At 41.3% G+C, this 72,089-nt stretch overlaps 1 protein-coding gene across 1 annotated transcript; it reads left to right on the top strand.

The window, feature by feature from the left end:
• Window positions 1-16,006: 16,006 nt before the first annotated feature.
• Window positions 16,007-64,897, top strand: LOC147436418 (uncharacterized). Its single transcript, XM_086487856.1, is given in 2 exon segments — window positions 16,007-16,280; window positions 63,954-64,897. Coding segments are annotated over 2 exon segments (1,218 nt in total).
• Window positions 64,898-72,089: the final 7,192 nt, after the last annotated feature.

Raw genomic sequence — 72,089 nt, 5'->3', positions numbered from 1 at the left:
GAGAAAGCTCAATAGGAACCATAATCAATCGAACAATGTTAGACCCTCTCCACTAGTCTTTGCAATCAACAGACTCTAAACCACAGGTGTGGCTGCTTGAGAACTAAGTTTCAAAGGTAAAGAAGAGCAGCGACTAAAGTTTTTGAGGGTACCAAAGCTCAAAGTCATCTATACCTAAGTTTAATTAGCATGGCTGACAATAACCAAGAGCGTAGAATGAACATTGATAACTTTGATTTTGCACATGAAGATGCTAATGATGATGCCCCCATGTTTGTTAATATTATCTTGTTACTAGGTTGCAGCAAGCTATGGGCAACCCTGCTTTGCAAGCCCAAGTTACTCAACAACGTCGTGCTTATGGGATTTCCTTTCCTCTCCAAGAGGAGATAGAGCTTAGGAGGCCTCTTGATGAGACTCCCAAAAGAAGACTCTCTCCCATAAGAGAGGAGGAATCCAAAGAACGAGAAAGAAGCGAATCCCTAAGTTCCTCTAAAGATGTGGCTCCACGAAGTCGGCGGTCTAGACGGTCGCCAACTCCTCTCAAGAGGAAACCGTCCCACAGTCCTTCTCCTTGCCACTCCAAAAGGGAAGAGAGGATTCAAAGGAATAAAAAGGCAAGAAAGAGGTCACCCTCTTCTCCTTGTTCTTCACCTTCTTCTTCACTTCCTCCTCTTTCGATGAAAGCAACAACTATTCTCCTAGAGAGTACAAGAGGAGAGGACATCCCAAATCTTACCCTGCATGGCGAAGGTCCCAAAAGCTCAAGAAATTCAAAGAGGGAGGAAAGAGTATCTATATTCTTACCTATGATGGCACCTTTGGTGCCACCGTCAAGTATTGGCCTTCGTCCAGCAATTTGATGCGGCCTTTGGATATGAGGGCTTCACAGATTCCTCCAACATATGCCATGTAGCTACGCACTTCCAAAAATGTGCTCGGCAATGGTGGCTAGCCTTCATGGAAACAACAAAGCCCCAAAGACATGGAAAACTCTACGAGTTTCCATCATGAAGCAATTCCTTGCAAGCATGCAAAGGACAAAGGGCTTACCAAATGGTAGAGTTTGAAGCTTCTCTCCGACGAGTCTTTCCACAAATATGTGGATGAGTTTTGGGATTTACATCTCAAGGCTACTATTCTCAAAAGATAGACTTTGCCGAGAAAAAGGAGCAATTCTGTGCGGGATTACCTGAAGAAATGGGCAAGTATGTCAACTCTCAATGGCCTGGTTCTATCACCAAAGTAATCCACCACAATATGGTTGCTTGCACATCAATTTTCAACAAGGGGCTAGAAGGAATGCCAAGCCCATGGAAATCAAAGACAAAAGTGATGCAAAGGGGAGAAACAATGCCCAAAATTCTTCCCCCGGCAATTCTAACAACGACAACAACAACAACAACAATCGGTCCAAGGAGAAGGGAGTTTACAAAGGTAAAAATAAACTCTCTCTTGAAGAGATAGAAGCTTTTTGTAAGGACCACAAATGCTTCAAGTGTGGGGAGCAAGGACATGGCTATCGTTCTTGCCCCAAGAGAAATGCCTGCAGTGACGCTCCTAGAGCTTCCACGATCGAAGCTTTAAAAGAGGATGTTCTTTGCAAAGGATCACCTCTCTCCTATGCTTCGAGAGAAAGGTAAGGGAGCATGATGCCTTCATCTTGTTTGACCCTGGCTCTACTCACAACTTCATATCAATGGAGTTGGCCACTAAGTTGGGCATTCAAGCTTTTGAGATGGGAGATGCTCTAGCTGCCAATGGAGCTTTCAAGGGACAATAAGCCTCCGTTACTCCTTTGATTGGGAAGTTGAGGCTTCATGTCTAAAACTATGTCGACAATGAAGACTTTTTCATCTCTCCTCTCCAACATGAGGATGTTATCCTAGGGACACCATGGTTCAACTGCATGGCTGCCAACATGAACTTCCTTGAAAGGAGAATCTACTTCACCTATATACAGGGAAAAGAGCATGTATATAGATGCTAGAGAGTTCGGTCATACTATGCCACAAGTAAATTCACCTGCTTTTGATAATTCAATGAAAAGATCAATTTTTGCGTACATGATTTTTTGTCAAAGAGTCTCTAAATGATGCTAATGTTTTAACAAAGAAAAGTGTTAGGAATCAAGAATAATTAGACTTGTCTAATTTTCTAAATGGATTCCAAGATGTTTTCATCGATGATATCCCTATGGACTTAACTCCAAAACGAGGGGATGATTGTTGGAATTAGGGTTGCAAGAAAACACATACAACTTGAAGAAGACGAAGGAAGCTCAAGGCACACAAAAGAGAGTGTATTACTTAGTGTTGAATGGAAAAATAGATAGCCCTAGAATGAATGGGCGTATATACAATGCACGGGGGAACAAAACCTCCTAGTGAGGGAAAAAATGCCCCAATGGTCCTAAGTGTGTTCACACACATCACTACCACATGTATATGGTAACAAATCCCCGTTGGAGTGATGCGGTGAATGAGAGCTGGCACATGAGTAAAGGGAAGTGCCATGCCCTGAGGACATGATCAGTCCACAAAGGGGAGTAAGCCCAAATCTTTGCGGAAAGCTTCAAACTTCTCACGAGACAATCCCTTTGTGAAAAGATCTGCAAGGTTGTCTTGTGTTGGCACATAAGCCAAGATGATCTCTCCTACTAAGAGCCTCTCCCTGACATAGTGGTAATGCATCTCAATGTGCTTTGTGAGAGCATGAAAAACTGGGTCCTCGCAACTGCCAGTGCACTCTGACTGTCAGTGTAGATAGTGTTGGCAGTGTCCTGTCCAACACCCAAATCAGCCATAAGGCATCTGAGCCATACACACTGAACCGTAGTTGTGAAGACTGCCCTGTACTCAGTCTCACAACTAGAAGTGTCCACAGTAGGTTTCTTCTTGCTCAAGCATGATATACATGAACTGCCAAGCATGAAACAAAAACCACTTATGGACATTCACATGTCAAAACAACCAGCCCAATCCGAGTCCAAAGAAGCATGTAAGTCTGGCGACAATGATCCCCCTTGGGATAAAACAATCCAAGATGTAAAGTGCGAGTCAAGTAGCAGAAAATCCTCTTGACAGCCTGCCAATGCTTAAAGCCTGGGCTATGCATAAATCTGATGACCTGTGAGACTGCAAACTGAATATCCGGCCTTGTATTGCATACATAAATGAGGCATCCAACAACAATTTGGTAAAGAGATTCTCTGCAATTGAAACATATTCTTGCTCGATATCCACTTGTGACATCAAAATTTGTCCTTCAAAACATTCACAATCCAAAATTTTGATTCTCTCGATTATCATCAGTGTCTAGCACAATATTTTGATTTTTTGTCCGAATTTGCTAATCATCAAATTTAGTATCTATAAACTCCTCTAATGTTTCTTCAACACGTGAAATGTAACCATAACAATTATTTGCAAATAAATATGCTTCGATGCATAAGAACTTTTTTTGATATTATTCCTCCAAATTTCTCTTGAATAAACCTGTTTGCTAGAAATTTTTTCCGTTGATTTTTTTCAGAGTACTTTGCCCATATAAGTCACAGTATTACCGTTCAAACCTTGCCTCTACTTGCATGTATTGTTGAATAACCTTGGCAATGGTTGTCGGCCATACTTACACCTTGACATATGTCCTTGACAAACATCCCTTCTAAGCCATAGTCCCGAAGCTTGCTTTCACTATTGCAAAAACTTTTGCAAAATTGAAATGTGAAACATTAATTTCAAGTTTATTGTGCTCATCGATCTTCAAAAACTTCTAGATCAGCATCCCCATGAAATATGAAGCAATTGCCGACGTGTTGACGCATGCCTTACATGTTGTACGCTAGCGCTTGTCATATTTCCCCTAGCAGGCCCTCCATAAGCCTTCCATACGGCTTATTAGGTTGCCTTGCCAAATCTTGTGATTCTTTTTGCAAGTGGGTCAATTTTCTTAGATGCGGAGAGCCTGGTCGATCATGTTGTGCCTTACAAAAGCATGAAATTTTATGCACTTCAAATCTCAATAGCATCGAAATCCTTTATGTGCCTTGGAGAATCATGAAAGCTTATGCACGTCAAATCTTGAAAGCTTTGAGATTCTTTATCGATCCTCATGAAAGTTGCTGCTCACATGTTGTGCATGTCTAGTTCATGCAACCTTGAGGGTTGTCCACCCTCTCATGGTTGCACAATTCCCGCATAGGCTACATGGTTTTACTTTATGTGTGGCCTCCCCATGGGATGGGCCCCTAGGGTTGCCCCTTGGGCACCCTTCGGTGCCCCAAGTTTGAAATCAATCGCTGCCAAGATGAGCCATGGTGGTTGTTGTCGATTATGTGCAGGGAAAAACACGCCAAGAAGTCACTATCAAGGCTGAACCAGGCGTCATCCACGTGTCAAAAAATTTGCAGGGGTTCAAGGCAAAATTGTAGATGGTGATAAATCCCTGTTTTGTGTACGTTGAGAACACAGCCTCCATGTGTGATGGGGTTCCTTCCTGCGCAACCTCGTTGGCCTCCTTCCCACATGGCCTTGTTGGCCATCCTCAATTCTGCAGGGGTAGTTTCTTGCGTCCGAGAAAGAACATGAGAGAGAGAGAGAGAGAGAGAGAGAGAGAGAGAGAGAGAGAGAGCACATGCAAAAATCCATGCAAGCTTATCTTCCCCCCTCCTACATAACTCTCCTCCCCTGAGCTTTGATACCAATGTGGGACTGAGGGATTGGAGCATGCAACTCCCCACCCAGCCATGCCCTATAAAGGTCTTGCCTTGCTAATAATAGGACCGCCTTGACTGCATGGCTCCGTCCTAGACCTTGGCCAATCTGGCCCTACCCTAGGCCTGACAAATACAAGGATGAATCCACACTTGCCAAGTGGAAGGGAAAATTATTAACATGGATATGGATCTATCTTGAGTGGTCAATAACTTTTGTAGGGCCTCAATGCCAAGGATATGACCAAGTGGGTGGACTTGTGGACAATGGAAAAGGCAAGGAATTTGTAGGAGAGGGTAGCATGGAAGCAAGCGCATGGAGGAAGGAGGGCACCCCCAGTGCCTAGACACCTTGCATGTTTCCCCGATCTCATTAGTGTCGAGTGCATTTATGAGAGAAAGACCAAAGCAAAAGCACGTGGAGAAGACATCACCGACAAAGAATGGAGTATGCATGAGGTTGTGTACCAAAAGTAGAGTACTCATATACTTAAACTATATTGTATAGTGTTTTCTTGATTATATCTTTCTAATTGATAAAATACATTTTCTTATTTTGTAGTGCCTTTCCTTTAACTCTATGTGGTCAAAGGGTCGACACTTTCATACACACCACATTGACAAGCATCAAACCACCATGGATTGTGGCATCATGGGCAACTTTGCACAAATGGTAATGAAGTCAGGTACTATGGGACTATTGAAAGGACACTAAAGGCCAATTTTAAAACCTTTTTTACCTTCATCTTTGACTGCAAGTGGTTTTCAAATGTGTCTAGACGGCATGAGAATGGCCTCTGGGTGGTGGACTCTAGTGTGCATCACACATGGAGGTATGACAATTTAGTTTTGCTACGCAATTGTGAGTAGGTGAGTGATTACCTTGTAATGGAAATGGCATAAGAACTTTGAGAATAGTGGAATTAAGAGAATTAGAGTGATCATTTTCATGAGACCGCTTTAAGAACATAGAGGGTGAACTTGATTAATGGTGGCAGCTTAACCATACATTTAATTAACTTGGAATGAATAATATTTTTGCAAGAGAGAGAGAGAGAGTTAGAGAACTTGACAACAGTTAAGGAATAGATTTAGGTGGAGCCAATCCCCCCTCCAATAGGCTTTTGTATTATAGATTCTCCCATCAAGAGAGACTTGGTAGAATACAATCTATGTTCCTTGTGACCTAGGTGATGCAATGAAGATGGAAAGCTTCATGCATCATGAGCATAACATAATCTCGTAAAAGCAAAACATAGTCTTTAGATAGTTGACTATGTTATGGGTTTCATATTGCAAAACATGTGGAAAACATGTAGCATTCGTATGCCAGTACTTATTTTTTCAATAAGATGCCCTATGTAGCCTCATCCCTAGCACTGATCAAAAGCGGATTGGAGGGTGCACAATTGCCATGCTTTAAGTAGCAAGGCTCGATAGAGGCGCACAATTTGCTTGACTTAATCAGCCCACCACGCTTTACATTAGTGCAAGGTGAAAAGATTTCCAAATCTCTTCTTCAATATGCTTTATAAATAGCACACAACAACAACATTGCTTTCACAGATTCAACAATGTTTACGAAGTTGAGAGAGCCTCAATAAAAACCCTGCTCAACTCTCCTCCAATTAGTTGCTCTCTCCAATAACACAACATCAAGCAAGCATGGATGCAAGTTAAAAATATCTTTTCGTATCTCTTTGTAGAAAGGATGAGTATAGAAGGGATCATAGCCACACAAAGGCTGATCAAAGGACTCATGAGAGAGAGAGCATGATGATCACATGACATATGATGATAGTGAGACAATGAGACGATAAACACAGAGACCAAAATAGGAGGGATCAAGATGTTTGATGGACTTTAGAGTGCATGTGCATATAAAAACTTATATTTCAAGTTTTACTTTAAATAGCTTCAAACCTCAAGTCACATAGCTCACGTGCATGTATAGTTGCAAATCCATAAACATACCAATAATGTCTAAATAGATTTCAAGTCACGGCAATTCGAGGACAAGAGACAATATCAAGAGATCTTGTAGATAGAACTCAAAGCCAATCAGGATTTAGGGCATGCAATCGTAATTGTTTTGAGCAGCACCATCCCACGTCGAGTTTCAACATAACACATGTGCTTGCTAGCTTTGTTGTGTGATTGAGATATGTGTAAGGCGGCCTAGCATGCATCGTCTTTGGGTTGACCTTATTCCAAGTGACTCCAGCCTCTCCTTTGCCCTTGGTGGCACTCATTTGTCTGTACTCAAAGATCTTGTTGGTCTGTGTTGCATAAGCGAATCACACCACCCATAAAGTGCATGCAAACTACCTAGATCAACATAATGTCAACCGAGGACATAGATGGCACGATAGGCGCACGGAGGCAATCTCTTTAGCTTGTCAGGCTGAGACCATCCCACACATACAACACTCTGGAAGGACAACTAAACCACAATTAGGAATCTCACTGCTCTCAACTACACCACCCAACCCAATACTCACAAACGGAAGGAATCGCACCATCTACAAACCTCACTCTAGACCCATCTACAAAAAATGCATACTAAGACAGAGTAGGATTTTGCAAGTGTTCTAAACTGAAATCTATGAGTACCTATGTGTAGCTTATGTCACCACGATTCTAATGACTACTTGCACGTAGAAAACAAACATCGTTTGATACACTTATAGTCACAAATAGCTCATAGACACGTAAGCGTGAGTGCTCTGTCTCACGTGGAATGCTTGGTGTTTTCGTGTAGCTCTCTCCAAGACTATTGCGATGGTGTAGTCGGATCTCCAATGAGATGAGCGAGCAAGGGGTAGCGTCAAGATGACGCTCACGCTCTCTCTCTTTCTCTCTCACACACAGTCAACGATAGCTCAAAACTAGATTATGATAAAAAGTTCTCTTTACAAAATGACATAGGTACCTTATATCCCAAGGCTACCATAGGTTAAACCTAAAATAGAGTTAATGGGTCAAATGGCTTTGTATGTATAATCTAGAAGTGCCATTGCACCCCGGCTTCTACAACTATACTAATTACTCATCACAAATGATGTTTATAACCATAATCCATAGCATTTCATAACCGTCAAAAGATAAGGATGTCGTATTGTTGACCCATGGGTCAACATCGCCCCCCTCCAAATTCATGTCCTCCTTGACATGACCTCGTTGTCAATGTCGGTATGGTCTTTGTTGTCGTTCTTGCTTTTGTTTGTGCTCCATTGCTTGTACTTTTGTCAAACCACAACAAGAACTATGATCCACAAAAATCATAATTGATGACAAACTGTATGTCCTGCACATCCAAACAACATTTGTTGTTTTCATTAGAGGGCTATTTCCATATCTAAATTAAAAAAGAACCCAACCTCGTTCAGCTTGACTCTTATCATATGGATAGATAAAGGTCCATGGACTAGTTTCTCTAGAGTAAATCTGTCAATTTTGACATTTCTCATTCTTAGAAACAACTTCTACAATCTGTAGAATTGAATGATTGGCTTTCAGATCTTGTGAGCCAATGAAACTTTGTAAGGGTTTTGTAGAAATTTTATGGCTAAACCTTCAACTTCCTTAGGCCAAGTTGCACTTCAATACAAAGTCTATTTGTCAAGCCAAATCTCGAAGATAATATTTTTGATTTGAGGTTCAAAACCCATGTCCAACATTTGATCCGCCTCATCAAGCACAAGATATGTAACCCTGCCAAGGTTGGTGTGTCTATCACACGTGTTTGCTCTTCTTCATTGGTGACTGCTTTGTTCCCTAATCAAGGTAATCAAAGTCGCATTTGCCACTATTAGCCTTTGTGTGCTATGTAAATCATTATACTGCTTCTACTTTTTACATGACTTAATTAAATCTTGATAAACTCAGTTAATTCCCAAAGTTAGTAACTTGCTTGAAAAGGGCTTTATCTGACATTTAGGAGCTACCATTGTCCATTTGTCCCCAAAAATTATATACATGATGTACAGGGTATGTAGACGGCTATCATGGTTCGGATTTGAATTTTTTTTATCTTTGGCTAGGGTTTTTTTTCCACAGTTAGCTTGTATTCTCTATTCATAGCCCACTGACAAATTTTGGCTTGATTTGGACTTCTATTTGGCTTGCTAAGCTAACTTTTTGGATTTCAGTCTCGAGAATGACTGATGGGCATCTCTTGCACTTTCAAGCTACCAAAAACATGTAGAACCAACGATGATGACCAGAATTTGGCTTGATCCCTAGTTTCTCTTGTAGACATCTATCATGACACATTACTGAATTTTCATTTCTACCCCTTTTGTTCTTGTCAATACTGTTAGTCCCTTTTGATTTTTAGGCTTCATTAACTCACATACAAGATAGAAGATTTATAGTAGAAAGATCTACTTCCTGCATTAGGAAATTTTGGAGGTCATTTGGAGGGCCTTCTAAGATAAATAGAATTTTGACTTTCTCTCCCTAGAAAATAGGTGTGGTAAAAGCTATTGTAAACTTGGAATAACCATTCGAAAAGTGCACTTACAAGTAGATTCTTGCCACAATGTCATAATGGCCGTGATGATTGAAGAATAAATCATTTTCAGTTGCATTTAATGAACGTCCTAGAATTGGAGGGAGTTTCCTGTACATGGAGTGTATGACAAAAGGAAATAGAACGTATCCTTCCAAACCTTCTCTCTCCTTACTCTCTCATTGTTTGTGCGCTGACCTTAAAGAAATCCTCCCTTTCTTGCCATGTTGCGTACATGGCTTCTTCTTCCACCCCCAAAAATGTCCTCCTTAAAAGACCCTTCTATCATCTACACATTGACCTGGATCCCCAATATACGCCACTGTGTAAGCGAGGAAAAACTAGCATCAAAGTGACACCGATCATGACAGAGAGACTAAGAGCAGAGGGAGCAAAACACTTAGATATTTGGACAAAAGGCTCACTCTATCCATTGAATCCCATGACCAATGCTTTCTCTGCATTTTCAAATCCCACTAACTTATTGACCTTTGCAGGTAATGGATAGAATGGATTGCTTGGCTACTGTAAATTTCTAAATAACAAATCAGAAACTTATAAAGACATGGTGAAGCACTAAGCAAATGAGATTCAGAGACTTTCAAACTTGCATTATGAGGACCAAAAGGCTGTAATACAGCACACACAAGAATCACATGTCTTGCGAACAAAGGTACGGTCATTACAAAACAAAGAGACAATGTTAGGCACTTGTGTGCGAAAGAAGAAACTACGGAATCTTGAAATGTTGAAGGTAGGCTCTGGAGGCCTTAAGAAAAGAATCCAAGCATTCAGGTGAGCATTGTAAACTGTCTTATTAATTTAAACTAATCTAAGTTTTTGCTTATGCTAGTTATGCTTTCTTTGTAGAGATTCCATCTATCCAGACAAAGAAAACATAGACCCGAAGGCCAATGTAGGAAAGTTGTTAAAGCCATTGATAACTAGTGGTCTTGCGAGGGATATAATACAAGACAAAAATTTTAAGGTTTTGCAACGGGATGTCATTGACAGATTCATTTCAAAGAATGCAGTGCCTGCCAAGCATATACAGGGTACATTGGACTCCCTTGGAGTAATTAACGAAGGTTATTCAGCTATTCAACAGTGTATCTCTTCCATGTTTGTGAAGAAGGGAATAAAGTCTAAGGTTTTACCAACAGCTGCAAGTGTTTGGAAGGAAAGACTACAGCTCAATAATGAATAGATAGACTTCATTGGATATCCATTTCATATTCAAGATATTTATAGCTCACAGGGAACTATTGTCACTTATGATGAGTACAACAATATCTTCATGGACCTCACTTTGTTGCAAACTAGAATGGTAGAGTTCTACAATATCACATTCGAAGAGACAGATGGCGTTCTACATTTTGTTTTGAAGCTAGATGAGTGTGAGATTCTTAAAGAGAAGAAGCTAGAGCCAGTTACAATCACATTAATGAATAAGGTTCTTTCCAAATGTCCCACTGATGACCCTTCATACTTCAGTGTTCAATCAGAAACAAACATATGGTGGCTTGGTGCATTTTAGGTAATCCAGTTATCTCCAATTTTGGCGCTCTAGCAAGCCCTCTATTGTACCTAAATTTTAGATTTATTTTTCTTATCTCATGAGGATTAATCTTGCTAGTAAAGAAAGAAGACCATGACATTTTATTTTGGGTGTTCCATCAAACCCTTATTCCAGATATCATTCATAGGCAAATGTAGATGGGTTGGAGACTTTCAAGTTCAATGGCATCTTGTAGGTGACCTCAAAACACTGAAGTGTATGTATAATTGTGGAACGGGTGCTATAGAAAAGTCTCCATGCTTGTATTGCATGGAGCCTGCAAAGGTGATGGACCCAAAGTGGTGGCGGAATGCTCCTACTCGTCACAATCAAGACTCTGGATATACCACTTGTTAATGTCTATATTTGTACAATGCATCGTCTCCGCCGAATTGTAGAGAAGTTGGTATATATGTACATTGGGTTTGCTTGGAAAATCAAAAGGTCATATGAACGACAAGTCGCTCTAGAGGCTTTGGAACTAGTTTTGTCAGATATTGGTCTACATGGGAGCAATGTGAAAATACAGCAGGACAAAAAAATGTCAACCAATGAGATTCTATCTAAACCTCAAGGTATGAAAGATGTGAAGCTAACAAAGCGAGGGAGAGTATATCACTCTACCTACATTAGAAAAATTGAGTATATGCACTAGAAAAAACTTCATTTAGCAGTGAAAGACCAAGAGCCAATAACTCGTAATGCAAAGGGTGATGTGTGGTATTCCATTGACACGTTATTTCAAATGTGTGAGAATGATGATTGGTCGAAGGATAATCTCAGCAAGTTTAAACAGAACCTTCAGCTACTACTGAAAAAATCATTCAAGACAGCATGGACTGACACTCAAATCACACATTACATGGAAAATTCAAATGCAATATGCCAATCATAGGTGGAACAAGAGAGTTAGAGTTTAGATGATTGGATGTACCACAAATGGCTGTATAATTAAATTCAATATGTACCATAACTATCTCAACCTTTTGATGATTTGCAAACATCATTTGGAACCTCGCCCTTGTATCTGATCATTAAATGTTTGCCATACTCTAAGAGTTCAGTAGGGTTTTCTTTCCCTAAAGATAATGCCATTGATGTGTATTGTGTAGTAATATGTTGCACGGCCCCCAGTATATCCTGGCGAGTAACCAAAACATTCTGTCCCAAAAACCTTGTCGACGAGGATAACTTTGTCAGCATTTTGTGGCAGCATTGGACCACCTAAGAAGCGAGATAATGTCTTGAAAGCATAGGTTGCAGTATTCCCCTCTTGTGACATTCCATTGTGGAAGATTAGGATGGGTGCCTCACATAAACTAGGAAGATATTGTCCTAGAGCTGCATCCCTACCACGGAACTGTCTTCTTCAATGACGAAGAAAGTCGTCCTTTTCAGCAATCCATGACTGTAAACAAAATAATTAAGTGTTTGTGTATGTGAGAGAGACAAAGAGACAGAGATGTGGGGGGGGGGGGGGGGGGGGGGGAGGATTTTATACCATGAAGCTCTCATCTTGCAAAAAAGCTCATCCTTCCATAGGTTGACTGATCCGTTTGACTCCTATGCTGGTCGCTTAAACCAATCCTCCATATCCTGTTTACTAGTTGATGGCTTAAGATTATTTCGAATAGTTTGAAATGTGGATTCATCAGGAAGGATTTCTTTATACTTTTCCTGCCTTTTCAAAGCAGAGTTTAAGGCAGTCCAATGGGTTACTGGAGATCTCCATTGCCTCCTCATCACTACTGTCATCTGAAACAAATCCATTCCTCTCCTCCTGATACTTGGAGATAGTGGTCAGTGCAAAGTCCTCCCACAAACAAAAAATACTTTGTATATCATGAAGGAAAATGTATGACCCTATTTCCAAATTTAAACTCTGGAACTCCTAGTAGCATTAAGGTGGCTTGCCACTCATTGAAACCTGACACATCTAGAGGTACTTGATATCTGAGGTTTTTACTTAGAGAATATTGCTTCGTTCCACCTCTTTTGCTTCTTCTTCAAGATTAATGGACTCCTCTATCTCCGTCACTTTAATATATTCCTCATTCTTTTCCTCTTTTTCATCTGCTGGTAAATCGTGTTCCTCCATGGCCTCCTTAGGATCTTTCATAAGCCTTGTAAATAATCCATTTAAAAATATTAGAAATCAGCTTGCACTCCCGTTCATGTAAGCTACACCAATGGGCTTGTACATAAGAGGCAGCTGATTATACTTCTTGTAAGACTGTCTTTTAGGATCACAGTCTTTTAAATGGACTACTACCATTTCACCAACATTAACCCTACCCTCTTGAGTGTGAAGCTCAAACTTCTCTTGTTCCAGCTTCAAGTGTTCACTCTGTTCATCTATAAACACATCAAGATTAAATGCAGCATTAGAAATGCAGGAGACCAAGTCAAACTTATCACCAGCCCCAGATGAAAGTGCAAAATCTAAAAGCCTTTCATCAATCACTGTAGGTTCTTCATAAATAACTGCCTCTTTTTTCTTTTGGATCGTTGCAACACATTGGGCACTTTGGAAAGTAGGTGCTGAAAAATCCACTTCTCTCTTAAGTGAGTTCGGTAAAGTAAATTTTGGAGTAGAAGGGGACTCCATTTCGACAGATGGATCAGTATCAAGCTCCTCCAAACCTAGAGCAGGCTCCTCCAAACTCAGGGCAGGCTCCTCCAAATGGCAGGATCTGCACTAGATATATCAATGGATTCTGTGAAGTCTACAATCCTCTTCATTGATGTTTTTAATAGCTCTGATAGTCTTCTCGGAATGTTTGCTTGGCCAATGATGCGCTCAGGATCTATTTTTTGCCTCTTCCTCCTATGTGATCTTAATCCTGCCATTTATTTCATACGCACAAATATAAGTTTCATCAAACATAAATAAAAATAAGAGCACCACATGATCATATAAGTTTTGAACAAACTAAAGCTAGGTATCTCACAATTATTCCCAACTAATCATATAGACAATAACATAAGATGATTAGCATGGATAGAATGCAAAATTGATTTATAATTGTGAAGAGCAAAATCCATACAAGTAGATCACCGTGCACAGAGTACATAAACCAAAATCCACAGAGCTACTGGCGTGCCGTGATCCACTTAATGGGATTTCATACAATGGAATAGCTACCAAAACATCAAAGAACATTATTCTCCAAAAAACGTTTGTACAATTTCAAAAGAAGATCACGGCATGCGGAGTCTGTAAATGAACGTCCACAACACTACTGGCGCGCCGTGATCCAATATTGGTCGGTGAAATGTTAAATGGTCTTTTACATTTTGAAGCACAATTCATAGACACAACTAAACTATGGACCAAATGAAAGTGAAGGGATTCTTTACCTTTGCCAGGACTAGACATTGCTCTTGGATCAGTAGAGATTCAGGACTGGGAATGTTGTTTGGATCTTCAAGCTTCTGATTCCTGCACCTTGAAGGAGGCAGAGGCCTTTTTAAGTCTCTCTCTCTCTCTAGCCTCTATCTCTCTCTCGAGGTCTGTATTTAGCTTCACCAATATGATTTTTATTCTCCCCTTGATCTATCCTATCACCACACGAATTATTCTCTCTCTCTCTCTCTCTCTCTCTCTCTCTCTCTCTCTCTCTCTCTCTCTCTCTCTCTCTCTCTCTCTCTATCTATCTCTATCTCTCTTCTCCCCCCTTTTCATGCAATAATAGACATTATCATTAGCATTTTTAATGAAGCAAGCCGAATATTATTGTACACGTGCTAGAAGGACATGCATTAAATGGAACGACCACAATAAGTACTTTTTAACAACCGAAAAATACGTGTACTATTTATGGTAAGAAATGCACACTTGGATTCATGATGAGAGAGAGAGAGAGAGAGAGAGAGAGAGAGAGAGAGAGAGAGAGAGAGAGAGAGAGAGACCTAACCAAAGAGATGACCTCTGCAAGAGATAGAGAGAGAGAGAGAGAGAGAGAGAGAGAGAGAGAGAGAGAGAGAGAGAGAGACCTACCGCCGAGACAACCTTTGCAACCAAGGTGCAAAGCTCCTTCAAGTGTTTTCTTCCAATTTAATTGCACCAAGAGAGGTATTTCCAAAGTGTTTGTTGAAGTAGGAGAGAGAGAGAGAGAGAGAGAGAGAGAGAGAGAGAGAGAGAGAGTGAGAGATAGTGTTTTTGATTGCTTGCTTGGTTTGAAAGAGGAAGATACATAGAGAGAGAGAGAGAAAGAGAGGCAAGTCATGAAATGAAGCACGGAGCATGATGGACTGTTTTCTTTACTCAATGTTGAGCCTGCGCGCTGTGATCCATACAGAGAGAGAGAGAGAGAGAGAGAGAGAGAGAGAGAGAGAGAGAGAGAGAGAGAGAGAGAGAGAGAGAGAGAGAGAGAGAGAGAGAGAGAGAGAGAGAGAATACGAGAAGTGGATCACGACGTACAATAGGTTATTATCCCGTCTCAAAGTTGAGCCCACGTGTCGTGATCCACAAAAAGAGAGAGAGAGAGAGAGAGAGAGAGAGAGAGGGAGGGAGGGAGGGATTTTAGGAATTGGTGCACGACGGGCGGTAGGCTATATTCTCCTCGTAATTTTCAGCCCGCGCGCCATGATCCACACAAAGAGAGAGAGAGAGAGAGAGAGAGAGAGAGAGAGAGAGAGAGAGAGAGAGAGAGAGAGAGAGAGAGAGAGAGAGAGAGAGAGAGAGAGAGAGAGAGAGAGAGAGAGAGAGAGAGAGAGAGAGAGAGAGAGATCCTTTGCATTTTTCTCTTACAGTGGAATGGAAAGAAAAAAGGAAACTGCAAGGAAGGCAGGGAAAGGACTAGGGCTTGCAAAGAAAGCATGTGGAAGGTCTACTAGTAAGAAGAAAACTTCAGGTAAACCAATGAAGATATTGAAGAGACCAAGAATGACGAATATTCAGAGAAACGTGGGTTTATTTAGAGAGATTAGAAAAGCTCAAAAATGCATTGAGCTTTGTGTCCCTAAACTTCCTTTCCAAAGAGCAATAAGGCAAATTTGTGAAGAAGCATGTGCTAGTACAATGAGATGGAAGGTTGTTGCCCTGCTCTGTTTTCAAGAAGCAGCAGAAGATTTTTTACTGGAGTATTTTAATGATATCACCATTGTTGCTGCTCATGCTCATCGGGTGACAATAATGGACAAGGACGGTGAGACGCTCAAGAGAGTACATTGGAGATACGATAAGCTCCTTATCCCTAATGAGTTTATTGACCCCAAAATGAAGGATATATTGCTAATGCCACCAGACCGACGGGATCATGGGGTTAAGATTCATGAGGCTACTCATGATGTGAGCACCAGAGCTAGAGCTAAGCAAGAAGAAAGACATCACCTGGAAGCAGAGAAACTAAAGAGGGTACAGACTGCTGCTGCTGATGAAGAGGCCCAGAGGAGAAATTATGGGCAAGCTACCACAAACTTAAATAAAAGAAACAATGATATTTTACATTCCATGAAGGAAGGACTGTTAGCAACCATTCCCCTTGCTGATGGTACTAGGCAATTAGCTCTGGATTCTGTTGATATTGGGATTTTGAAAGATCCCAATGCACAAATTACATACTCTATTGTTTATTTATGCCTAGAGTAACACTACAAGAGGCTATTCATATTAGCGACACTCACACAACGACGCTCAAAAAAAAAATTCCCGGCGTCGCTATGAGCGTCGCAAATTTACAAGTAAATTTGCGACGCTCATAGCGACGCCGGCTTGGCTAAAAAAAATAACAGAGAGCGCCCAAAAACTCAGATCTTAGATCTGAGTTTTTCGGCGCCCTCAAGCAAGGAGCAGGTAACGCTCTCCCTCTCCCTCTCTCTCTCTCTCTCTCTCTCTCTCTCTTCTCCACACACACACACACACACACACACACACACACACGAGGAGAGGAAGGAGAGCCAGGTATGCTCCTTCCCTCTCCTCACTCTCATGTTCCCTTCCCCTGTTTCTCTCTCCCTCTCTCTCTCTCTCTCTCACACACACACACACACACACATAGTGTTTTTGAGAGAGAGAGAGAGAGAGAGAGAGAGAGAGAGAGAGAGAGAGAAAGAGTACAAACATAAACAAAAACACACGCACACATACATAAACAAAGAATGCACACACACATTGAGAGAGGAAAAGAGAGAGAGAGCATGCATAAACAAAAAACGCACACATTGAGGGAGGAAAAGAGAGAGAGAACATGCATAAACAAAAAACGCACACATTGAGAGAGGAAAAGAGAGAGAAAACATGCATAAACAAAAAAACGCACACACATTGAGAGAGAAAGAGAGAGAAACTAATTTAACATCGTAGGAAACTAATTAAAATTAAAAGACCTAAAGATCTAGCCGACGAGGAGTTGAACTCAAGACCTATTATTCAAGAGGGAAATGGCATAACCAATCTATCATACTTGGCATGGGTGATAGAAAGGTTATACCATTTATCTCTTTTTAATTGCACACACATCCACACACGCGCACACACACAAGAAGAAGAGAGTTATAACGTCGTAGAAAACTATCCTAAAAGACGTTAAAGATTAGGTTAGATGTAGACTTACGTTAAATTAGATTTAGGTTTATTTAAGTTAAATTAGATTAGACTTAGGTTTATTTTTAGTTAGATTTACGTCTATTTACGCTAGATTTAGATTTACGTTATATTAGATTAGATTTAGGTCTCCATAGACTGCGATGCCTGCATGAAGCGGGTGAAGAAAGCCCTCAATGGAATATAGGGTATTGCTGCCTTCACTCATGGTGGGCTCCGTCGATCCAAAAGTACTGGTGAAATGTCTTCAGAAGATAGGGAAGAAGGTGGATCTTCAGGGCGGCAAGAGTCACTACATCCCCGACAATGACCATCTAGACAACCTCTAGTCATTCAACAACAACTTCAAAGTTAGTAACAAGAGCAAGAACGGTCCAAAGGGCCAATTGCTGTCGTCAGATGTGGATGGAGATGAGGAAGCGTCACTGCCGGAAGTTAACTCTCACATCTTTAGTGATGAGAATGCCAACTCTTGCCGAGTTATGTGAAAAATTATGTGTTAAATCAGTTTTAAGGTTCTTATAATCCCTGTTAGTTTAGTTCTTTGTTTTTAATATAACATAATTTACGTCAGATTTAGATTTATGTTATATTAGATTAGACTTAGGTTTATTTAGGTTTACCCACACACACACACACACACACACACACACACACACACACACACACACACACACACACACACAAGAAGAAGAGAGTTTTAATGTGGTAGGAAACTATCCCAAAAGACGTTAAAGATTAGGTTAGATGTAGACTTACATTAAATTAGATTTAGGTTTATTTTTAGTTAGATTTACGTTTATTTAGATTTACGCTTATTTACGTTAGATCGAGTCCACGCAAGAATTACTTACGGTTTAGAGTTTAGAGTTAGACGAACAGTGAAAAGATCTACTATGAAAAGATGTTAAGATGCTGTGAAGTGCTACAGCTAGAGAAGAGGCAAAGGGGTTTTGTCCACTACATGCAGTATCATGTAGACGTGGGTCTGTAGATTTCTTGTACCCACAAATATAGGTATTGACCAATAAAGACGAGATTATAACCCGGTGGTTTTGATCTCCGTGCACCTCTAGACCGAGGTGTGCGGGGATTGGACATGACTAGAGAATGTGAGGTAGAGAGAGAGAGAGAGAGAGAGAGAGAGAGAGAGAGAGAGAGATAAGACGAAGAATGCCAATAGAATATTAAATTTGTTGTCCAGGCTATAAGATTTTTATCCTCATTATGAGTAGTGACGAGGATGTGGGACCGTCCAACCGAAACACCTATCTCTCAACGAGGGTCTTATGTCCTTGTAATCAATGCAAGCATGCTGTGCGACGGACAAGACGTGTTTCTTTGCAGCACGTTCGCAAATTTGGCGAGTTCGATCCATCTATTATAGATCGAGTTGTTGCCAATTATAACTCGTCGGACTCTGACGCTGGCCAACAAGCAGCAATCTTGCAACCCAATAGACGTGTTCGCAGGCGCTTTGGTCAAGCACCATATGTGAGGCCACAAGATGTAGCCTCTGACAGCTCGGGGGATGATCAGGCAGAGCACATTCCCAACGAGGCAATGTTTGAGCAGATTGCGCAGCCTAGAAACATATAGATGGAACATGGTCGGATTTTGCCAGGGAAGCTCGAAATTTGCGCTTAGGCCTGGCTATGGATGGCGTAAATCCATTTGGTCAAAGATCAACATCTTACAGTGTATGGCCCGTTGTCATCGTCAACTACAACATTCCCCCGTGGTTGACTACGAAGAAGGGGCACCTATGGCTAAGCTTGATTGTGCCAGGGCCATATAAAGTGGAGAATATGGATGTGTATCTTTGTCCACTATTGGAAGAGCTACAACAATTGTGGATTGGCATAGAGGTGGTGGATATGAGCCGACACAAAGGACGACGGAATGCTTTGATCAGAGGCATTCTAATGTGGACCATGCATGACTATCCCGGGCTAACAGAATGCTCAGGTGATCTGTTGACACTCCTCACTTAGACACTGTAAATCTTGTTTTTTCCCATAGTTCATCTATTATCATTTGTATACATGCAGGGCTTCAAACAAGCGGATACAGAGCATGTGTCACATGTGGACCTAGACTAAATGCACGTAGGGCGCCCTCACTGAAGAAGCAAATCTACGAAGGTCATCAAGCGAATCTTCCAGAGAATCATGTGTTATGCGATGGCTTTTTGGGAAGAGAGCCACCAAGGATGTCTGCACAAGCATGGTTAGAGCAGAAGGAGATGTGCGATGACGGATTGCCTCCAGGGATGAAGAGACTATCTCTATGGTACGAGTTACCATACTGGCCCCGACTCATGATCAATCACTTGCTCGATCCAATGCACATATTCAAGAATGTGGGTAATCTACTATGGGACCATCTGACTGGCAAGAAAGATACTTTGAGAGCCAGAGTTGACCTTAGAAATGTGGATCGTATGGAGCAATATTGGCCGCAAACAGCGTCTGATGGATCGATAAAACTCCCTAAAGCACCATGGATTTTCACAGGAGCCCAAGAACGCAAAGTAAAAGAGACCATTCGATCTTTGCGGACCCCCACTGGCGTAATGCACTCACTCCGAACGTGTTTTACTAAAGAAGGAAAGCTTACCGGTTTGAAGTCACACGATTGGCATAAAATGTGTCAGGTACGTTCATAGTGGACTTTAATATCATTGCATAAAATGTGGACTTTAATATCATTGCTGCACATACTTTACAGTTTATTTTACCGGTTGCCATTGAGGGATGTTTGTCTCTCGACATCCGTAACACAATCTACAAACTTGCAAAGCTGGTGCAATGAATATCACAAAAGGAGATCAACGTAGACTCCATACCATTCGCCAAACTAAATGCTGCGGAGCTTGTGTGCATGTTTGAGAAACATTTTCCTACTACCATGCTAACCATTCAGGTGCATCTTCTTGTTCACATAGTTGATGAGGTGGAAATAGCTGGCACAGTTCATTCCAGATGGATGTTCTTCTTATAACGTTTCATGAAAACGCTTAAGGGATATGTGCGTCAAAAGGCACGTCCGGAGGGTAGCATGGCAGAAGGTTGGTTGGTATCAGAGTCCCTAGTGTACATTGGAGAGTGGCTAGACGGATTTGATAAAGCTCGGGACACGCTATGGCGAACCATAGATGATGAGCGCATATCTGGGATTGTCATGTGCAATCTCGGTGTTGAGAAGAAGATGACGGAAGATCTAGAGGCTAAAATCAACCGATTTTGCATGCTTCACAATCCAGTGATGCAAAAGTGGATTTCACAATATGAGGATGCAAAGCAAGAGCGACAAAGGGCACGAATCGAGTGGAGACGGGGAAGACGACCACCGATGCACTATCCGACGGGTCTGGAGAGCCTACCAACATTCATGAGCTTAAGATGGTTGCACAACCAATTGAAAAGCGCACAATAATGCGGTGATGAAGTGATTGAGGAAGAGTGGGAGTACTCTCGGGGTTGCGCGACCAAGGTAAGTTTGCAATGTACGACTAACTAGTGACTTTATTTCTAAACGTTTGAACGGCCACTCATAATCTTTGTTCGTTGTAGTATAAGTCATACACAGCAGCATGGTGTAAAGGTCGACATTTTAGGGTGGAACAGATCGACAAAAAGCGTTTTACTCAAGATTGTGGAATCATGGCAAAATTTGAACAGTCTAGTCGACGACGTTCCTCTGATGCAGATCCTGTGGTGGCGGAACTCACTTACTTTGGCACGCTACAAGAGATTTTGAGGATCGTTTACAGAGGATTTTTTGTCGACTTGTTCGACGTGAAATGGTTCAAGATAATCATGGAGGGTCGCAACGCTACTGTGCATAGAGGAGAGTCTGGTTTTCTTGAGGTGGATTCTACTAAGAAATGGACTGACCTAAGAGACACTTTCGTACTACCCGAGCATTGTGAACAAGTAAGTATGTAAATAGTTAACATCCCCCTTTTACAAGTTATGTGCTTGAAAGCTCTCATGTAAGTTATGTGGCTCTGGCAGGTAATATTTCATCCTACAAAGTCTACATCAAATTGGTGGTACGTCATAGAGGTAGCCCCTCGTAGTGCAAGGACGTATGAAGGCTACCATGTGCCAATCACAACGGCATCAATAGAGGAGATCAGAGAAGATGCACAATCAGAAGCCGCTGCGGTGGTGCCAGACGAGCATCAAGATGCTACTACTCTATATGGGGTGCATGCAGAGGAGATACAAAATGAAACAGAGGATATGTGTTTAAACGGAGAGCTCTATATAGATATAGGAAGTTATGCTGAGTTATGCGAGGATGAGAGAGAGATCTCTTAAAGCCACAAATATTGTATTTGAACAATTTTGCTCCGTGTTGTAAAAGCTCTGGCTCTCTAAGTACCTTCCATGGTGTATAACGCTCTTTTCTACTCGCGCTCACATCTTTTGATTGAAAATTTTGAGTTTTCGACTTGCCTCTTCTATCACTCAATTCATTGCGTCATTGTATTTATATGCGTCATTACGCCATTGTATTTAATGGTCTTTGCGTCATTGTCTACTCTATTCATTCAATATTAAGTTTAAATATTAGTGTGTTTAATACAGGTATGGATGATGAGGAGTTTCTTTCTTCTTTGTCACCGCAGCAGAGACAGTGGTACGTGGAGCGTCATCGACTAGACACTCGTTTAGACACCGACGCTCTAGTGGTGGCGGTGGCGGTTGTTGTGGGGATTCCGCCGCCGATGCCTCCACACCACCTCGTGTTCGATGAGGCTCTTTACCCTCCCCTTCTTTGCCCGCCCCCACACCAGCCACAACATCGCCATCTACGCCAGGTTTTGCGCGGCTGACTGTTCCTAGCAGCTACACACCTCTACCTACTCCGCCAGAAGCCACCCCACTCGACACTCCTCGCTTCGGGGCCCAGACACCGGTGGAGACACCTGACGTCCGTACCCCCATCGACACGCCGCTAGAGACCCCTGCCGGGACACCCAAGTTCACGCGTCACCGGCCGGAGGGCTTGCCTTACTCCGTCGACTTCAGTGGCGGCATCATCATGGATGATGACGACAAGAAGGTGATCTCGCGCATGCGTGGTCTTTGCTCTCAGCTGTTTAGACACTACATACTAAAAAAATGGAGTGAAGTACCAAGTGATTTAAAAGCCAGAGTCATCAGCATACTTCATGATGAGTTTCCCGTTCCAACACGGGATCAACGCTTCAATGAAGACCTGATGAAGATTCGAATGCGTGAATACTGCAAACACAAGAGTTCCGAAGTGCAAAAAGCAATCAAGCATGGGTGGAACAGGCCAGATTGGCTGGCCAAAGAAGATTGGAAGAATGCGAAGAAAACAGGGTGCGAGAATCCCGACAAGTGGAAGCAACAAAAGGATGTAGCCAGAGCGCGAGTAGAGGCAGGGAGCTCGCACCACTTGGGGAGCGGTGGATGGGCATCATTTGAGGCCGATTTTGTAAGTGTTTTCGCATTGCTCTTTATGTTCGATAGTTTAGGGTTTATGAGTTTTTTAATTCTAACATAATGAAATCTTTGTATGTTTTGACAGTGGTCGATGACAGGACGTGATCCCACACCGTACGAGCGCGAGTACGCATGCGGGAAGGGCTTAAACGCCCTGATGGACATTCTCAGTTCTCGCGGCGGCATGGTTAGTATTAGGGTTTACTCTTTTCTATTTTTTGTATTGTTTTATAAATGTCGTTATATGTTTATACTTACTGAAAGCTGTCTTATTGTCTTTTTTTGCAGAATCCGACAGATACGCCGCTTGGACGCGATGAGACGTCTGACTAGACGACGTCAGTTTAGTCGTAGCTAGATAGCATTAGTTTAGGGTTTCTCATAGCTTATGTATCATGAGACGGATTTTATACGTCTTTTTGAACCATGTATATTATTACATTTGTCATCGCAGTTTATTTTGCCAATCAATTCTTTATGCCTATGATGTTGTACAATTGTCATTATTACATTTTTCAATCAATTCATTTTGCCTATGATGTGTACAATTGTCAATTTTACGCTTGTCAATTTTGCAAACAATGCGTCTTGTGGGTGACTATTTTGGGTCTATTATCTACCCTTGCACTTTTTTAAAAAAGCGAATCAAGTACAATATGGTTGATGGGTGGCAGGGCATTCAATGTCCTGTCACCAAAAAAAAATTCTCTCGGGCGTCGCTATAACCGTCGCTATTTATGGCTCTAGAGCGTCGCTATAGACTTCTGTGTAAACGTCGCTATAACCGCCACTATGACCGTCGTTACGAGCGTCGCTATGAGCGTCTCTATATAGTGACACTTATAGCGACGCATATAGCGACGCCTATAGTGTCGCATATAGTGACGCTATTAGCGACGGTTTTAGCGACGCCGGGGGTTATAAAAACCCAGTGTATTTTCGTCGCTAACAGCGTCACTAGAGCACACAACCTCTTGTAGTGTAAGTGCTCTTGGGTGCATGAATAGGTGGACCAAAAACCTTGTCCCGGATAGAGGTTTTATAACCCGTACATAAAACCATCTCTATTAGTTCAATTCGATATATTCTTTTGAATAGATTTTTAATTAGGAATTTCCACAGCTTTTTGTTAAATATAGAAGACGGCTCTGTACCTCTTAACTATGCACGTCAGCCAGCTCTTTACACCATTACTATTTCCACGTCTCTTTTTCAAATATAGAAGACGGCTCTGTAGCTCTTAACTATGCACGTCAGCCATCTCTTTGTCTTCCCGCTCTCTCGTTTTCCTGTCTCTCTCTAACTCTCTGTGTAGGAGCACAGATTGTTGTTTTACTTTGTTGGCCTATCACACATCTATTGCTATCATATACTGCTCTTGCTCTCTGTATGCCTATCACCTCGCTCAATCTCTCCCTCTCTAGCATGGAGCAAGAATCTCACACTGCATGTGACTGCTCTCAGCCTCACTGTGAACTGTATGCTAGGTATGTTGTTGATGCGGTCAAGGAATATCATGCTAGGAGAAAGAGGGAGCAACGTGCTAAGAACAAGCTTGAGCAGGTAGCACGTGAGGAAGATAATGATCAAAATGGTGCTGATGATGCAAAGCGTCAAAGACTTTGCAATGACCTTGTTATGCTCTTCAATCGGCGTACAAAGGCCCTCGATGTTGCATCACGGTCAGATATTTTGTGCAAGTTTTTCAATCATCCTTCTCTTGGAGACCTTGAAATGCCCAGGGCACAAACAACCTTCGTTGAAGCCATACGCAACACAATAGATGCAATTAAATTACCCAAGAGCGGACAGGAGCTCTTTCTTAAAAGGTTCATCACCACAATGCTTATGAATGTTGAGTGTACATCTACCTCAAAGGTGAATGTTTCAGCTGCATCTAAGTTGCTAAATTTGCACAAGAGGAACTTCATAGCTGCAAAGAATAGGTTGAGGGCAGCAGGTGATGGCAATTTTCCAATCTCTTTGTGTGCTCGACAGCCCATGGATCGTGGCTTCATAACACCTAATGAGAAAGAGTTGATCTTCTCTTTTTGGATGTCTAACACTCGTATTTCACCCAATAAGAAGGATGTGTGCAGAAAGCGTATTGGAAGAAATTCATATGTCAAACATCCTGTGCATCTTCTTGAACAATCTCAGGTAATAACTTGCTTCACTATATCCATTTTTGTTTTCTAATATTTGCATTCATGACCTATATTCTCTATAAATGGGTTGATAAGAGTAGATATGAAATCGGAAATGAAGGAAGTTATAAATGGAAATAAGGGGAATCTGTATTTGGTCCTAGACTAAGAGTAGATAAATATTGGATGTGAAGGAGAATATAAATGAAAACATAGTTTTTATCATACGCGTATGTTTGTTGAAACATACGTTTGCAGACGCATACTTTCACACGCGTATGATATGTATAAACTGGTTAGGTAAAAAACTGGTTTACATAACCAGTAAAAATCTTTTAACACCTATTTCTCACTGGTATACATAGTGGTTAAGTGTTCACATGTACTCGTCAAGTGTTCACATGTACTGTTTGTCATGTCAGATAGGTAAAAAACATATATGTTTGAAAGGAAAATAGTGGTTTACATATCCAGTAAATTTTTTTGTACACTTATTTCTCACTGGTATACATCGTGATTAAGTCCTCACATGTACTGGTTAGGTAAATAACATACCGATTTTAAATGAAAAGACTGGTTTACATTAGCAGTCAGAACATTTGAACTGGTTGACACTTATATACCACTGGAACGTACCAAGGACATGTGTTCATTTTTTTTAACATATTTTTCTCACTGGTATACATCGTGGTTAAGTGCTTACATGTACTGGTTAGTAAATAACATAGAGGTTTTAAATGAAAAAGACTCGTTTACATCAGCAGTAAGAATATTTGAACAAGTTGACACTTATATACCACTGGTATGTACCAAGGACATGTGTTAATTTCTTTTAACACTAATTTCTCATTGGTATACATCATGGTTAAGTGCTCACTTGTACTGGTTAGGTAAATAACATACCAGTTTTAAATGAAAAGACTAGTTTACATCAGCAGTAAGAACATTTGCACTGGTTGACACTTATATACCACTGGAACGTACCAAGGACATGTGTTCATTTTTTTAACCCTTATTTTTCACTGGTACACATCATGGGTAAGTGCTCACATGTACTGGTTAGGTAAATAACATACCAGTTTTAAATGAAAAGACTGGGTTACATCAGCAGTAAGAACATTTGCACTGGTTGACACTTATATACCACTGGTACGTACCAATGACATGTGTTCATTTTCTTTAACACTTATTTCTCACTGGTATACATCGTGGTTAAGTGCTCACATGTACTGGTTAGCTAAATAACATACCGGTTTTAAATGAAAAGACTGGTTTACCTTAGCAGTCAGAACATTTGAACTGGTTGACACTTATATACCATTGGTACATACCAAGGACATGTGTTCATTTTTTTAACCCTTATTTTTCACTGGTACACATCATGGGTAAGTGCTCACATGTACTGGTTAGGTAAATAACATACCGGTTTTAAATGAAAAAATTGGTTTACATCAGCGCGCAGTAAGAACATTTGAACTGGTTGACACTTATATACCACTGGTACGTACCAAGGGCATGTGTTCATTATTTCTAACACTTATGTATCACTGGTATACATCGTGGTTAAGTGCTCACTTGTACTAGTTAGGTAAATAACATACCGGTTATAAATGAAAAGACTGGTTTACATCAGCAGTAAGAACATTTGCACTGGTTGACACTTATATACCACTGGTACGTACCAAGGACATGTGTTCATATATACTGGTTTACCTAACCAATTAAGTGAAAAAACATAGTGGTTTGAAATAAAAATATTGGTTTATAGTAATGTAACAGTTTTCCTCAAAACCTGTAGTTTTCTTTAATGTTCTTTAACCATATATGTCTTTCATTGTAGGTGGAGCTCTTTCTCAACTTCAAAGAACAATACCCTGAAATTGTAATAAGGCAGCGGGTGTTTGAGTACATGAAGCCATATTTTGTGCGGAAATTGAGAGACCGATATACTTGCTGCTGCATTTCACATGTTCAAATGTCCTTCCTAAAAGATGCCATAAATCACATGCGAAGTTCTGTATTCGGTCTGCATGGAAAAGCTTGCCATTGTCAATGTAACATATGCAAAGACAATGGTGGATGCAAGGCACCAAAAAACCCTATCAAGAGTGTAACAGCCTTATTGGACTCTATACTGTGTCCTAAATCAGATACGTCCACCTTCCATGCCCTTGCCTGCTTGAGTGGTCAATGTAAAAGGTGTGGCCCGGATAAGTTAGACTTTTGTGCTGCAGAGGCTGCATTTATTGCTAAAAAGATTGTGGTGAAGATTTTTGAGGACCTAGAAGTAGGAACTGCACGTGACGGTCTGAAGAAGAAAAGGAAAGTCTTCTCGCATAAGGAAATATCATGCCAGGATCTCTCAGTCATGTTCAAAGACCATCTTAAGAAATACATAATGCATAATTTTGTGTATAGATGGCAAGCAGAACAATATAAGGAATGTATACAAAGATTTCCAGAAGATGTTGTTGTGTCAGTTGTTGACTTTGCTGAAAATTATAGTTTCAAAGAACAAAATGAGATTCAGTGCATGCACTGGTATTCAAATCAAGTAACTATTTTTGTGCACATAACATATTTCCGAATTGCAGGTAGCGACATCACCCTAGATCAGTATTATTTCTTTTGTATTAAGCCTTCAATAATTTTTTATTTTTATATTATGCAGGTGACATCCACAAGACAATCCACTTCTTCATTTCAGATGACAAGCAACATGACACACATTTTGTTCAACATTGTTTTCTGAAACATGCGGAATGGCTAAAGCAATTTGCGTAATAGAAGGTGAAACCTTTCCTCATGTTGTCTTATCTTCTCTTCAGCTTGGGTAAGCTCCTTAGCTAGGGATTTCTGCTCTCTTTCCCTATGTGCTTTCATCCTAGCTTTTCTAGATTTCCAACTATTCCATTTGCTCTTGGTTTTTTGACTAGTTACATCGATCTTTGGTTCACCCGTCTCTGGACTCGTGTCAATTTTTCTTTTTTCTATCTTTGGGTTCTCATCACCTTCTTTCTTCAGGTCGAAACGCGGAAGGTGGAGGTTGTACCGGCTTGACCACTCCGTGTGTTTCTCTCATCTTTTGTTGCTTCGAAGGGTAGTATCTAGTTTGGTTGTTATAATACATTGTAGTTGGTACTAGCACTTATTTATTAGATGCTTCCATCATCTGCATGTATCTCATGTCTTTAGGCATTCTATCACATGGCATTGGAGGTTGTTGTCCTAAGACAAGCTGTGATCTTGAAACTCCTACAGGACTTGGCACATTCCTCGTAACGTATCTATGTGGAGTAGGTGCTACTAGAATAGGTTGTACATCATACCTATACCTAGCATAATCCATGCTATAGTAACACTCCTCTCTTGTATGGTTTGTCCATTTTCTCTCAATTTGCACCATTTAGGCTCTCTCGGAGAAGACTTTACAAGAGGAGTTATCCTCTTGACCATGTCATTGATAAAATTTTCTTTATCGATAGGTGCCAATGGTTTTGCAATGGACTTACTCATCTATGAATCATTGTACTGAGAGGATGTATCGTCCTCTTGACTCTTACAATCCTTTTCTTTATATTCCTCATAGCTATCCACTAGCTTCTTTGGTCAATTCATTTAGCGTCAGGCTCCTTATCATATGCAGATCATTTTGAAGACCCGCATGTTTCATTTCTTGGATAAAAATCAACATTAAAGAACTTGACAAATCTCTTGAGTTGTAATGCCACTTTGCGTACTGATTCACCTCTTTCTGCTTGAGTCTGTGAATTTGTGAGACCATATTGTGAGCTATGCCTTTTTACAAGAAATTCTCAATGAATTCTTCAAACAACTTGTCTAGACTCTCAAAATCACCACTGAGTCGAACCATGTAGCCATGTCATCTTCTAGAGTTAGTCCCAATCCCGCAAATTGTGTTGCAAAATTTGAAACTTCATATGCTCTAATTACTCTTCTTAAATCTGCTACATGATCTCTTGGATGTTTATCTCTGGAGTATTTCCTATTTACCCATTTATTGACTTGAGATGGTCTAACTCGCTGATTGTCTACAAGTCTAACCATAGAATCTCCCAATCCTTCTCTCACTTCAGGCCTTCTACCATGCCTAGGTTCTTCTTCAAAGGGAACGGTCGTTCTCTTGGAGATTAGTCCATTAGGAAGATTCACTTGAGGAGGCATGTCTACCATCTCTATGATTATTTCATCTCTCGTTATCTCTCTAGGTGGGAATCCAGGTGGTTCCCTTTTTGGAATTTGTGTAGGAATTCTCGTGTTTGGTGAAGGTATCTGTGGCCCTTCATTGACCAAATATCCACCTATTTATAATGCAATGTGTGGATTTGTGCTTTCTATAGCTCTGTATTCACATATATACTTGTCAAAAACTATAGATTTCCATTGACAATTGACTTCGTATGTATAGATATATAAGAGCTTGTAATCCGTCAACTCTTCTGGGTATGGCTCTAAGCACCTATAAAGGTTGATCTCACTGCCATCAATGTATCTATCCAGTCCTTTTCTCTCATGATCTATCATCTAAATTCTCTCAACACCATTGGTCTTTATCAATTACAAGTTTGGAAGATCCATTATGGGCAGATGCTCCTCTATTGTTGGGATCTCAAAGCATGTGTAAGCTGAGTTTGAATCTAAAGTACACATGATCTCTGGGATTAAACACTAGAGCTTGATGTAAGAATACTTATACCAATGTGTTCAAGTGCTTTGGTTAGGGAAAAGTTGAAACTATGTCCAAAACCGCAGCTGTTTCCTCACAATTCTCTCAAATTGTCAGTTTTAGACACCCCTAACTTTCGGATGAATTTTGAGGCCTTAAACGACATTTTTTCGGACGCTGACCAACAATGAGTGACCCAAAGGGTCTTTGATTGTTGTTCAAGGGTCACACTGAATCTTGTAGAGCTACTCTGGGGCTTTGTTTTGATTAAAAAAAGTTTCTGAATTTAATATCAGTAGCTCAAGCTATGGGTAAAAGTGTCAATTTGTGCTTGGAGACTTCATACGATGTGAGCGGGATGAAAACACACACATCGCCTCTATAACGACCCGACACACACTCTTGGGAAGATACACACACACACTATGGGGCACCACTCGGCTTAGACAACACACCTGGCCGAGACAGGGAACACACCTCTGGAGTGAGAGGAGAGAGACTATCCACTTTCCCACTCCACACAGACACACACACACACACACACACACCCAAAAAACTCAGCTCAAAAGAGGATAATTTTTTATGTTTAGATACAATTGAGCTTGGGCCAACACCAATGGGGAAAATAGCTCACACAATATGGGTAAAATAAGCCAGATACAATCACAAACTAGAGCAGAAACTTCGCTCATAGGAGAAACTTACACAGAAAAACATCAGGAAAAGAGTGAGGAATTTGGCAAAATGGACAGCGCCATCGCGTCCGGAACGGCCCAAAACCCCAATCTACAATGTCAAAGTGCTCAAATTCGACCTCGGATGAGCAGTTTACGGCCAAAACAGGCTCCAAAATGAGCAAAAACACACCTGCAGCTGTTCCTCCTCTCTTCTCCACGTTTTTTCTGGTCTTCTCTCTGTTTTTTTAGTTCCCACACTTAGATTTATTAGTTGGGCACCCTTGGCCTTTTAGATGACCTCAAACGGACCCCGAACAGGCCAAAAACTGACCTCGCAGTGCATAGTTGTCACCTTTTTGCATCATTCGCACACCTGGCACTCAGCTTTTTTCCAATAATGCATCTCGCCACCATGTGAAGTGGCCCCAAAAAGTGGTCCTAATGATGACCTTTTTACATAACTCTCACCAGAAAACACCCACGTTGTGTCGGTCCTCATCCACGTGCAAATATTGACCTCGTTCGCCCTCCTGACGCCACTAGATGCCATCTGACGCACCTGCTGACCTCACGTCGTCGGCCCGCGGATAGCTTCCTTGAGAAGTTTTATGCGCTACCAACTTCACTTTATTGTAGAAAAAACACACTAGTACTGATAATAGTGAAAATCGCTGCACTATGTACATGTTGTCCTACCTGTACACATGTGGGCCCCACGTAACCACCTGGCTATGGAAATTGGGTAATCCTTTATTCGATGCACCATGCATGTGTATGTACATATGCACAATCCCTTGCTCAAAAAAACTCCTGACATAATTTGCCCATCCCCTAGCCTTGTAGATCATTCATTATCAGCAGCAGCAAAGAGAGATATGAGACTCGTCGCATCACAGGTCTCCTCATCCTTCACCAACATTGCTTGCTCCACAAACAGCTCATCTTGCTCCACCATCATCAATCTAGCATGATACAATTTAAGACGCAATCCATTTACCCTTGACTTATGTAGAACACCATCCAGGTTAGCCAGCTGATATGTGCCATTTGGAAAACACTCCACTACCTTGAAAGGGTCTTCCCACTTAATTTGAAACTTCTTTTGGAAGGTGTTGTCCAGCTTACTGTTGTAGCGCAAAACCAAGTCATGCTTCTTGATACCCTTACTTTTGAACTTTTCATTTATCTTTGCCAAAGCCCTATCTTGCATCTGCCCATAATGTTCCAATGCACTCATCCTATCCAACTGAACCTCTTGTAGTTGTAAGAGCCTCTCTTCGAATGCATCACTAGGCGGCCCAAGCAACTTCTCTAACATCTTGACCGCAGGCAACTCTACTTCCACAGGCAATAGTGCTTCTTTTCCATACACCAAATGAAATGGAGTAAACCCTGTACCTGTCTTCACCGAAGTACGGTAAGCCCATAATGCACTAGGCAATTCCAAATCCCAATTCTTTCCTTGGTGCTCTGTCACTTTCGAAAGAATCTGTACCAACTCACCATTGAATCTTTCATTTAAGCCATTACACTGTGGGTAATAAGGAGTGGTATGCTGGTGCCTAATCTTCATCTTTGTGCATAAGAAGTCTAACAGTTTAGCTCTAAATCCTGGCCCCTTATCTGAAAGTAGCTCTAATGGCACCCCAAACTTGCAACATATTTCATCATACACAAATTTTGCCACATCCTTTGCAGTGATCTGTTTTACTGCTATAGCCTCTGCCCATCTAGAGAGATAGTCCACTGCCGTCAAGATATAGATTTTGCCCCTACTTGTGATAGGTAACGGGCCTATTGCATCAATCCCCCACTTTTCAAACACATCAAACGCCATAATGGTTTTTCGTAGCTCTGGCTTCAACACTCTCTTCCCAAACGCTTGACACCTATTGCAAGACCTACACCAATGGTGAACATCCTTGTGCAAACTAGGCCATACATACCCCTCTTGCAAAATCTTATGCAAGGCGATCTTTAGAGCAAAATGGCCACCACATGCACCTTCATGATTCTCTTCCAACACTCTGTAAAGCTCCTCCCGCCAAGGTACATGTCTCAACACGAGATCAGCCCCTTTCATGTATAAGACATCACCAATCAATTTGTACCTGTATGCTCTACGCACAAAGCCATACTTCTTAGACTTATGAATTTCCTTTGGAATGATTCCTGTTAGCAAAAACTCCTCTTCTTGAGCCAAACTTTCCCGGCCATGATAAAGAGGTAAAGTGGTCCTCAACACAAATAGCTCCCCAATCATGCCTTGAGCTGCTTCAGGTGCCTCTCCATTTAGAGCACGTTCAATGTGTCTGATGATCCATGCTTCGAACTTTTTTAACAGGCCTTTAATTCTGAAGCACATTTCCTTCAATGAGGTGTTCTTGCTCTTCCACACACCCAGCACTCGCTTCACCACTAACAAGGCATCACCTTTTATGCTCAACCTTCGAACCCCATGCTTCAAACAAATGTGTAATCCGGCTTCCAATGTAGCATATTCAGCCTCATTGTTACTATGCGCATCCAATTTGAACCCTCTCTTGCATACTAGCTTCCCCTCTGGATCATAAAGTGCTATACCCCCTGAAGCTGCATCGTGGCTCTTTCTGTATGAACCATCAAAGAACAACACATGTGAATTGCTGATCTGTGGCACTTCTTCAACTACCTTTCTCACCACCTCTTCCTTAACAATAAGGGGATTCTCCTTGTAGGTCAACAAATCAGCTAGGGTAGCCCTTGTACTATCTTCCACTAGAAAAGAGAACTCAAACTCTTGCAACTCAATTACCCATTTCTTCACCACATTTGACATGTTAGTACCATTAATTAACTGTGGCAAAAAGGCATAACTCGTCAAGAAAACAAAAGGCCGTGGTAGCAAGTAATGACGAAATCGTCGACAAGCAAATATTACACTGGCCATCACTAGCTCTACTTCCGATAACTTTCTCTCCGCTACCAACTTCACTCGGCTTGCACAATACACTGGCCTCATATAATGGCTGCCCTTCCCCTTTTGCAATAGCATAGCTCCAATGGCATCATCCCCTACTGATGGATTTACATAAAAAACTTTCTCCCAATCAGGAGCCTGCATGGCTGACAAACCCCCTAACACCTCTTTCACCTCTTGAAACACTTCTTCACACTTGTCATCCCATTGCAATGGATCATGCTTTGCCACTTGCTGTAATGGATAAAGAAGCTGCGAAGACAATGGAATAAACCGTGCCATGTACTTCACTTTGTGTATAAAGGTTGCCAATTGCTTCGTACTCGTAGGTGATGGAAGAAGAATAATAGACTTAACCTTGTCTGGATCAGCCTCAATGCCATTTTCTGACACCATGTGGCCCAATAACTTCACCCTTGGATGTACTAGATGACATTTCTTTGGATTTAGTTGTCCTCCACATTCATCATATCGAGCCAATACCATCTGCAGCTTCTCATGGTGTTCAGCCCTACTGCTATAAACACAGAAGTCATCCATAAAAGCTTTAACACAACTACCAATGAATGGTTCCAACACCCAATTCGCTCTCTCTTGATAGAAAGATGGTCCATTTGACAACCCAAACGGCAACACTGTGTAGCAATAGCAGCCCCATGGCGTAATGAAAGTTGTCTTTGTGCGGTCTTTAAGAGCAATCTTCAATTGAAAATAGCCTGAAAAACCATCACACACACTGTACCTCTCATAACCTGCCACTGAATCCAAGATCTGATCGATGAATGGAAGAGGATATGGGTTCTTCTTAGTGGCTGTGTTTAAGGGTTTAAAATCCACACAAATTCTCCACTTCCCATCCTTCTTTGGACTGACTACAACTGGACTCACCCATTCTGTGGTCTCCACTGGAACTATGAACCCTGCCTTCAATAACTTGTCCACCTCTATCCGCAAGGCTTCCATTTGCTCTTGACCCATCCTTCTTAGCCTTTGCCGCACTGGCTTAGCACCTTCTTTCAGCTCTATATGCATCTCTTCACCCTTGAACCCTCTGATCTCTTCATATGAATTAATGAACAAATCAGGAAAACTAGCCAGCATATGCAAAAATATATCCTTCTCCATAGTTGAGAGGTCTCCACTAATCATTTGGTCATTAATTCCTGCTTCTTTGACAACTCAACCTTAGTTTGCATCAACCCTTCAATCACTTCATAAGGCCCTTCACTTTCATCTTCAACTTCATTCGCAAATGTGACTAAACCACACTCCTGGATTTCTTTATCCATCAAAAGAAATGCAACATCAGCATCCTCATCACTGCTGGTAGTGCTATCACTGTCCTCATCTGTCATCGTGGAAGAGTCTTCATCACTAGACTCATCCTCATCTTCATAAAGCTCCTCTAATCGTTTCCTTGTGTCCATATTATAAAGCTTCTTGGTACTTGTCTTTCCATAGAGGCTAATCGTACCATGTCGCCAATCTTGAACAGCTCCCACTGCACGTAACCATGGTCTGCCCAGTATAATAGGATATGCTCCCAACCCTGCTGGCATCACATGAAAATCAACCACTGCCTTTGCACCATATGCCTCCCCTTCTAAGCTCTTTACAACACCCAAGCATTTTACTTTTTGATGGTTTGCCAATCTGATCCGAAAACCTGACACCCCAGCCACTGTGAGACCCATCTTCTCAACGCATGAGTGTGTTATGACGCATATTTGGGCTCCGCCATCCACATAACCTTGTCCCAAATTTTTCCTTTTATGCCACACATCTACTATTGGACAAATGTCTGGTAGCTCATCCATTGCCAACACCTTTACTGAACCTCTCTCTGGCTCTTTCTCCATTGTCGCTTTAGCTTAGGCACCATCTCTATAAGCTGCCGGAAAGTAACATCTGCCTTCTTGCTCGTCAGATCCTCCTTCAAGTCATAGCTTAATTGCCCATCCCCTAGTGGAAAATCTGAAACATGAAACTTTCGACGAGCTCTCCTTTTCCTCTTGGCCTTGACATCCTCGCCTTCATGGCTCTTTCCTTTCTTCTTACTAGGACCTGGGGCACTTCTTCCTTCCTTATCCTCTGTGGTCCTCTTCCCAATAGGCATCACTAATGTATCCTCTAGCTTTGATGCCTTCTCCAAGGTGACTACACTTAGCACTTTTGTCTTTCCCTTTTCCTCCTGGGTCAGTCCACTGGTTCCTTCGTCTCTCTTAATTTTGATGCCATAATCATTTGACCTAGTTAGCACCTGTCTTGGCAATGGATACATGTCTCCCCCCATCCTTGGTGGCTTATCACATTGCGGGCTGATGTGACCCAACTCTCCACAATTATAACATGTGGGCGTCTGCCTCCAAAACCTACCATTGCTTTGTCCAACACCATTCCTAGGCCTTTCTTCACCTCCCGGCTGATTTGCAAACCTCCCTCGACCTCGATTATTTCCCACTTGACCTAGCATGTTTAGGCTGAGATTCTTCATCAAATCTACCATTTGCCTCATGTCTTGCCTTAGCCCATCATCTTGCACTGCTGTAGTGACCACTGCTGGCATAACCCGAGTAGTAACTACTGGTTCATGATAAACCCCTGACATGCGCCCTTGTAAAGACTCTATAGGCTGAAATTCAGACCTCATTGGCAAAGACTCCACCCCTAACTGGCTCATTTTCCTCAGCTTCCACTCTTTGTTCCTTGCTACCTCTAGTGCATCCTCATATGTCCTAGGCTTCTTTAGCTCCACTCTCCAACGTATATTCTCCCAAAGACCAGCCAATAACCTGTCCTTCTTCATCATGTCAGGCGGGGGTACCTGTGGTGCTAAAGCCTTGCACATTCGCTCCCATGCCAATGAAAACTTACGTATGTACGCATCTACTGGCTCACTTTCCTTCTGCACCAAACCTTGTACTTCTTGCCACACTTTGTCAGGATCTTCTATCTTCACAAACTCCACTTCCAACCCATGTCGTAGATTGTCCCAACTCAACCTTACAGGTGGATCAGCCACACGCAACTCCTCTTCAAATGCTTTAGACCAAACTCGTGCATCACTCTTCAAACAAATTTGGAGAAGGCGTAACATTTGCGTAGGGTCATGAATCTGGTTGCTAATGCAGGCAACCTCCATCTTTTCCAGAAAGTCCTCCACATCTTCATCACTTCTTCCGTGAAACTCCGATAAGAGAAAGCCATGGCTAGAGAACCCCTTCAAACACACGTGCAAGAACCCAAAACTTTTCACTACCCAATCCCCAGAAACTTCAATGGAGCTCAACTTTAGATAAGGACAAACACATGCACATCAAATGAGTTTTCATAGTTGATCATCGGAATGACAACAGGCAAAGGACATTCCAGGATCTCTCTCAATCTTCTTGGCCCAAACATAAAGACTATGCGCTGCTGGAAAAAGATCTTCCTGGACACATGAACATTAATCTGAATTCTTTGAGTTAAATGAAAAGGAGTGAACTGAGGGCCATTTTGATCATCCATTAAAGCCAACCATGAAGCTCCCAAGAAGGCACACCTGACTTAACCTTTGATTTTGCCAAAATTTCAGCAGCATAACAGCATAAATGGCTCAAAATACCAAAAAACCAGCCATCATAACTTGGGAAAATTTCGACAGAGTTTCCCCAGAAGTAGAGCAGTAGGAACCCAAAATATAGACTGTCTATGTATGCATAAACTGTCAACAATAGAACCTGAGCATCAAGTAGAACTCACTAGTACATAGCCTATGGCGAGGTCACAAAAAGGGTGCTCCAGCTACCTGTATCACTGAAAGGATCTCCACATTTGAGAATCCCCCAGCTCAATAAAAACCTCACGCTATCGACCCTCACACGAAGGCTAATGCAAATCGCATATAGTCAAGTCTCAGAAATGACTATCTTCCAGACCAAGTCTCAGAAATGGCTGGGACTGCCAAATACAACCAAGTATGGCTCCACAAATGCGTACAATGGCAGTTTTCACAAGTAACGTACAATCCAGCAGACAATGCGCTCAAATAGGCGCCAAGTGATGCATTCCCACAACAGCTGCAAGTGACATCACTGCTAGTATATCACTGTACTCCAGCTACCTGTACCTGTGTGAATCACCTGTACCTGTACATGTCCCTATAACCTGTAACCTGTAACTGTAACCTGTAATCTGTAACCTGCAACCTGTAATCCCGAAGCTCGAAGCTCGAAGCAGAAGGTACTCGAAGAAGATCCTCCGTGGGGGCGCCAAAAGAATGTGAGCGGGATGAAAACACACACAGCGCCTCTATAACGACTCGATACACACTCTTGGGAAGATACACACACACACACACTATGGGGCACCACTCGGCTTAGACAACACACCTGGCCGAGACAGGGAACACACCTCTAGAGTGAGAGGAGAGAGACTATCCACTTGCCCACTCCACACAGACACACACACACACACACCCAAAAAACGCAGCTCAAAAGAGGATAATTTCTGATGTTTAGATACAATTGAGCTTGGGCCAACACCAATGGGGCAAATATCTCACACAATATGGGTAAAATAAGCAAGATACAATCACAAACTAGAGCAGAAACTTCGCTCATAGGAGAAACTTACACAGAAAAACAGCAGGAAAAGAGTGAGGAATTTGGCAAAATGGACAGCGCCATCGCGTCCGGAACGGCCCAAAACCCCAGTCTACAATGTCAAAGTGCTCAAATCCGACCTCGGATGAGCAGTTTACGGCCAAAACAGGCTCCAAAATGAGCAAAAACACACCTGCGGCTGTTCCTCCTCTCTTCTCCACGTTTTTTCTGGTCTTCTCTCTGTTTTTTTAGTTCCCACACTTAGATTTATTAGTTGGGCACCCTTGGCCTTTTAGATGACCTCAAACGGACCCCGAACAGGCCAAAAACTGACCTCGCAGTGCATAGTTGTCACCTTTTTGCATCATTCGCACACCTGGCACTCAGCTTTTTTCCAATAATGCATCTCGCCACCACGTGAAGTGGCCCCAAAAAGTGGTCCTCATGATGACCTTTCTGCATAACTCTCACCAGAAAACACCCACGTTGTGTCGGTCCTCATCCACGTGCAAATATTGACCTCGTTCGCCCTCTTGACGCCACTAGATGCCATCTGACGCACCTGCTGACCTCACGTCGTCGGCCCGCGGATAGCTTCCTTGAGAAGTTTTACGCGCTACCAACTTCACTTTATTGTAGAAAAAACACACTAGTACTGATAATAGTGAAAATCGCTGCACTATGTACATGCTGTCCTACCTGTACACATGTGGGCCCCACGTAACCACCTGGCTATGGAAACTGGGTAATCCTTTATTCGATGCACCATGAATGTGTATGTACATATGCGCAATCCCTTGCTCAAAAAAACTCCTGACAACGCGTATGATTTCTACTGACTCATAACGCTCCAAACTTTAATTGTAGACTCTCCTTGATGTATTCTAACCACTCCAAGTCTCAGTTTGTGATTCTGACACTTTTAGTCAGTTTTATCACTCCTTTTTTTGTTTGGTTGCTTGCAACTTCCCGGGGAGGTTAGCTAAGCCAAAAGTGATCCAAGTTGAATGAAACTTGGTCTCTAGGCTTATTCTGTGATGGCAAACAATTCTGTGAGATCAATGTGAGTTTTGACTTCTAATTTGGGGCTTGAGACATCATACGCATATGAAGTCTTTTGTACCAGAATGAAGTGAATTTTATCCCAAAGATTCTTTATCACTCAAGCAACTCTCAGCAACTTCCAAAATTCAAATTGAACATTATTTGTGCAAGTTATGATCAATTTAAGCACAAACCTTGCCCAATTTTTGTCTTTTGGCACTTTTTAGCCCAAATGTGCTCCAAATGCAATGAAAATTTAGCTAGGGACTTCTTTTATGCTCTAGGAAACTAGGGTATACGTTGATGTCTGATTTGACCAAGATCTGGCCCCTAAAACATCATATGTGTATGATGTCTTTTACCTCAGATTTCACTTATATCTCTACCGAAGGTACTCCTTGATGTGCACAACAAGAATTTGTGATCAATTTTGAATGTCAAATTGCTCAAAATCACTAATTTTTCACCTTTACCTTCTTGTATCTACAAAAATCTCTTTAAATTAAAAATATGATTCCAAATGAGATGAAATTTTGCAAACAGGCTTAAATCATCATTTCTTAACCTCCTGTGTGTCAAATGTGCCATTGGACCTTCAGACCTTGCCTTGAGACATCATACGCGTATGATGTCTATGTGCTCATGATTGGATGAAACTTGGTCTAGAGCTTGTTTTTTGGTGCAAAACACCTTGCTCAAATGTCAACTTTGGTCCCTAAAATTTCCCTTCAAATATCATACGTGTATGATATCTAGCTGGTCATAATGAGGTGAAACGCACTCCAGAGGTCCCTCACTACAATAAAAATTCATAGCAACTTCTAGAATTGATATCCAAGCAAGTTATGATCAATTCAAGCATTCACTTTTCCTAGATGCGTATTATGGCCTTTACAAGCCCAAAAATGCTTCAAATTCAATGGAATTTGACCTATATACTTCTAAATGCTCTAGATCACAAAGATGTACTCAAATGTAACTTTTGACCCAAAATCTGGCCTCTGAAATATCATAAGGTGGTCAAAATGGAATTTTGTTTCTACCCAAGGTGCCCCTTGATGTGTACAACAAGAATATGTGATCACATCAGATTTTGGACATCAAAATTGCACAAAGTCATCACTTTTTGACAAGGAAATCCCTTAAAAGAGAAAAAACCTCCTATACGCAATCTATATGTCCAAATGAAATGTAACTTGGTGTATGTGCTCAACACAACATGCAAAAGATGGGTATAAAGTCAAAAGTTCACTTTTGCTCCCAAAATTACCCTTCAAATATCATACGTGTATGATGTCTGCTGATAAATTTTTGCTCAAAATTCATTCACAGTCATCCCCAAGTCTTCAACATTGGTTCTCAAGCATTTCTACCAATTTTCATGAAAAAATGTGCTCAGAATCACAAGTTTTTTTTTTCTTTTTTGACACTCTGTCTTTTGTCTTTTGGGTGGCAAGAGTTAGTCAAATCTCTAGTCTCAAGGTATCCTTACAATAAAAAACCCCTTTTCAACACTCTGGTGCAATCAAATTTTTCAAAATTTGGTCTCCAGATGCCTCTTGAGACATCATACGGGTATGATGTCTAAGTTTGCAAAATTTCAGTTTTTCTTCACAGATCCCTTGCAAATGCTCTCTTATATGCATAACACCAATCAGTCATGAAAAAAATGTCAACAAAAATCTGTTTATTGCATTTTTAACCTCAAAATCAACTTTTTTGTGATTTTAAATGCAAACAAGCACTTTAGCAAATAAATCAATGATGAATAGCTCTAGATCAGAATCAGCATGTCCTACCTAAAGCTACTCTTACACATATATGGGGTATTGCATATATGAGTAGAAAAACGCTTCTGTTGGAATTAGGGTTGTAAGAAAACACACACAGCTTGGAGAAGATGAAGGAAGATCAAGGCACATAATAGAGATTGTATTGCTTAGTGTGCAATGGAAATATAGATAGCCCTAGAGTGTTGGACATATATACAATGCACGGGGGAAAAAACCTCCTAAAGAGGGAAAAAATGCCCCGGCAGTCCTAAGTGTGTTCACACACATCACTACCACATGTATATGGTAACTAATTCCCCCTAGAGTGATGCATGAACGAGAGCTGGCAGAAGAGTAAAGGGAAGTGCCATGCCCTGAGGACATGATCAGTCCATAAAGGGGAGTAAGCCCAAAGCTTTGCGGAAAGCTTCGAACTTATCACAAGACAATGCCTTTGTGAAAAGATTTTCAAGGTTGTCCTGTGTTGGAACATAAGCCAAGCTGATCTCTCCTATTGAGAGCCTCTCCCTAACATAGTGGTAATGCACCTCAATGTGCTTTGTGCGAGCATGAAAAATTGAGTTCCTTGCAAATGCTAATGCTCTCTGACTGTCAGTGTAGATAGTGTTGGCACTGTCTTGCCCAACACCCAAATCAGCCATAAGGAGTTTGAGCCATACACACTCAATCGTAGTTGTGAAGACTGCCCTATACTCAGCCTCACAACTTGAAGTGTCCACAGTAGGTTGCTTCTTGCTCAACCATGATATACATGAACTGCCAAGCATGAAAAAGAAACCACTTGTGGACACTCGCGTGTCAAAACAACCGGCCCAATTTGAGTCTGAAAAAGCATGTAAGTCTGGCGGCAACGATCCCCCCTTGGGATAAAACAAGCCAAGATATAAAGTGCCACTCAAGTAGCAAAAGATCCTCTTGACAGCCTGCCAATGCTTAGACCCTGGGCTATGCATAAATATGTTGACCTGTGAGACACTGAATATCCAGCCTTGTGTTGCATGCATCAATGAGGTAGCCAAAAACAGTTTAGTAAAGAGTGACATCAGCATGATCACCAGCATCATGTTGACTTAACTTCAAACTTGTTTCCATGGGAGTGGCAATACGTTTGCAATCCTCAAGTACAAACTTACATAACAATGTCTCTATGTAACTTTTTTGACACAAGGCAATACAACCATCACATTGCTTAAATTGTATGCCCAAGTAATGATGCAACAACCCCAAATCTTTCATCTTGAAAGTAGCATTCAAATTAGCATTAAATTCAGCAATATGTGCCTCATTAGGACCAGTGATCAACAAATCATCCACATAAAGAACAACAATGAGAAGTACATTGCCATCACGCTTGACATACAATGTGCTTTCTATTGGACTGTTACAAAAGCCTCATTTGACCAAATGAGTGTTAGCTTTCTCATACCAAGCACAAGGAGATTTCTTCAACCCATACAAAGCCTTCTTACATCTACACACTTTGTCCTCTTGTCCTTTCTTGACAGAACGGTGAGGCTGCGTTACATAAACTTCCTCAAATATGTCACCATTCAAGAAAGCAGTAAGAATGTCTAATTGATGTACATCCCATCCAAAATGAGATGCCAATGCACATAGAAAATGAATAGTAGTCATATGACAAGTGGGAGCAAAAGCTTCTTCATAATCCATGCCTTTTTGTTGCGCATAGCCTTTTGCAACAAGTTGAGCCTATGGTGATCAACCTCACCATCCGGCTTCTTGCGTTTCAACTTGTAAACCCACTTTATACCAATGGCCTTTTTTGCAGGAGGAAAATCACATTAAGTCCATGTTTCATTTTCTATAAGTGCATCATATTTTGATTGCATAGCAACCATCCAATTTTTTGAGAATTGTGCTTTACATTATTGTCTCTAGTACATGACAGCAAAGACTGAACAGAATCTTCCACAAACACAACATTACGTGAGAACAAAATATGCTTTGTTTGCCGATGGTACAACTTGTAGCCTTTGCTTTGAGTTCTATAACCAACAAAAATACATTTGATAGCCTTATCATCCAATTTTTTGCGCTACGCTTGTGGCACTAAACCATAAGCCAAACAACCAAAAACACGCATGTGCTCAATAGATGGCTTTCTATCATGCCATGCTTCATATGGAGTCATAGACTGCAACACTTTTGTAGGACACCTGTTGAGGACATAAGTGGCACACATGACAGCCTCGAGCCAAAACCAATGTGGTAAAGCTTGACTCTTGACCATACATCTTGCCATTTTCGTATGAGACCTATTTTTTCTCTTAGCAACACCATTTTGTTGAGGCGTATACAACACTATACATTGGTGTTTTATCCCATGACTAGCCAGAAATGCATTAAATCCATGAAACATATACTCCCCCCCTTGATCAGAACGGAGGGTGCCCATAGTACATTTTGAGACATTTTCAGCCCATAACAAGAAATTGCTTGAAGCACATGAACACTTTGGACTTAGCTTTCAACATATATACCCATGCATGCTTGGAGTAGTCATCAATGAAAGTCACAAAGTACAAGTAATTTCCCAAGGACGGAGTTTGCATAGGCCCACAAACATCACTATGCACAAGTTGCAATTTGCATGTAGCACGAACTGACCCATCCTTTGGAGTACAGCCTTCACAAACATGTTTGACATGTGCTTCAAGAGGCGGCAAAGAAGCAACCCTATCAGCTTTCTGCGAACACAGCAAACTAGAAAAATCTAGATGCCCAAAACGTGCATGCCACAGTTTTGCATCTGAAACAACCCTTGAATCTGCAAACTACATTTGCAAAATTTTGCCCACACTTGTCATACAAAGTGATCTTATACAACCCACGACACAAAAGGCCAGATGCAACAATTTCATCACCAAAACTGAGATCATGAACTGTACATCTGTCATCCACAAATTTGACTACAAGTCCAAGTCTAGAAAGTGCAGATAAAGACAAAATATTCTTTTTGAGCCCAGGTACATAAAGTGCAGCAACAAGTGTGAAAGAACTGCCATTTGCTGTAGTAAGCACAATCTTTCCAACTCCTTGAACCAGATAAGAGGCACTGTTGGCACAAGTGATTGAATTCCCATGAGGGACAGACTTGAGAGAGGTGAACTTATTATGGAAAATTTGGACTCACAAAGGGGCCTTATAAGGAGTTTGACTTCTTCTCTCATGTTCAAAATGGGCGTGCGGTAAAATTTTTGCAAATCAACTCTAAACTTGGCGGAGATTTGACAGTTAGAATCTACTCTTCAAGCTCTTTCTATTGATATATAGCACGCCACAAGATTCCTCATATTTTGAAAGATTCTATTTTTTATTCTCTAGATTCTAAACGGAGTTGTCACATCACAAGAGAAATAAAAAATAGAATCTTTCAAAATATGAGGAATCTCATGGCGTGCTATATATCAATAGAAAGAGCTTGAAGAGTAGATTCTAACTGTCAAATCTCCGCCAAGATTAGAGTTGATTTGCAAAAGTTTTACTGCACGCCCGTTTTGGACATGAGAGAGGAAGTCAAACTCCTTATAAGGCCCCCTCGTGAGTCCAAATTTTCCCTAATGCGGCAAATCACGATGGGAGGTAATGTGCTTTGTAGAACCACTGTCAAAATACCACACATGTAAATCTGTAGCAACTGACATGCGTGCATCATGGACATCATGATTATAGGTACACTCTGCACTAAAATCCCATTCTGCATCATCAACATCGCAGTCTCCTTTCACAGAAGACTCAACAATAGCTGCATTTGTAGTGGAACCAGCATTTGCAGTGGAACCACCCTCTTTCTTCCTTACCTCTTTGGCCTTCAACTTAGGACACTGTTTGATCAAGTAATCATTAGTTTTACAATGATGGCAACGCATCTTCTTTTTGCCCTTATCACTAGAATTTCCAAACAAATTGTTGCCAACAGAAGCATTAAGAACAGGTGCTTTTCCACTTGCAAAAGAACCATAAGAAGTGGCTGCATTGCTAACATAGCACTCTTTCTTTGAGAAGCAATAAAAGCATGTTCAACTGCACGCTGTCTAGTCTTGTTTTATTTGGAAAGTGAATCTTGCAATAGCAATGTGCACATTGTATCAAACGTGACAACTTCAAGATTTCCTTGGGTCATAAGTCTCCAAGTACTAGCAAAAGTCTGGTAAGAGTCTGGCATGGCATCAAGAACAGTCTGCACAAGGGAACTGTCTGAAATGACTTCACCTGCAGAAATAAGTTTCTCATTTATATCCTTGACACCAGCAAGGAAAGTGTCCATATCATCTTCCTCATGCATAATCTTTGACTCCAGCTCTTTACGCAGCAATGCAAATTTGCCTCATTGCGGCTTGCATAAAGACCAACCAGAATATCCCAAGCCTGTTTTGCAAATTTCATTGAACGAATGTGAGGAGTAATGGTACACTTTATAGACAATGCAATCAATGCATGAGCATGTGCATCCTTTACATCCCAACGAGCTTGTTTTACCGTAGGCAAAACAACTATAGCAGCAGCAATCCTTGCAGCAAGACTTGTAACATCCTCAACATTGCCTACATCCTCAGAACCAGGACGTACATCAATGCCCTGCACAATATTCCAGACACCCTTTTACACAAGAACATGTTGCATCATGTAAGACCACATAGGGTAATTGTCCCCATCCAATCTGTCCTTAGTAGCAAACATCTTGAACACTTTTGTGTTATTGTCAGCCCTGGTAAAATGCTGCACCTGATCTGAAAACTGCCCAAAAAGAGGAGAAATGAAGCAAGAACAACACGTGCTATATAGCACAAACCATAGAAGACTGTAAGGGACCTGTTATATGCAAAAAATGACACTTACAAAAATTTTGCACAAAAATGACGAAATCACATGTGCAATACTACCTGTAGTGGAAACGGATGTTGAAATGAGTTCGAACAGAAATCTAAGCAGACTGAGCTCAACAAGCCTTCCCATAATTTTTTTCAACCTATGAGCACTCGCCAAAGCTCACTAAAATAGGAGAAAGTGGACAGGCATGTGTTGGAGCTGCTAACGACTAAGTCAGGGAGGACGCAACCGGAATTGTTGGAATTAGGGTTGCAGGAAACCACAGACAACTTGGAGAAGACAAAGGAAGCTCAAGGCACACAATAGAGAGTGTATTAATTAGTGTGCAATGGAAAGATAGATAGCCCTAGAGTGTTGGGCGTATATACAACGCACGGGGGGAGAAACCTCCTAAAGAGGGAAAAAATGCCTCAGCGGTCCTAAGTGTGTTCACACACATCACTACCACATGTATATGGCAATAGCTTCACTGCAACACACATAGCAAACGCTTTTATCACCTCACAAATCACTCGACCACCAAAACAACTACTCTAGTATACCACTAATACTACAAATCCTAACTAAATCTATCTAGTTGTAGACCCCAACAGGACACATGCTTCTTGGCTATCCACTTGATCTCAGAATATCCTCTTCTGATCCATTTAAGAAAAATTCTTTCTTTAGCCAAAACTAAAGCAAGCAACCATCACACGAGTGTTAGTAGAATCACCTACATAAGCCTTGTGTCCTTGGCAACAGTGCCAATGTTGTGGGAGCAAATCACACCACCCATAAAGTGCATGCAAACTACCTAGATCAACATAATGTCAATTGAGGACATAGATGACATGATAGGCGCACGGAGGCAATCTCTTTAGCTTGTCAGGCTGAGACCATCCCACACATACAACACTCTGGAAGTCTAACTCAACCACAATCAGGAATCTCACCGCTCTCATTTACACCACCCAACCCACATACACACAACAAAACCAAACCATACCAAAATCGTACGAAACATAATGAACACCATCCCTCACTAGGATACACCTGTCCCAAAGCCTCTACACTCAAAACCCTCACTCTAGACCCATCTACCAAAAATGCATATGAAGACAGAGTAGAATTTTGGAACTGCCCGAAATTGAAATCCATGAGTACCCATTATTCTAATGACTACTTGCACGCAGAAAACATACATTGTTTGATACACTTACGATCACAAATAGATCGTAGATATGTCAACATGCATGCTCTGTCTCGCATGGAATGCTTGGCGTTGTCCCATAGCTCTCTCCAAGCCTATCGTGATGGTGCACTTTGATCTCCAATGTGGTGAGTGAGCAGGGGGTAGCGTCAGGATAACGCTCATGCTCTCTCTCTTTCTCTCTCACACAAAGTCGACGGAAGTGCAAAACTAGATTATGATAAAAAGTTCTCTTTACAAAATGACCTAGGTACCTTATATACTAAGGCTACCAATGTGATGAGTGAGCAGGGGGTAGCGTCAGGATAACGCTCACGCTCTCTCTCTTTCTCTCTCACACAAAGTCGACGAAAGTGAAAAACTAGATTATGATAAAAAGTTCTCTTTACAAAATGACCTAGGTACCTTATATACTAAGGCTACCATAGGTTCAACCTAAAACAAAGTTTAATGGGTCAAATGGATTTGTATGTACAATGTGAAAGTGCCATTGCACCCTGGCTTCTACAACTAGACTAACTACTCATTACAATTGGTGTTTTTAACCATAATATGCAGCATTTCATAACTCTCAAAAAACAAGGCTTTGTTGAGTTTTGTCGTATTGTTGACCCATGGGTCTACATTCTGGCTATCCCACTGGTGCCCCATCTACAATGCATAAATAAAAGACATGCCAAGTTCTAGTATGTTGGTTGCCACATGCATTGAGTCAAGAACAAATGCAACACCTTCCTATTATTTATTGTCTTTTTAGCTTTATAGCTTGAACATAAAGTTTTTATTTTATTTATTTGTTAGATTTAAAAAATCTCCCAAGGACTCCTTCTCACATGATCATGAGTATTTCTCACCAACACATCTAAAAAAAGGGACTTATGCATGAATCTAATAACAAAAGAGTGGATGGTCACCAAAAGTTATATGAAAGGATTTCTAAAGCACTAGCTTACAAGAACTAGAAGAGAGGTTTTCGTCTTCTTGATCACTAGATCAATCCTCATGTAACTGTGACAAAGGTTTGTGCCCTCAATTTTCTTTTTTCTTTTTTCTCACAATCTTGAGTGTGAATGGCACGGGTTGCCCTGAGCCAATCATCCGAGTTATTCCTTTTACATATCACATATATAAGCTCCACACTTTCTTGTACAATTGTTGAGAAACTAGCAACAGAGACGTCATTATCAAAGACGCGTCAGTTCCTGACCTTCCAGATATTATGAAAGAAGCAAAATCTAACAATTTGGGTACAATCAAGAAGGGCAAGAGTTTGAAATTGGTTCCCCCCTATTTTTATGGGAATGTGTCCCTCAAGAGGAATTTATATAAGCCAAAGTTTTGGAACCCTAAGAAGACTTTTGAATTAATCAATCTTTGTGTTTATTGTGTGTTTGTGTGACTGTGTGTGTGTGAGAGAGAGAGAGAGAGAGAGAGAGAGAGAGAGAGAGAGAGAGAGAGAGAGAATGAGAAGAGTTTGAGGACCGCCCAAGGGGGCCGCCATATGCCCAAGGGGGGTATCCCATAGCAAAGAGCTAGCAGAGAGGAGGAATCCAAGGGGACTCCAAGGCAAGTTCAAAGAGAAAGTGGGTGGCCAAGTCGGGCTGCCTAAAGGCAAATCTAAAGCAGACAGAGAGCAATGTGAAGTGTCTACCATGTAAGGGTTTCCAAAAGGAGTAGGCCAAGTGCAAACAATGCAAGGAAAATACTATAATGAGTTAGCAAATAGATGTACGAGTTGGTGGTGATGGCGCCCAGCACCGGTCGTTGCTGGCTGGTGGCAGCACTGTCGTAGCTCATAGTGTTGACATGGTGGCCCGCATTAGAAGTCGGTCTTGCACTCGTGAAGGGGCCCTTCTTTGGAGTAAAAAGGCAAAAGCCCCCCTCCCCACTAGTGATATCGCTAGTGGTAAGGTAAGGGACAATTTTTGTGGAGAGAGAGAGAGAGAGAGAGAGAGAGAGAGAGAGAGAGAGAGAATGAGAGAGTTTGAGGACCGCCCAAGGGGGCCGCCATGTGCTCAAGGGGGTATCCCATAGCAGAGAGGAGGAATCCAAGGGGACTCCAAGGCAAGTTCAAAGAGAAAGTGGGTGGCCTAAAGGGAAATCTAAAGTGGACAGAGAGCAATGTGAAGTGTCTACCATGCAAGGGTTTCCAAAAGGAGTAAGCCAAGTGCAAACAATGCAAGGAAAATACTATAATGAGTTAGCAAATAGATGTACGAGCTGGGAAGCTCTCTTTTTTTTTCTTTTTTTGGGTCCTTTAGTCACCCCTATAAAAGGAGATGCATGTGAATTTTTAGGTGCTTTTTTGCCATTATGCTTTTGCCATTATGCTTTTTGCCATTGGGGCTTTTGGCCAGTTGTATTTTTTTGCCTAGGGTTGTGCCGGTAGGGAATTGGTTGTAAATGGTTGTGTGTTGTATCTCTCTCTCTCTCTCTCTCTCTCTCTCTCTCTCTCTCTCTCTCTCTCTCTCTCTCTCTCTCTCTCTCTCTCTCTCTCCCCACAAAAATTGTCCCTTACCTCACCACTAGCGATATCGCTAGTGGGGAGGGGGGCTTTTGTCTTTTTACTCAAAAGAAGGGCCCCTTCACGGGCGCAAGACTGACTTCTAATGCGGGCCGCCATGTCATCACTACGAGCTACAACAGTGATGCCACCATCCAGCAACCACCGGTGTTGGGCGCCATCGCCACCAACTAAAACCGCCACGCACCGCAGGTGACAGAGGGAGAGCTCTCTTTTGCCTTCACACTCCCAAATGGGCTCATGACCTAGCTCTTAAAGACTTTGCAGCGGGTTTGAATCTCTGCATATGGGTTCATTAATCCCACGTGGTGCTGCGAGCACCCCACCCTTTAGGATGACCGCCAATGCCCCAAACAATTCCCTCATACTCATTCCCCCCCCCCCACTTCATCAACTTGCAACATCCCGCTCCGACGTTGGACTTCCAAGCCGCAAGGCCCGACCCGAAGCTTCGCCATACAACCTTCAAGCCACAAGTACCTGGGCACATGCCGAGATTCTCACGGTTGCAAATCGAGCCGTCAAAACAAAAAAAAATCATATGTAATCTCACTGCCGCCAAATTCTCTCAACCTTACCAAGCCATAGCTCTGCTCAAAATCACGAGCCGTCAATCCCTGGTTACTCCACATGGCATGATCTATTTGCTTGAACCCTATTGAAGCTCAAGAAATGCCATATGGCACGTCCTCCAATGTAGCCAGGTGGGCACAGACCCGACCCCAGACAAAACTTTGATTACTAATATCTTGACACATGGGCCTCAGGTTGCCGATCTAAAAGACCAACAGGCTCCATAAATCAAGATCTACACACCTGCAACTCCAAATTGGCTTGGATCACCTTGCTCCACCTGCACTATCTGTCTCAGATCTGCAATGCACTGCACCTTCAAACTCAAATATCTTGGGCTTCATAGCCCTGTTTGAAGCAGTTTGGACCTTCTCCTTCAGCACTTTAAGCTCTACATTTCTAGGCAAAGCGATTGCACCTTGAACCTCCTTCATCTGCTACCCAAATTAGCCCCTTTTGGAGCCCTTCTTGGCATGTAAACCACATCAACCATACATATCCGATGCTACATGTCTGCCCATGATCTTTATAGCTGCTTTGGCCCTTTGCCTTGCTTTTTCTAGCTAGCCCATGCTGTCTTCCACGGGCGACCAACTTTGGATGCACCAACGTACCATATGCAAGGCCAAAAAGAGCTTATAGAGGAGGAATGGGAGATTCTATGCTTAGATTGACGGTTCATCAAAGAATGAGAATCTCAAGTCCAAAAATGGGTTAACAGGAAATATTTTGGAAACAGGGACCAAGGGATCATGTGGTAGCATTTGTGTGCGTCATTAAAGATGAGGAAGTCCTAGACTTTCCCATGCAGTTCATAAGATTTGGGTTAACTCTAGAGGAGAATGCCATCACTTGGTTTGATTTCGTTGCACGTAGAGACTTCGAGTCACTGAAGGAGGTATTTGATGAGTTTATTGAGGAATTCTCTCAAAGAGGGATATCCCACAATACGGTCTTGCAAATCCATAAGTTCAAGAACAAGGAAAGAGAATCTGTACAAAAAGCAGCTTTAAGGATGAAACACTACGTAAAACTCTGCCATGTGGAAGAGTTACCAGCATAGTCCAGACTCATGCTAATATTCATCCAAGGATTGAGGAATTCAGACCTTCATAAGGATCTTCATATGAAGAAGAGCACAAATGTAAACAAGCTGACCAAAGAAGCCCTATACCTAGTAGACAACTGTGTTGTCTACAAGGAAGGTGAATACAAAGATTTACATGATGATTTGTCACCACACCATAGTGGATCAAAGTCCACAAAATTGGCACAAAAGAGCAAGGTAGTTGTAAGTCAGGAGCAACTTATTGAATAAGTGCTCATAAGGATAAGCCCATTTGCTAAGCCAAAGGCTAAGCAACCAAGTGGTGTGCCATCGAGCAAAAATGGAATAATAATGTGACAAAAGAGTGTTACTATAACAAGGGATATGTAAGAGAGTGACAATATGCCCCACCAGCCCAAGTGGAACCTCCTCAAGAACCACCAATGCCTAGGCATACAACAAGGAGTTTACCAGGTCCTGTAGGGGTTGAACGGCCACAACCAGTTTTGGGGCACCAACCACCTCTCCCAAGAGAAATACTTGAAGGCATTAGCTGGTGCACCCACTATAGAAGAACCATAGGAACAAGCCTTAGTGCATATGCCTACATATTACAAAGAGTCGAGTGGATACATGGCTAGTTGAGCATACTATACACCTGAAGAGCGAAAAGTATCAAAACCTTGGAGCATGATTGGGAATGTTGGACCACCAATAGCAGCTCATGCTGTAGGAGAAGGTAGATACATCTTAGATGAGAGAACATTATTTTTTATAACCAATGGTGGCTTAGTAGGACAAAGGCCTACCTATCAATAGAGAGAGGCTCCAAGAGCACCTTGACAACCCTTAGGACCGTGCTACAAGTGTGGCGGAGACCACCTTATGAAAGATTATCCTCATATAGAGACCATTAGAGTGAATTAATATTGTCCACATTGTGAAGTCACTCATTTGATTAGTGATTGTTCAAAAACCCCAAATAAAATGGTGAAAAAAACGTCGAATATTTTACAGGCAGTCCCATCAAGTAGTGGTTCTGAAAATGAAACAGTGATACTCATACAGGTTATCACAAGAGCGCAAGCTCAAAAAGCAATGGAAGGACCAATAATTGAGGAACCTAGAGCTGATGCACCTAGTCTTGAAAGGAAAAGTTGATGCAACACTTAGAAGGAACAAGAACAAACTTCCTTATAGAAGAGACGAAACAAACCAAGGAAAATTCAAGAAAACTAGAAGGAGAATCCAACAAGAGAAAGGAGACCGCTGAGGTAGAGTCTGAGAAGAATGAAAAAGTCCAAGTTCGAGAGGATTTGTACTAGTTAAAAAAGCAAATGAACCTCTAGATGCACTTCTGAAAGCTTATGAAGCACGGCTTAAAAATAACTAGACCCAGCAACAAAGATGGATGACATATCCATATGCTGAGTTGGAAAAGCAAAGATTGAAGATGTGTTAAAAGATGATCCAAACCGCTAATCTGTTTTAGATCCACCAACAAGAAAACAAAAGGGTTGGATGTAGATTCTAGCTCCAACACCAGTGGTCCCACCAAGACACGTGCCTGAAGAGATAGTTGAGGTTCCCATAGCTGAATTAGAAACCATGGAGTTTATGGAAAATCCAAGAGTAGTGAAGAATACCACAGATCAGCCATCTGGTGGTTTCCATCCTATCATGCTTGAGATATACAGAGAAGGTGATGGCTTAGATGAATTTTGGAAATAAATAAAAGAAGAAAACAAAGCAAATGAGCTAAGTCAAAGAGTGAGCTAGATCAGTAATTGGAGGGACATATTCTTCCTCCTATTGAGGAATTTGAGGCGGGACCTCAAACAGATTTAGATATTCACTCATATTGGGGGGATAGAGGATCTATAAGATCTTTGGATAGCCAACCTCAATCCTTGAGAACCTTACTCTCTTATATGGGAGAGTATGAAGCAAAGTCTGATGTGAAGGCACTACCATCACAAAGACTCTCCTCAAAATAAATGATGGACTCCAAAGGATTGATAGACATATTGTCTACACATGTGACTTGCACCATTACGCTAGCTAAGCTTCTTCAAATCTCAACGGGTACTATGTAATCATGTTAATCTATAACATGAGTTCAAAAGGAGGGGTTTTAAAAAAATTTATGCAATTTAACAAAGATACATTTATAAAAGGGGTTTTTATATTCAAAATTTGAAAAAATCTCCTAAAATAAGGAGTCACTTTGAGACAAAGGATATTCAGCTCAAGATATGTGCAACAAAAAGCACATATTTTCCAATCTTAGAGTAGGCACATGGAGGAATAAGAGGAGTCCATTTCTCAAGAGATAAGACAACAAAAATCTTGATCGCAAGAATATGGTGGTATACATTACACATGGATGTTGAAGAATATGTTAAAAGATGTGATGCTTGCCAGCATACCAAAGTACCAATAAAGAGGGATGATGCCTTTAAGGCATATGATGAGATCCAAAGGTTTTTCTAAGTGAGGTATGGATTTTGTAGGTCTAGTTTCACTACCCGCTTATAGGATTCACTTCCAATATATCAATGTTGCCATGGACTATCTCACCAAATGGGCTGAAGCGAAAGCCACACAAAAATCAGATGCAAGGACCACTGCACAATTTCTCTATGAACATGTGTTTGTTAGATATGGTTGACCAATAGAACTTGTCAATGATCGTGGCACACATTTCATTAATGAAGTTATTAAAAATTTTCTAGATGAATCCATGGTAATTCACAAGAAGTTTGCTCCACACCATTAAAGCTACAAACAAAACCTTGTGCACTTTATTGACTAAAATTGTATATGATTCAAGGGCTAATTGGGATCAAAAGTTCCACTCTACATTGTGGGATTATAGGGTAGCTTATTAGACATCCATTGTAACAACACCGTACAACATGGTGTTTGGTCTTAATGATATCTTGTCCATGGAGTTTTTAATCCCACCTCTAAGGGTAGCTAAGTGATTGGAATGGGCTAACCATGAATTTTCTTTAAGAATATATGACCTTGAAAAGCTAGATGAGATCTGCTTGAAAGCCATAGCTTCTATCTATGCTCAAAAAAGAAGACAAAAGGAGTTTTTCAATAAGCATGTATGCTCAAAATAATTTAAAACAGGTGATTATGTCTTGTTCTATACATTGAAACAACATCCCAAGAAACTTAAAAAACGAGGGATGGGACTCTTTGTGATCAAAGGTCTATCACCAAATGGGGTCTACATTAGCTAGTGAAGATATGTCCAACTAGATTAGTGGATGCAGGCTAAGAAAGTATCATTTTTCATAACCCAAAACATGCTTCAAAAAATCCATGAGGAGAAGAAACAAACTCAAGAAAAACAATACACCGTCGCAAAGCTCAAGACGAAGCAAAGGAATGAATGGCAAAGAGGAAGCTTCTACAATAAAGGCAATACCAAGGATCACCACTCCGGATCAATGCACTCAAAAGTAATAGAATTCAATGACAAGGATACGGTGGATCCAATAATCAAAGTCAAGGTTAGAAGTAACCAAGTGAAAGCAAATACGCTTCTAGATTTATGAGCTCAAGGGAATCTTATTTCCTACAGCTTATACAAGTGGCTTGCACTTGAGAAAAAAATCCAACCCACACAACAGGACATTCATAAATATTTGGAGCATTCAATCAAGGCTCTAGGATGGACAATCATATTTGTGTAAATTAACCAATATGTCTATTTGCATACGTTTTATGTGGTAGAAGATAAACTAGTGTAGCATCCATTATTACTTGGTCAGCCATGGCAGAGAAAGTACAATGTACAAATTGAGTGTAGCTCTGATATAGCCAACATTCAACATGCAAAGGAAAGCCAATTGATTCCATTTGCTGCACACAAACTTGACAAACCATCGATAGTGGAGTCAAGAGAGAAGGGCAACCAACCCTTCCTTACAGCGGTTCAACAATGGATACCAAAGAGAACTTCAACAGAGATCACTTTTGCAGTTGTTCCACCCAAGGTAGTTACGGCCAACAAAGGAAAAATGCTAGTGAATATGTCAGGGAAACCCACAAAGCAAAGGTAGTTGTCACAGTCTTCCACAACACATAAGAAGGTCTAGATCAAGAAGCATGAAGCTGCAAAATTTTGGCAGACCATGCTCCTAACCAACTCTCCAATGACATATGATACACCCAAAATCCACAGTATATCACAAAAGTATGGGTGCCAAAGAGTTTGGTGAAAGTTCAAGGCAATCAAGACAAGCCCTAGATTCCAAAGAGACAGGCCAGGGAAATCCCTTCAATACAAACACATAAGATCTAGCCAACACAAAATCCAGACAACCAAAACAAAATGAGAAGTATATTTGGATATCCAAAAGCTTATGGAAAGCTCAAAAGAGTCAGCCTCAGATGTGGTAGTATGCCTAGTTTTTAAAAATGAAAAAACCATAGCTTAGAAGCAAAAATTAATTAAACCAAGCATAGAGAATGGAGAGATGGACAAAAGAGCAAAATCATGGAAGGATTTCACCTATTCATGCTCTTTTGAGCATCCTTCAGCAAGCATCCCCTTTATAGAGAAGTCTCTTGTTCTTTTTATTACAATCCAAGTTGATTGAAGCTAAGTGTAAACACAAGCTCCGAAGGCCATTTATTGAAAGCCACACAAAAGACACACAAAACCATTATTAAAAACCCAAATCTAGGGTCTTGCATACCCAAATTTTCCAAAGGGAAAAATCCCTAGGGAAAAAGTGTCTTTGGTTATGCACATGATGCTCTTTGTAACAAGTTTATGCATAACAACAAAATGAGAGAAAATGAGCTTCTAAATAAGCACATTTTACAATGTTCAAACTCTCATGCATGATTCAAATTTGATAAGTTTCTAGCTCAAATGAAAGTGAAGATTTAAAACAAGCCATGAGCTAGAAATAATACAAATTTTGAATGAATTTGAAGTGGCTCTTCAAGCCAAATTTTACATTTTCAAGCTCTCCAAAAAAGTTGGCTAACAACTAGCTCACATGAAATTTTACAATTTAGACCGAACTATGAGCTAGAGATGACTGCAACTTTTGATGGAATGAAAGTGAATGGCTCTCAATAGCCAAATTTTGTACTTGAAAGTTCTAAAAAAAGTTGGGTAAACACTAGCTCAAATGAAACATTTTCACTTTAGACCAAGCTATGAGCTAGCATGTATACAACTTTTAATCCAAAGAATTGGAATGGCTCTAAAGAGCCAAGTTTTGCAATTTTTTGCAATGATGACCCCTTCTTGGATCAATAAAAGCACACTTTGCCACAACTCAAAACAATGCACAACTGTTAGTGCCAAATAATTTATACATGCACGTCAAGCACCAAAAAATATCGAGCTCAATCATAAATTCAAAATGGTACCCTTTGGTCTTTCAACAAATCTCAATTTTAGTGCAATGCAATGATTTTACATTGAATTCAAGCACTAAAATGTACAAGTAATATCAAACCCAAACTTTTAATGCACACTCTCCATCAAGCATGAATGCATCGTCAATGAGCTATCAAATGAAGATCTCATGCATACCACAAAAGATTTTTCATTTAGTGCGACAAGGATTTCGATCAAACCAAGAATTGCCCCAATGCATAAGTCAAAATTATACAATGACGTACATAGAATTGTTCACAATCAGCACACATACAGCTGATGCTTTGCTCGCTCGCTCTTGAATAGTGAGTATGACATACAAAAAGAGAGAAAGCATACGAGGAAGTGACTATTCAATTTTATCGATCGTTCAAACAAAACCATTGGCGGATACCCTTTCAACATAGAGTGAAACCATCAATGCATGAAAGAATTTTGCATACTAAATAAGCATTAACACTAGAATGGTAACCTAACAGGACATAAAAGTGTCCTTTCAAGGTTTTGGGAAAAAATTCCAAAACCATAGTAGATCCACTCATTTTGAAAAATCCTTTCATGAGCTTATAGTTCAATAACTACTACATATGGAAAAAATGAGAAACTTGTAATTTTTCTCATCCATTGGTCCCTACAAGCCTCCAAAGTTGATGGACCAGTGCATTTTGCCCAAAACAGCAATTTCTTACGGTTGATTGTATATAAATTTTGTAGGACGTGAGATAAAATGCCCCGTTAACATCAATGGGTTGGTGACCAAAACATATGGTTGATTTTACCTCACTAATTTTTTTTGGGCAAAAAAATTAGGTACAAAAAAGTTGCATTTTTGCCATTCTGCGGACCTATCATCAAAGTTTCTATAGTCACGCTCAATACAGATACTATATACATGTTTTCTTAGTTCCCTTTGGGCCTTTGGATCCAAAAGGAGCCATGGAGCATGTCAAAAGGATAATGGATCTCTTACAATTGGAACCTTGGGGGCAATGATAAAGTGCTAAATATAGCAAACATGGAAAAACTGGGTTTAGCATTATGACCTCTAGAAACCCATAGAAACTACTCAATATCTAGCCAAGTTTGTATTCTATGATTAGATATGGTTACTACCTACAAAATACACACAATTGGCCTAAGAAACTAGCAATATTGAGAAAGTTACACTTGCTACTCTAAATGTATCGTATTCTTCAGCAATCAAAAAACTCAACCATCATCATATACTATGCTATATAGCATATTAGGTCCCCCAAAACTCAAGGAAGATTAGCTTTATGTTATACATTACACTTACACAATCAAAATTGAATTTGGATATCAAGAAAGCCACCAAAAAAATCATAAAAGTGCTAATTTTGGCCAAAAAACAGGATAATGCAATTCTTGTAAATTGGTCATAACTTTCAATTTTAACACTTAGCTCTCCCTACAAGCATCAAAACATGTTGAGAACTATGAAGGCCTAACCTCTAGCCATCTAAACCTCACAAACATGAAGTTTAGAGTGGTATAGTTGCCAAAAATTGAAAAAAAGCCAAAAACAGGACCCGTTTTTTCACACAGTTTAGGTTCAAAAATGTTGTGCACGAGTAAGGTTAATGGTGAGATGAATACTCCAAAAAAAATGCTAAGTTTTTTTCAGCTCGTAAGGCAACTTTGTGGATATATATATATAGCACCTAGAAATTTCTTTTCATACTCTTCAAATAATTCAAGCAAAACGGTCACTTAACAGGACACAAAAGTGTCCAAGGATATAAAAGTGTCCTGTTACCATTCTAGTGTTAAAAAGTCACAAACCATCACAAATCTAAATATATAATGCTATCCCATGGTTAGTCACCAATGATCAATGCTCAATTTTAGCACATTTAAAATACATGTTCTAGCACTAGACCCATAATGCTTAATTTTTCAATTAAACATCACAAATTCCACAGTTTATATGCAATTCTTGAACTTATGCAGAACATGAACTTCATGTTCCATGCTCTCATAGAACATGTGAGGGGCACAAATCAACACAAAGGTCGGGGTAGTGCGGGGCCTTAGCCTTATGAGCTCCAGGGAAAAGAGAGGGTGGGGAACGTCTGCTTAGTTTTTTTCAAAAAAATTGCTTAATTCTTGAAAAAAACACACCTTTTTTTATTTTCTTGATTGCAATGGGCTACAGCTACGCGGGGCTGTCAAAGAGGGAGAGATAGAGAATTGGGAGCATGTGTGTGTGTGTGTGGGTGTGTGTGTGTGTGGGTGTGAGCCAAGCCGAGTCACAAGAGCTGTAGGACAAATCACGTGTGTGTGTGTGTGTGTGTGCGCGTGGGATGCAAGCACTGATCCAAAACCTACCAGTGAGCCAATGAAGGGCGAAACTAGCAAGTTGTTGAAATTGGGGGCCGACTCGCCGAGAATGGTGGGTGTGGGTGTGAGAGAATAGGAGAGAGTATGATGATGTGGTGAGGGTTGCAGGCCAGCGAGGCGGAAGAAAAGTGTGTGGGAAGTGTGTGTGGGGTGGGGTGCGCCAAAATGGCAAAGGTGGAACATGTTGCACATTCAAGGAGCCAGCTCGCAGTGAGCACCATCATGGCCTTTTCAGAGCGTTGCCAGCCAGGCAGCTCTTAGCAGTTTAGCAACCCGACAAACGGGGTGAGGCCAATGCCAGTCTGACAGGTCGATTTTGAAAAAAAACATCTTACAAGTTGTCCCCACTAGGCGGTGATGGGGTGTGTTTTGTTTTGCATGGAGGTCGAAACATCATGTCTCGTTTAAGCCTATCTTAATCGAATAAGCTCCAAAATCAATCATAGCAATCCATAAACAATTCAAGCACAACATTTCATTTATTGGTATGCAAAGATTGGACATTGCACTTTGTGTATACCTCTACCCATTTCAACCTTGATTAGCAATCAACTAAATTCATTTGCCCCAATGTTACTCCAAATTATGAACTTCACAAGTCGTAAATCACTTTGAGTGAATGTAGCTTCTCTTTCCGCATTGTCTACACATATAATTGAATACCGTAATATCATTTTTCATAATGTGACAACTAATCTTGCACTTAATCATGCTACCATGCAATCTTTTTTCATAATGTGACAACTAATCTTGCACTTAATCATGCTACCATGCAATCTTATACATATCATTGGTGCACCATTACAACCCATCATCTCCTTTCACACAACATGCCATCCATAATTTCTCATTCACAATACTATCACAGCTTGAGATAAATAAATCCCCATTGCCACTTCAAATTTGATGCACCTTTATATTTAATTGGACAATATACACACACATCTGTGATTGCATAACTTTCTCTCCATTGGAAATGGAAATGAAACCCATCAATCATAGCAACGTGAATTGCTCATTTCTCCTATCCAAATCACTTAAGTATATTTAGGATTGCATGTTCATGCATATGATTTGGTGTAGACATCATTGCACCTTTGCCATCTTCATCACATTGATCAATCATTAGCATGGCCAAACACTAAAATATTTCACAATTGAGCGTGAATTGGGTGATCTATCTCAATCTTTAACCCAATTTGTGTTACACATCAATCATTTGGCCAATTTATCATCATAATTGGTAAAAATTACCAATTATTCATTTACATATTGGTTTGCACATGCCATTGATTGGTACACAAACCCAAATTTAGGTTGAAATCATATGTAAAAACTCCATCAATTCTTCATTGAAATGCACAAATTGCACACTTTATCAAGCATAAATGAATGCATGCATACTCAATTTCTAAAAAAATAATAGTATTTTGACCCAATCAAGCAATGCACACACTCAAAAGTTAAGCACAAAAGTTGAAATTTGGTTCAATTGGCAATGAATTTAGGCTTATACATAATGATTGCACACCCTTTTCATGCACATTTCACAATCAAAAATCATTTGGGTGCCCCAATTGACCATCAATCATTAAATCAGGTGGTCTTCAATTGGGCACACACACTCAATCTTTAATTTTTGGCATTTAGGTTTGTCCAATGATTAGCCTAACATACATACCAATTACATAATTGCACACTCACATATTATCAATTCCATCAATTTCTATGCATGCACACACTCAAGATTAGGTGCACACACACTTGAATTTTTTGGCAGTTTTTTCCCTCTTTGGTGCATTACACACACAATGATTTTTATGCATACACATGTTTTCTTGTTGCAAATCAAGATTAATCCTGACACACACATCATTCATTAGTCAAAATTGACCATCGATTTTATTCCAAAACAATCAAAGTAGGCTCTCAAAGTATGTCAATTGATTTACACACCTAATTTTAGCAATAAATTAGCAACACATTGAAATCAAATTAATCACCCAAAAGTTGAATGGAGTAGGTCAATGCACTTACAATCGATTGCATCCAAGCTAATCATTGCACCACGTGATGATTCCATCATGCACACACGTGTGGTTCTTCCAAATTAGTCCAAAATTGACCATTGTAGGCCAAAATCCAAACACTCAAATCATCAAATTAAGCATGGATTAGCACAATTAACTTGATAAAAGTGTTGATTCCACCTCTTATAAGGGAATTAAACATACATTACACTTTAAAATTTAGCGGTTAGGTTAGCAAAGTTAGTCAAAAATTAGTAAAATTATTATGGAATTAGTACAATTAGCATGGAAATGAACCAAAATTAGTAATGGTTAGTGAGAAGTTAGTGAAATTGGGGGTGGAATTGGGGGTTTGGGGTATTCAAAACTCAAAAATTAGCTTGAATTACTTGCAAAAAAATCATCAAATCAAACCAAAATTGAGTTACACACACTCAAAAACTGATGAAATTAGTAGTGAAATTACTCTATTCTAAATATCCTATACTCACTAGCTTAGGTTATCGATCCCAGGCAACGATGCCAAATGTTGGGGGGCTATCGTAGCATAGACTAATCAACCCAAGGCCAACAAAATTATCAATCCTAAGATCGGCAAGCCTGATAGGGTATGGAAGCACGAGCATCAGATGTATCGAATGAGAGGATTCAAGAGAATTCTCTTCCAATGTAATAGAGATTAACCATGAATCACTAACTCTAGTCACATCATCAATCAAGCATCACCTACACACATTAATCCCACCAAATTACGACTTACCATAGACTAGAATCTCAAAGAACAATCTTAACAAGCACACACTAATTGCATTAGTGTTGGCCTCTCCAATCACCACATGCCAATCAAGGCACTTCATCAAAAGCTACACACACAAGGTGAATGGTGCTAGAGTTTCATTAAACCCATCCACACACACAAGCAAACAATAGGGCAAATACAGTAATCACAAGATTAAGAACCAACTTAATCAACCTAATTAAAGATGTTAAATATCACAAATCGAGTGCTCATAGAAGGATAGGAGTGGTCAATAAGCAAGAAATTATCACACATACTCAAATATAGAATAATGCGAAGGTGAAACTACTTCATGACATAATAGAATATAGAAGAAGTAGACAATGAAAAAAGTAGAGATTAGATTCAGAAATGATTCTCTAATTACAATGGATTAGCACTAGCCTCTTAAGCATAGGCATTAAGCTCAAGGATGGGCCATCCATAGAGTGAACACTCAAGAGAAAGAGATTCTCTCAAAAGTGGATCCTCATGAATGACTACTCAAGAATGAAGCCTCCTTGCATAAAGGCTTCCTTATAAAGGCTTGCACCAAAATCCTTTCTACTATGGGATTAAGTTTGAGCCTCCTAGCTAGCATATACAACTTGGAACTCACAATGAGCCCAAAATCTTATACAAATGTGGATAGGAAATATTGTGCACATCCATAGCATATCTCCCGCTTGATGCACAATTGGTGTAGATTGTGTTAGCGTCCACCGCTAACATGCATAGACGGCCCAAACCAGAGATACATGAGATTTTGTTGCACAACACAAAAAATTCAGAGGGGGGATGGATCCCACAGGTATTCAAGAAGTGTTAATGGGTGGCCATCATGCAACACGTGTACAGTGCAGCTGAGATCCATCTGCAGAGAGCTTCAACTCAATTTACACCTCATTGTAAGTCCTCATGGTTAGCTATCCCATGCATATATCATGTTTAACGTGCATGCGATCATTATGTTTGACTAAGGGCATTTGTAAAGATGTTTTTCCATCCAGCTTAGTTGAGGAGCAGCCGCTTGAGTGCCTCTCAGGCATGTTCATGGTTGTGCATGCTCACATTGGGGAGCTTATGTTTCCTAATGTCTCGTCGAAAAAACTTACCGAGCAGCGAATATTCATGTACTCCCACAAGTACGTGGTACCAAAGTCAAGCCAAAGCTATGGTAGGTTAGAAGCCGTGGACACACCCTCATTGCAGAGTGCAGAATGGCCAACTCCAGACCATTGGACCTTGCTTTCTTTCAAGCGCAAGGTGCTGCAAGATTTCCAAGGGTCCCTAAAGTTTGGTAAGGCAACCAAATCAGTGGGTCTCAGTTGGCATTGCCCCATCCATTTGTTTCTGCATGCATTCCACTCTCTACCGAGATTGTGGAAACACCGACAATGTTTGTTTGCAAAGAATTTGACATAGATGCAATGGATACCATTCTAAGTGTCAATTGGGGCTATGTTGACGGTTTGCATGATGGTGACCGTTACAAGTGCAATGTGTCCCCCACACAGCTTTGCCTTCGATATTTGAAGGCAGGGTGCACCTTGTATGCACGGTTTAGATACGAAAGGTGGATGCACAAATGTGGCAAATGGATATCCTTGCAGCTGACATCCGAAGAGGTTCAATGCTTTGAAATTCGTGTCCCATGCCCAATAATGAGGTGGAGGTGGTTGTAGTGAACCCGCATTGGACTCTTGCCAATCTTCGGGAACACTTTGTCATAATGGGATTCGAGGATGTTGGCAATGCAAGTTTCAAACTGGAACAACGCAAGGTCTGCTTTGTGTTATTTTTTAGATTTAAAACGCATATTTTTAATTTTTTTCAAGATGGAATATGTCTATATAAGGGCGACCACCTCCTGATTTTACCATTTTCATCTCAGCATTGCAGAGAGACCTAGCATACCCAATTACGCAAAGAGAAAGCATGGCTGCAACTAGTGCTTTAGATGCATTCTTTACTGAGGCTGGGCATGCAAATTGCCCTGAGCTTCATGCATTTTTCACAACCCAACCCGATTTGAAAACCACCTTGACCCTCCACTCTCAATCTCTTGAGCACATCACTTCATACATTTCCACGTGCATGGGGAGATTCATTGTTGAGTTACCAAACCGGCAAGGGCAATGGGTCCCTGAGGGCCTTCTGCACCACATCTACAAAGGGGACAAGCCATTTCATCAGTGGATTGCACGCTTTGCCACCATAGCACAACCCGCCGGACAACATGTGCGGCTTGAAGATGATGTGGTGTGAGCAATGCGTAAGGGAAAGATCGGAAACACTTTTTTCTTTGTCCAGACCATAATGATCTTCCTCCTTCACGAGTGCCCAACAGGCCCTGACGTAGTGCTACCACACTTGCAGATCGGCGGGGTACTGGCTGATGTGAAGGACCCCAAGTCCGTGGCCATTGACACATCCACAGAGAGAGGGCGCTTGCCTTGACATACCCTGTAGGGATTCAAGGCCTCTCCATCCGTCGGTTCATCCTCGGGGCCGCCAGAAGGAATCGGGATGCCATTGTGGTGGGTGGGGAGGAGTTTGTGTTTTTGCATGATCTGGAGAAATCCTTTGAGCCTCGCATGGATGAGTGTTTCTCCATCCTCGATGCCCATGGCAAGTTTGAGGTTGATACCACCACCTCCCATGACGATGATCTCCTACTGCCCATGGGGAATACTTTGGCGGAGAGAGTGGCGATCGCACAAGCCGAGGTGGCAGCGGCCGAGCAGGCCAAGGTCTCTGAGGAGGAGTTTGTGGCTGTGCAAGCCATGTGTTTGGCTAAACGTGCAAGAGTGGATTCACCATCACCTGCTACAACACCTGTTTTGCTTGATCCAAAGGGGAAGTCAAGTGTGGATCTTTACTTGCACTCGGATGCTGATGAGGAGGATCGTAGACAAGAGGTATAGATACTCACTTAAGTTTGATTGTTACAAATGATTTTGTTCAAAACCTATGTTTTGCAAGATGTTTTGGAGGTTGACTCCCGGGCGCAACGGTCAAGGGGGAGGAGGACGCCATTCGGACCTCAAGCGGCACTTACTCACTACCTCGGTACACTTCGGACTGATGTCGTGGTGTTTGTGCATGCTGACTACTCCCTCAATATACGCTACAACATTTTTGCCATCCATTCACTCTCCAAGGCATTGTGCTTAACAACCCTTGCCCAATCAGCCAACCTTGTAGTGCTTGTAAAGAAAGATTTTGCAATATCCACTTTCGGTGTCAACTTTCGCGGGCGCCTCATCGCCCATGTCGGCATGAACCAAGCTGTAGGGGTTAATGACACCCAAGAAATCACAACCACTTTGCTTAACAGGGAGCCACCCCAAAAGGCCAAGCGCCAGAAAATTGTAATTCAAAAGATCCTAAAGCAAAAGCCAGATATCATGTAAAGCAGTGATATCCTTTTAATGAATCTATTTTTTGGTGTCTATGACTTTCTTTTACTTGCAAGTTTTTGAATTTGTTATATGTTTGGCTTCCAATGTGTATGAGAAGCACCATCATTTTTTATATGCCTACTAAAGGGCTTGGGAGGCCCCAAAATTATTGATATGCCTACTTTGTTATATGTTTGGCTTCCAAAGTTATTGATATGCCTACTGAAGGGCTTGGGAGGCCCCAAAATGGGTTGCCACAAGGGTGCACATTTGGGCCTTCCATTAGCATATGGAAGGGGCAAATGCGCGCCCTTTTGGCAGCCCATTTTGGAGCATCTCAAGCCCATTTTGGAGCATACCCAGATACTTTACAGTTGCAATACCCAATCACAAGAGAGAACCATGCTTAAAAAATTCTATGCGACATGGACTAAGTGGGGCATGACTTCCTGATGCATCTATGCTATGTGAAGCATTGAAGCAAATGAAATATCCCTATTGCTTGTTAAAAGTTTTTGGAAATCCTTGGAAAGGGCTTGGAATGCCCTAAGAATGGCTTCCACAAGGGCGCACATTTAGTCCATCCATCTGCCTTTGGAAGCCCCAAATGCGCGCCCTTGTGGCAGGCACTTTGGGGGCATTCCAAGCCCTTTCCAAGGCTTTCCAGATACTTTTTCCATGCATTAGTGAGTTTTCCCTTGCTTCAATGCTTCACATAGGATGGATGCATCAGGAAGTGCATGTCCCACTCTGCCAAGGTGCTTAATGTAGGCAAGTTTTCACAATAACAAGCTTAAAGCTACATACATACAAAAGAAGGTAGACAAAACATGGACCAGTGCTACATCGCATGGTACAGAATATAAAGCAATACAATGCACAAAGAGTGGTGTATACAATAAAAAGATGCTTATATTCGAATTCTTCCCAATCTTGGAAGTTCCGTAAATACAGAAAGGTTTGATGACTAATTACAAGCTATTGCTCATGGCGCAAACGGCGAACAATCTGCATATCCTTGGGCGTAATTGTTACACGCTTTGCATGGATGGCACATAGGTTCACATCCTTGAATATGCTAGTTAGATATTGCTCTGCTACCTCTTGGACTGCCTCTATGGCCACGGCACCCATCCGAAACTGAGTGTTGTACATTTGCAAAACCTCCCTGCAAACCCTTGCAAAAGGGGCTCTCCAAATCAAGAGCTCGGTGCTCTTCTGATAGTGGAGAATCTCCGCAAAATCATGGCTGCGCTTTCGCACCTTCTGAGGTCGACGGGGAGGTGCATTTGTTGCACGAGTTGGGGCAGCTTGCTTCCTCTTCTTGTAGACAATGCTCTTTCTCTTTTTCGGCCGCACAGGCACCTCCAACACCTCATAATTTGATTTCACCCACTCTCCATATGATTCGTGCTCTTCACTATTGAGCGGATGTGATGGTGTGGGTCCACTCCCTTTAGGAAGTGTCTTACCCCCAGTAGACATGTGAGCGGCATAAGTTTGTATTTTGACGCCAACCCATGGGGGATCTTCATCCGTTTGCATCTCTTTGGAGCCTTCTGACGGCTGCTTTTGGTTGTTTGTTTCTTTGCCTTGGTCGCTCTCATCCGCCATGTCGCCATCAAAATCGTTGGAGTTTGATGAATAGACAACAAGGTGATGCTTCCTTCTCTCTTTTGCTGCTCTAGAGGACTGGCCATGTTGATTTGAAGCTCCAGATTCTTCTATGTGGACCTCACCTTGAGCTTGTGAAGTTCCAGCTTTTGTTGCTGTAGCTTGGACTCGTTGACCATTCGGCCCCTCTGGATATGCAATCCTTGCCGTTTGTTTTGTTCTTGCCATGGTAGCACCTAGTATGGAAAATGACAAAATGAACGCCTTCTACCTTTAAATAGGGTTTTTTGGGATTTGGGCCGTTTCACACTATGCGGCCAATTAAGTGAAACTCAAATAAACCAATTGAATTTAACAAGTAAACCTGGATCATGCAGACGGCTGACGCGACACCCAAACACTGCCTTTTCGATACTTAGTTGCACGCCAAGCCTCATGGCCCAGGGAGGCTCGGAGCATTTCCACTTCTCGGATGTTGCATTACAGGAGGCCTTGCGTAACTGCTTTGCTAACATCGACTCTCTTGCTTTCTCAATGGTGTGAGTTCTCCCAAAGGTGTGCCTAAAAAACCAGTTAACCATCTCTTGGAGGTAGTTGGAGTGTGAACCACCACCACCATGCCGAGTATTCTTGAAGTAGACTCCTTTTGCTCGATAGTGTGACTTCTCCATGCCTTGTGTACTCCATATATCAAGCGAACCATAGCGGTCCATGAAGTATGCACCATGCGCATAGAGATTGTGCTAAAACAACCAAAAAGGAGATAAGCCAATAGAAAAGTTGCATTTTCAAACATTGCATATGTATTAATTCCGTCAAAACAAACCATGTAGTGTGTAATCTTGCTTTTAGACCATCCGTCCTTAGCGGCCTTTGTGAACTCATAAAGCACCTTCTTGAACTCCTCTCGCTGCTCAACAGTGGTGCTTGAAAGATTCATCAATTGCACAACCTTTTGAAAGGATGATCATGCTAGCTTGTGTTGGTTAGCAACCTCCACATTGGGATCTTTGTCCGTCGTGCATGAACACAAATCTTTCAACAACTCCCACCGCTTCTCACTTGCTAGATCGACACTTGCCTTGGGTACCTGCATTGGAGACTTTGACATCTTCTTGAAAAATCAACGTACCTTGGCTCCATTCATGGAAACCTTTTGTGCCACCTCATATGTCTTCTCCCTACAAGTCTCTGCTACAATGTTCACCCTTGATCAGTGACATCCAATCTCATTAAGGAGCGTCTCCACCCCCTGCAAGGAGTCTTTTGACCATTGAAGGGGCTTCATTATGAAAGCATAATCAATGTGATGCTTTAGCATCCTATCAAATATTCACATAAACGCATGCAATGTACAAAAGTGAACATTGTTGAGGGGAAGGGAATTATGGGGCTCCACTAGGATCTTTGCTATCCCTATTGGGCACCTCTAGCATATCACATGAAACAACCAAATTTTGCCACTCCCTATTTATATTATCATCATTATCTTCGTCCTGACCTTCCACTTGAGTTGCTCAACTTGTCTTGTGCCCTTTCACACAGAATGGGCAAGGAAGTAAAGAATTTACACCTTGTTTGTATCCAAGCATGCACTTTATGGTCTTTAGATCACCACCTAAATGCCATTCAACATCAAACTCCCCACGCCCTGGAACCATGAGCTTCTCACCGTTTATTTGAGCTGTAATGACCTCTATGACCCATGGGATTCTACTAAAAATCCATGCAAGGACTTCATGTGTCTCTTTCGGAACTTCAATTGCACCAAGCCACCATATATCCTTCTCTGATTGCACACTAAAAGAGGGCTTTGTCGCTTCACTCGAACTGCAAGATTGCTTGGCATAAGCTAGGGCTTCATTCATCAGCGTGATGCTCATTCTCTCCAAGTTTCTCCCTTTTACAATTACACACTCATCCAACTTCAGCACAAACACAAGCTTGCCTTCAAGAACTTCCAACAATATAAAGCCTCAGAATGCATCTCATGACACATCATAGAGCATGTAGGCAACCCTAAACTAACCTGCATCACTCAAATTGTAGAAAACAGCCATGGACTGCTACAATCGTATCAAGTCCACAAAGGTATTGTTGAATTTGGTGTAAACAAAGCCTTCGGTCCGCAACACACTGTTAGAAACAGCACCGCTTCCCTTCCCGCGGCCCTTCCTTCCTTCTGATTTGCTACGGAGCGGCTGAAGAGGCATCGTGTCTTCAATATACAAGTAGTCCCCTAATTGGTGAACAACATCTTCATTTGACACCCTCTTGGCAATCGCCACTCTGTGAGGAAGTGGGAATAGGTTTTCCGTGACTCCTCTACTTCTTAATGCATCTTTTAACACTTGATGTATTGCTTGATAGCCCTTCGTACTAATCCCAACAGCATCACAAATATCCTGAACATCTAGATCAATGACAATATTAGAAAAATCACTAAGAACTCTCTTAGTGATTGCGACTTTCAAGTGTTTTGCCTCTAGAGCATCAAGCATCCCAATAAAGTCCTCTTTGTTGAAACAAGAACGAAGTAAAGATGCCTGAGCTGACGCATTCTTACCGCCGCACGTTTCTTGGACGAAGTTCCGACTACCCAAAACAACAATGATGAGCGGTACTAAACCTAAACAACATGAGGGGCCGAACATCTTACCTCATAGCTGTCACCCTTTGTTTTCTTGCCCCACCATGTGGTGCAAGAGTCTGAATTTCAGAAAACTCCCGTTTGCTCACCCTACCTCCCATGGCAGTACTCTTCATGTGTGAAAGAGTATCCTCAAGATGGTGCTCTTTGCCTCCTCGAGCGCACTAGTATCTGTTTGCATATGATCTTGAAGATCGTGGAAACTCCCATTCAGAAATTGTCAATGACGCAAGTAGATCTCGGACGGAGCAATCTCGTGTCTGTTGAGTCTCTTGTAGTAGCCCAACAAACCTTGCTCTCCATTTCCAACATATTGCAAGAGTGATGGAATGTTTGTAAAAGGCGGATGGACATTATGAGAAGGATCCTTTGGGTACAAGCATCCCTCTGTCTAGAGATCCACATTCTTCTCCCCTTGAGCGCGGCGTTCATTGGCTGAAGGTAATGTACCCAAGCATGTCTTCTTTGTCAGAACATACTCTTGAGGTAGGCGCAGGAAAAGCCTTGGAGACCTACCGCATGAAGATCTTGCTGCGACATTGGTCACATTGTCAAGAGGCATTGTAGGATGGAGAGATGGAGCTTGTAGGATGGAGAGATGGAGAGATGGAGCTTGAAGTTTGGAGGGATGGGTGTGTAGGTGCAACAGCAGGTGCAGGTGCAAGGGGGATCGGTGTAGGAGAGGAGCTTAGATTAGGAGGGAAGGTGGTCAATTTTGGGAGGAATTTCCTAAAAGTTTTGGAGGGAGTCAAAAAATGCTGAATTATGAGTAATTTAGCTTTAAAATCTTTTTTTTATATGTATATATGCTAGGGCTACTTTTTAGGGGGAAATAGAGTTTATTTGAAAGTTTTTGAAAAAAGTCACTTTTTGTACCTCTTTGACCCACGGATTTGATTAGGTGGCATGGGAGAGTTAAGAGGCCACTTACAAGTTGGCCAAAAAGCTAGAGAGAGAAGACCCCCCCCCCCCCCTTCCCTACTTTTTAAATGGTTAACCCCCCCCTTCCCCCTACCTTTTTAGGGGTTAAAGGTGGAGGAGACCCTACCAAAATAGCCCCATTCAAAGCCTTTGTCCCCTTAATCTTGGCAAGCTTCCTTGAAATTAGGGATTCTTACAAGGCCCATGGAGAGTCCATATTTTTCCTAATGCTTCTACGGCTTTGTAAAAACACATGTCAAATTTTGTGGCAAGTGGTTTCTAGACCCCCGATATAAGACATTTTGACCCCACTTACTAGCTCATTTTCACTATCCATATTTAGAAGGAGTTTGAGAGACCTAGAGCGTGCGGATCTTCTATGGATTTGTACGATGCCCATGACACACCGGTAGATGCCAAATATGAGAGGATCAATGGAAGCCGGTAATCAACAATAAAGAAGAAAAGGTTCGCCTTGAAAGATATCATTGCAATGGTAGATCCCTTCACAACTCCCAATGAGACATTGAAGCTGACAAAGCATGGATGGACGAAGCAACTCTAGACCGAGAGGGCATAAAGCTATACCAAGGGGCATTCCAAGATCCACAAGCCAATACAGTGGATGTGTGTCGATGATTCCAAGAGAAGTCGTTGAATATGCAAGCAAAGAAGGCATCATCATCACTTGGAAAGTGTAGATCTACATGGATTCTTTACATCTATGCCAGCAAGAGTTGATTTCCAAAGATTTTATGAGTTGTCTACTTCAATCAAGAAAGATGGAAAAGCAATCCTCACCACACTTTAGGGGGGAAGTAAAGAAATGACCATCACATCTCAGCTTATTGCAGATGCCTTTGGTTACACAATGATGGCAGTTGAGTCAGAGAAAGAAGAGATGCAGTGGAGGTGCACTCTTAAAAGAAAACCAATCCAATTTTTGAAGACATGGTAGACCCAAGAGCTATCAATTTTTGCAAGTTATACAATCGTTTTTCCATAACTGCAAATGGCCACAAAAGCACACTACACCACCTCATGTTATTGCCACCACCTTCACTTGGGCACTGAGAAGCAGTGTGCCAAAAGATATGAATTATGCTCAGTATATACATGAGCAGGTAGTGTGCTTGGGAACGAATAAGCCCAAATACATTGGTGGAGCAAAAATCTCAACCAAAATCGCATATGAAGTTATTGGAGCAAGAGGACAGTGGCCAGACCCACCAACTCAAAATGAATGGCAAAGGCTAAAAGAGGATATAGAAGATGAACCACTAGTGGCACCACCTATCTCGACAAGGCTCCAAAGAAAGCTAAAGACAATGCCAAAAGAATAATTTGAAGAGTCACCAAAGAAGAAATGAAAGATATTAATGACCAAGGAGGAGAAGCCAAAAGAGACCACCAACCAAAAGGCCACTCACATTGAGAGACTGTTGTTCAAGGCCAAACAAGCATTAAAGGGAGATTTTGAGGAGTATTGGGTACTAAAACCAAATAAAATGGGCAAAAGTTCCTCTCAACCCTTAGAGGATCAGTTTGATCACTACATCAAGGCATATGAAGAGTCCAAGAGGGTGATAGAGTAGCAAAATCTAAAGACTTTCACTAATAAGGATATTCAATATTTTAAGAGGAAGATGCAAGCGTACCTTGAAGCACAGGGAGAAGAGGAAAAAGAGTCCAAAGAGGAGGGAGGTAGAACACCACCACCAGCATCTCCCTCGGAATACACACACCAACCTCCAAACCCGAAACCCCCAACATCCTAGCAAAAGGATTTGCCAAAGAAGAAATCAGAGGCTGAGTCAATGCTGAAGGAAAAGGAAAGAATAAAAGATGCACCTATGATGATCTCATCAAAGTTGTATATGCAATAGCGGATTCTTTTGAGGCTGTGTATGGCACCTCAAGTCTACCATGGGCTGCAAAGCAAGAAGAAAAATTTGAGGAGAACCCACAATACCATGATACTCAAAGAAGAGCACCAGAAGTGCACTTATCATTGCTTGG

The sequence above is a fragment of the Adiantum capillus-veneris genome, chromosome 18 (assembly GCF_014529385.1).
Source record: "Adiantum capillus-veneris isolate H3 chromosome 18, ASM1452938v2, whole genome shotgun sequence".
Taxonomy (NCBI): domain Eukaryota; kingdom Viridiplantae; phylum Streptophyta; class Polypodiopsida; order Polypodiales; family Pteridaceae; genus Adiantum; species Adiantum capillus-veneris.
The sequence above is the reverse complement of the archived record's forward strand: the minus strand, read 5'-3'. Positions and strand labels throughout refer to the sequence as shown.